Below are 72,089 nucleotides of genomic sequence, written 5' to 3'. Positions count from 1 at the left end.
CTTATAGGGATTGACAACCCCTATTTGCGTTGGTTGCGAGGATTTATTTGTTTTGTGCAGGTGCGAGGGACTCGCGCGTAGCCTCCTACTGGATTGATACCTTGGTTCTCAAAAACTGAGGGAAATACTTACGCTACTTTGCTGCATCATCCCTTCCTCTTCGGGGAAAACCAACGCAGTGCTCAAGAGGTAGCATCCCTCAACATGCAACAAAGAGTCATTCCAAAGTCACTAATAGCGGAGAATGAACGAAGAGATTATGGTAAGGTACGAAACCACCTCAAAGTTATTCTTTCCAATCAATCCGTTGGGATATTCCTATAAGTGTCACAAACATCCCTAGAGTTCGTACTAGAATAACACCTTAAGACACAAATCAACCAAAACCCTAATGTCACCTAGATACTCCAATGTCACCTCAAGTATCCGTGGGTATGATTATATGATATGCATCACACAATCTCAGATTCATCTATTCAACCAACACATAGAACCTCAAAGAGTGCCCCAAAGTTTCTACCGAAGAATAACGACGAAAATGTGTGTCAACCCCTATGCATAGGTTCATGGGCGGAACCCGCAAGTTGATCACCAAAACATACATCAAGTGAGTCACGTGGTATCCCATTGTCACCACAGATACACACAGCAAGACATACATCAAGTGTTCTCAAATCTTTAAAGACTCAATCCGATAAGATAACTTCAAAGGGGAAACTCAATCCATTACAAGAGAGTAGAGGGGGGAGAAAACATCGTAGGATCCAACTATAATAGCAAAGCTCGCGATACATCAAGATCGTATCACCTCAAGAACACGAGAGAGAGAGAGAGAGATCAAACACATAGCTACTGGTACATACCCTCAGCCCCGAGGGAGAACTACTCCCTCCTCGTCATGGAGAGCACCGGGATGATGAAGATGGCCACCGGAGAGGGATTGCCCCCTCCGGCAGGGTGCCGGAACGGGTCTAGATTGGTTTTCGGTGGCTACGGAGGCTTCTGGCGGCGGAACTCCCGATCTATTGTGCTCCCCGATCATTTTAGGGTATATGGAGATATATAGGAGGAAGAAGTGCATCAGGGGGGCCACGAGGGGCCCATGAGGGTGGAGGGCGCGCCCCCTGCCCCGTGGCTTCCTCGTTGATCCCCTAACGTGCACTCCAAGTCTTCTGGGCTTCTTCTGATCCAAAAATAGGTTCCGTGAAGTTTCAGGTCAATTGGACTCCGTTCGATTTTACTTTTCTGCGATATTCTAAAACAAGGAAAAAACAGAAACTGGCACTGGGCTCTAGGTTAATAGGTTAGTCCCAAAAATCATATAAAATAGCATATAAATGCATATAAAACATCCAAGGTTGATAATATAATAGCATGGAACAATCAAAAATTATAGATACGTTGGAGACGTATCAGCATCCCCAAGCTTAATTCCTGCTCGTCCTCGAGTAGGTAAATGATAAAAACAGAATTTTTGATGTGGAATGCTACCTAACATATTTATCCATGTAATTCTTTATTGTAGCAAGAATATTCAGATCCATAAGACTCAAGACAAAAGTTTAATTTTGACATAAAAATAATAATACTTCAAGCATACTAACAAAGTAATCATGTCTTCTCAAAATAACATGGCCAAAGAAAGCTATCCCTACAAAATCATATAGTCTGGCTATGCTCTATCTTCACCACACAAAATATTTAAATCATGCACAACCCCGATGACAAGCCAAGCAATTGTTTCATACTTTTGATGTTCTCAAACTTTTTCAATCTTCACGCAATACATGAGCGTGAGCCATGGACATAGCACTATAGGTGGAATAGAATGGTGGTTGTGGAGAAGACAAAAAGGAGAAGATAGTCTCACATCAACTAGGCATATCAACGGGCTATGGAGATGCCCATCAATAGATATCAATGTGAGTGAGTAGGTATTGCCATGCAACGGATGCACTAGAGCTATAAGTGTATGAAAGCTCAAAAAGAAACTAAGTGGGTGTGCATCCAACTTGCTTGCTCACGAAGACCTAGGGCACTTGAGGAGGCCCATTGTTGGAATATACAAGCCAAGTTCTACAATGAAAGATTCCCACTAGTATATGAAAGTGACAACATATGAGACTCTCTATCATGAAGATCATGGTGCTACTTTGAAGCACAAGTGTGGTAAAAGGATAGCAGCATTGCCCCTTCTCTCTTTTTCTCTCATTATTTTATTTTTTATTTTTTTATTTGGGCCTTCTATCTTTTTTTATGGCCTCTTTTCTCTATTTTTTTTATTTGGGCTTCTTTGGCCTCTTTTATTTATTTATTTTTGTCCGGAGTCTCATCCCGACTTGTGGGGGAATCATAGTCTCCATCATCCTTTCCTCACTAGGCAATGCTCTAATAATGATGATCATCACACTTTTATTTACTTACAACTCAAGAATTACAACTCGATACTTAGAACAAGATATGACTCTATATGAATGCCTCCGGTGATGTACCGGGATGTGCAATGATGCATGAGTGACATGTATGAAAGAATTATGAACGGTGGCCTTGCCACAAATACAATGTCAACTACATGATCATGCATAGCAATATGACAATGATGAAGCGTGTCATAATAAACGGAACGGTGGAGAGTTGCATGGCAATATACCTCGGAATGGCTATGGAAATGCCATAATAGGTAGGTATGGTGTCTGTTTTGAGGAAGATATATGGTGGGTTTATGGTACCGGCGAAAGTTGTGTGGTACTAGAGAGGCCAGCAAAGGTGGAAGGATGAGAGTGTGTATAATCCATGGACTCAACATTAGTCATAAAGAACTCATATACTTATTGCAAAAATCTACAAGTTATCAAAGCAAAGTATTATGCGCATGCTCCTAGGGGGATAGATTGGTAGGAAAAGACCATCGCTCGTCCCCGACCGCCACTCATAAGGAAGGCAATCAATAAATAAATCATGCTCCGACTTCATCACATAACGGTTCACCATACGTGCATACTACGGGAATCACAAACTTTGACACAAGTATTTCTAAAATTCACAAATACTCAACTAGCATGACTCTAATATCACCATCTCCATATCTCAAAACAATCATCAAGTATCAAACTTCTCATAGTATTCAATGCACTTTATATGAAAGTTTTTATTATATCCCTCTTGGATGCCCATCATATTAGGACTAAATTCATAACCAAAGAAAATTACCATGCTGTTCTAAAGACTCTCGAAATAATATAAGTGAAGCATGAGAGATCAATTATTTCTTCAAAATAAAACCACCATCATGCTCTAAAAAGATATAAGTGAAGCACTAGAGCAACAACAAACTACTCCGAAAGATATAAGTGAAGATCAATGAGTAGTCGAATAATTATGCAACTATGTGAAGACTCTCTAACATTTAATAATTTCAGATATTGGTATTTTATTCAAGCATCAAGCAAAGAAAAATAAAATGACATTCTAAGAATGGCAGACATCATGTGAAGAAGCAAAAACTTAGGATCAACCGAAACTAACCGATAGTTGTTGAAGAAGAAAGGTGGGATGCCAACCGGGGCATCCCCAAGCTTAGACGCTTGAGACTTCTTGAAATATTATCTTGGGATGCCTTGGGACATCCCCAAGCTTGAGCTTTTGTGTCTCCTTAATTCCTCTCATATCACGGTCTCCCTAAATCTCAAAAGCTTCATCCACACAAAACTTAACAAGGACTCGTAAGATAAGTTAGTATAAATCAATGCAAAAACCTTATCATCCTATACTGTAGCAAATCACAAAAATTATTATTCAACATTGCATACTAAATGCCTCTTCATATTTAATAGTCCTATCCTCAAATAGAATCATTAAGGAAACAAACATATGCAAACAATGCAAGCATAACAGCAATCTGCCTAAACAGGACAGTCTAGAAAGAATGCAGCTAGATCCATACTTCCTTAACTCCAAGAATTATGAAATAAAATCCCCACTGTAGTAAATTTATCAGAGCTTAATATGCAAAAGGTTTCAACATTTTATCACATTCTGACTTTTCTAGGGAATTATTGCAACAGCGGTAAACTTTCTGTTTTCAAACAGCAACATGAAGACTTGTAAAATAGGCATAGTAAAGGCTATCAATGCCACTTTTATTGAAATAAAAGATGAAAAACATTGTTCTAAATGACAGAAAGAAAATTCTAACAAAATAAATTGACTCTCCAAGCAAAACACATATCATGTGGTAAATAAAAATATAGCTCCAAGTAAAGTTACCGATGAACGAAGACGAAAGAGGGGATGCCTTCCGGGGCATCCCCAAGCTTAGGCTTTTGGTTGTCCTTGAATATTACCTTGGGGTGCCTTGGTCATCCCCAAGCTTAGGCTCTTGCCACTCCTTATTCCATAGTCCATCGAATCTTTACCCAAAACTTGAAAACTTCACAACACAAAACTTAAAGTAGAGAATCTCGTGAGCTCCGTTAGCAAAAGAAAACAAAACACCACTTCAAGGTACTGTAATGAACTCATTATTTATTTATATTGGTGTTAAACCTACTGTATTCCAACTTATCTATGGTTTATAAACTATTTTACTATCCATAGATTCATCAAAATAAGCAAACAACACACGAAAAACAGAATCTATCAAAAACAGAACAGTCTGTAGTAATCTGTGGCTAACGCAAGATATGGAACCCAAAAAATTCTAAAATAAATTGCTGGACGTGAGGAATTTATCTATTAATCATCTGCAAAAAGCATTAACTAAATATCACTATTAAATAAAAAATGGCAGCAATTCTCGTGAGCACTAAAGTTTCTGTTTTTTACAGCATGATCGCAAAGACTTTCCCCAAGTCTTCCCAAAGGTTCTACTTGGCACAAACACTAATTAAAAGCATAAAACCACATCTAAACAGAGTCTAGATGAATTATTTATTACTAAACAGGAACAAAAAGTAAGGAACAAAAATATAATTGGGTTGCCTCCCAACAAGCGCTATCGTTTAACGCCCCTAGCTAGGCATGATGATTTCAACGATGCTCACATAAAAGATAAGAATTGTAACGTAAAGAGAGCATCATGAAGAATATGACTAGCACATTTAAGTCTAACCCACTTCCTATGCATAGGGATTTTGTGAGCAAACAACTTGTGGGAACAAGAATCAACTTGCATAGGAAGGTAAAACAAGCATAACTTCAAAATTTTAAGCACATAGAGAGGGAACTTGATATTACTGCAATTCCTACAAGCATATATTCCTCCCTCATAATAATTTTCAGTAGCATCATGAATGAATTCAACAATATAAACAGCACCTAAAGCTTTCTTTTCATGATCTACAAGCATAGAAATTTTATTACTCTCCACATAAGCAAATTTCTTCTCATGAATAATAGTGGGAGTATCATAAGAGACTCGAATACTATAAATTGTTTCCACATTAAAAGAGTAATGTTCAGAGAAAGGGTAATCATAATCATGACAAGTTTTATAAATATAATCATCACTACTTTTTATAGCATAAGTTTCATCACAATAATCATCATAAGTAGCAACTTTGTTCTCATCGTAATCAATTGAAACCTCTTCCAAGATAGTGGAATCATTACTAAATAAAGTCATGACCTCTCCAAATCCACTTTCATAAATATAATAATCATAAGTAGGAGGCATGATATCATCATTATAAATTTGCATATCAAAACTTGGGAAACTAAAAATATCGTCTTCATTAAATGTAGCATCCCCAAGCTTGGGACAAACATTAATTGCAGCAAATATATTCTCAAAAACATCATCTTCATCAAACATAGCATCCCCAAGCTTGGGCCTTTTCATACTATAAGCATAATCACTCTCATCATTAATAGTATGGATAGCACCAATAGTATACCAATTATCATATTCTTCCAAGCAAGTGCCAAAAAGATTTTCAAGATCATAAGAAGTATCATTATCTTCCACAATTATATTTTCATGAGGCACAATAGTAATAGGAGCAACATTATTTGGGAGAGATATCTTTTTACCTCTCTTCCTTTTTATTTTCTTCTTCTTCACCACATCATGTGTGGGTTCAATCCTCTTTTTGGAGCTCCTTATTAATGATATTGGTTGAATAGGAGGCTCCTCCTCGTTACCTGATTCATCATAAGAAATAATAGGAGAATATTGGGAAGTCTCTTCCCTTTCATTAGTGTTCTCTTCATCTTCTATTTGCTTTCTTTTCTTTATGTAATTGGCAATATAAGGATTTTCAATGCAATTCACCGCACAATACATATAAATTTCCTCTAGATCAAAACCAAGAAGTTTATAACGGGCAAATTCTGGAAGATGCCCAGTTATATGTTTCATTTCTTCGCAACCCATAAGCAAGCTGCTGGGGATATTACTACTGGGCGTAAACCGGCCTATCTGGGCCGGGTTAACTTCATCAGTAGTTAAGTATGTTAAAGCCCATGAAGGTAGATGAGGGCTTAAAGCCCATGATCGGTTTAAGGCCTGTAGCCGTAAACCGGCGTCGGTGTGTAAACTTGTATTGTAAGTTAGGAATAAGTAGAGACCAAACCGAACATGTATATGAGCCGGTGTTGGGACTCTGTAAACCGACGGGCGTCACCCATGTATATAAGGGGACGACCCGGCGGCGGTTCAAGGACAACAGACAACAACTCGAGACCTAGGCGAAGCTTGTCTGCTCCCTAGTCATCGAAACCCCATCAATTCCATCACAACTAGACATAGGCTTTTACCTTCATCGAAGGGGCCGAACTAGTATAAACTCTCTTGCATCCATGTGTCCGCTTTAACCTCTTCAAGCTAACCCGTTGCGATGCCTCCATGGCTAAGTCCTTTCACGAGGACATCTGCCGTGACAAAACCACGACAGTTGGCGCCCACCATGGGGCTATCACACGATGGTTTCAAGTTCTTGGAGGGCCGCTTTGAAGGACTCGAGGGCTACGATGTGGGCCGGATGACTAAGAGTCGTCGCGGCAAGCTCTACATCGATGATGCAGGCTGGGGCCCCGAGGACGGCTCAGTTGAGTACGGGTACCGGGTCCCCTTTGGTGGCATACACGTTTTCATCGGCAAGATCGGTGAACCGGGCCCTGAGCCGGACATCTGCACCGACCTCATCGAAACGGCTCAGCATGCGCGATCCGCCCGGGTTAAACCGGCCGTGAAGCGTGCCTTCGTGGGAGTCACCCATGGAGGAGGTTATGAGGATGGATCGGAATCTCGCGGCGAGACCGTCATTTATTCCGGCGACGAGTCATCAACCGGAGAAACTGAATCTCTATATCAGCTACAAGATGGCCGGATTGGGGGCTGTTCCGATGGCGATAGTATTCCGGACCCCTCTGGTCTACCCAACCGAGTTGGAATATTCATGGCCGGCACACAAGCAGCACTTCATTCTTCGACCGCGGCGCCAATAACCTTCGGTTCAGTAGCGGCGACGGCTGCCGGGGCAGGAGGCTCTGTACGCCCGCTGGCTCAAACTCTATCAGATCTATTTGATGCATTGGCTGTGCTTATGGCAGAAGCTAACCCGGCAGATCAGGACGTCCACAACGCGGAGATTGCAAAGGTGAGGGAACAGATCAACCAGGCCAAGGCGGACCTGGCAGCTGAGAATGCCAGGATGACCACAGAGCGGGCCGCTTTAGACGCACAAGCCTACAGGCTCATGTTGGACCAGAACGCGTCGCATGAAGTCATGAAGAGGAAGTACCGATCTCGTTTGCCTTCGGATTTCGAGGCCAGAGACCTTTTCAACACCCCAGGAGCAGGAACCAGTAATCTGCTGGAGGGAAACCGGGCGGAAGCTCCTGGGACCGGCGCGCCGGTTCAGCCCCGTCTGATGGATCTGCCTCGTCAAAACACTGTTATACCTCAGGCTGTTTCAACACCTCCGGGTCACTACTCCAACCCGATGGATAATCTCGTTGCCGCTGCTGCACGGCTGGAGGCCATTCCAATTGAAGGTGACTCACCGTAGGCGGTAGAGACGCGACGGGTCAAGGAGCTTCTTAGGACAGCTTTGGTCCAACAGGAAGCATACTCGTACAGCCGCGACGGATCCACTCGACCCCTCGTCCAAGCCGGAGCTATAGCAGGCGTATGGATGAACCAGTAGTGTCAAGTAATGAACGACGTGGAGCACCCCGCGGCAACAACCCGGCGGGTGGTGCTGATAACGCTCAGGAATGGTGGACCGGGCCCGAGCGCGCAGGGAGGCCGAGTTAGCCGCATAGTATCAGGCTCGGCAGCTTACGCCGGTTCGTCCAACTATCTCGGTCGAATCCGGTGTTACTTCTAGTTCTTTGGGGGTGCCTTGCCTTGTCCCCGCTTTACACAATGTGCGCTTGCCCAAGGATTTCAAGGGCCCGCGCAAGGTACCAAATTACACGGCGGATCAACCCCCAGAGACATGGGTGGAGAGCTATGAGATGGCCATGGAGATGCTTGATGTGGATGATGCGGCATGTGCGAAGTACTTCACCATGATGCTTGAAGGAACGGCCCGCACTTGGTTAAAAAGCTTACCGGCCAATTCTATTAGTTCATGGGCCCAATTACGAGCCCGGTTTATCAGTAACTTCAAGGATACATGTAAGCAGCCTATGTCGATAGTGGACTTAGCTGCCTGTGTCCAGGAGGAAGGAGAATCGACGACTCATTGGGTGCGCCGGGTCTCGCAGGTTCTGCATTCATCAGACCGCATCAACGCTGACACCGCGGTTATAACCCTAGAAGGCAATTGCCGGTTTGGGCCCCTAAAGCTGAAGTTAGGACGGATGAAGCGCCATTGCACTGACATGGGGACCCTCATGGCTGCCTTGGTAAAGTATGTTGATTCTGATAGTACCAAGGATCCCGAGTCTGATGATGACAAGACAGGGAAGGGAAAGAAGAACAACAACTCCAAAGGTCAGCAGCATCACTCGACAGGTAACAGCAGCGGAGGCAAGCGTAAAGCGGATGGCAACATGGACTTCGTGGCTAATACCAACGCGCAGGACAAGGGTCAACGGCGCAAGGGTAAACCGCCGAATCGCGGTGGAGCGCCTAACCCTAACCCGGACCGCTTAAATTATCTATTGAACCAGCCCTGTCCAAAGCATGGGACAAAGGAGGTGCTAGCAAACCACCTTTGGAAGGATTGCTTCATTATGCAGGAGTTCAAGAATTCTAATGCTTTCCGGTATGATCACGGCTCCGGCGGTGGCTCAGGATCCGGGCCGGGTTACGGTGGTGGAAATTCCGATTCAGGATTTAATGGTAATCCGGACGGACATACCAATCAAAATAATCAAAATAACCAGGGTGGTTACAACCAGCAGTAGCAACAGTCGGGTTACCAGAGCAACCCAAAGCAGTTGAATAGTGGGCAGTACCATGTCTTCACCACTAGCTTGGACAAGCGAGACCGGAAGGTTCAGAAGCGGGCAGTCAACTCTGTTGAACCGGCCGTGCCCCGTTACTTACGCTGGTCTGAGCAGCCAATTATATGGAGCAGAGAGGATCACCCACCCCGGGTTGATAACCCGGGTCAGCTAGCATTGGTGGTGGCGCCTCAGGTGGGAGGTTATAAGTCCACCAAGGTACTCATGGATGGAGGGAGCAGCATTAATATCTTGTACTATGAGACCTTCCATCGTATGGGACTAGCAGATAAAAATCTCAAACCATCCAATACGGTGTTCCATGGTGTGGTACCTGGCAAGTCAGCATATCCTGTTGGTAAGATAGCTCTGGAAGTGGCCTTTGGAGATGATCATGATTCCAGGTCGGAAACATTGACGTTTGAAGTGGTGAAAATCCAAAGTCCGTACAACACCCTGTTTGGGCAACCGGCCTACGCCAAGTTTATGGCACGGCCCTGTTATGTGTATTTGCAGCTCAAGATGCCGGGCCACAAGGGGACAATAACGGTTCACGGAAGCCGTAAAATCGCTTTGGAGTGCGAGGAAGGAGATGCGGCCTACGCAGAGTCGGTTTGTGCCACCGAGGAGCTGAAGTATTATAAGGACAATGTTGATCCGGCGGACATGACTCCATTAAAGAAGCCAACTACGGAGCATGATCCGGCCCTGAAGTTCAAATCGGCAGCAGAAACTAAGCTTGTTGACTTCGTACCTGGCGATTCGTCCAAGCAGTTCAGCATCAGTGCCAACTTGGATCCGAAATAGGAAAGCGCGCTCATCGAGTTCATCCGTGAGAATCGGGACATTTTTGCATGGAAGCCCTCTGACATGCCAGGTGTACCGAGGCAACTCGCTGAGCACACCCTTAATGTGGATCCTAAATACAAACCGGTGAAACAGTTCCTCCGCCGGTTTAACAAAGAAAGACGCAAGGCCATTGGAGAAGAGGTAGCCAGGCTCTTAGCAACTGGCTTTATTATTGAAGTTTTCCATCCTGAGTGGCTTGTCAATCCGGTGCTGGTCCTTAAGAAAAACGGCACCTGGCGCATGTGTGTGGATTACACATATCTTAATAAGGCTTGTCCAGCAGATCCTTTTGCCCTCCCCTGTATTGATCAAATTATTGATGCTACGGCGGGTTGTGAGCGTTTGAGTTTTTTGGATGCATATTCTGGCTATCATTAGATCAAAATGGCAGTTAAGGACCAGGAGAAGACGGCATTCATAACTCCCTTTGGAGCCTTCTGCTATGTGTCTATGCCCTTTGGGCTCAAGAGTGCCCAGGCAACTTACCAACGATGCGGTCACGAGTCAGTTAGCGCTGACCTAATGGGTCTGCGGAGGTAAAAGACCGACCGTGTACGTCTACACTGATCTGACGATCGTACAGCATCAAGCTATGCCCAATGGCTATACGTTGACCTAACTTATCAACGGTGTGTACAAAATTGTCTTCACAAGCAGATTGGCCGTAATGTACATGCTTACGTGGATGATATCGTGGTTAAATCAAGGGAGAAGGAGACTCTGGTTGACGACTTGAAGGAAACCTTTGATAACCTGAGGACGTACAAGATGATGCTTAATCCGGCCAAGTGTGTCTTTGGTGTACCGGCAGGCAAGTTATTGGGTTTTCTGGTGTCCAACAGGGGAATCGAGGCTAATCCGGAGAAGATCACAGCCATCACCTCCCTGGCTAAACCGAAGTGTATCAATGATGTTCAACGCCTGGCAGGCCGGATTGCCGCGTTAAGCCGGTTTATCAGCCGCCTTGGTGAGAAGGTAATCCCTTTGTATCAGATGTTGAAGAAGACGGATCAATTCGTCTGGAGTTCTGCTGCTGATAAAGCATTTGAGGACTTAAAGCGGCAATTGGCCAACCCGCCTGTGCTCTCCGCTCCCATTGACAAGGAGCCGTTGCTGCTATATGTTGCTGCTAATGCTCATGCCGTCAGTGTGGCTATTATGGTGGAGCGAAAAGAGGCAGGCAAGGAGCATCCGGTTCAACGTCCGGTCTATTATATCAGCGAGGTACTCATTGAGTCCAAGCAAAGGTATCCGCATTGGCAGAAGCTGGTATATGGAGTTTTTATGGCAAGACGGAAGCTTAATCAATACTTCCAAGGGCACCCCATTACGGTGGTCAGTTTTGCTCCCTTGGGGATATCATCCAGAACCGGGAAGCGACTGGCCGGGTTGCCAAGTGGGCTATAGAGCTTGGGCCGCACGGGTTGAAGTATGTGCCTCGGACGGCGGTTAAGTCTCAAGCACTTGTTGATTTCATCAATGATTGGACAGAACTGCAAGCACCTGAAGAAAAGCCGGATCACACATATTGGACCATCCATTTTGACGGATCCAGGCAATTGGAAGGCTCGGGGGCTGGAGTCGTATTAACTTCCCCACAAGGTGATAAGTTTTGTTACGTTCTCCGCTTAATGTTCCCTTGTACTAACAATGCAGTTGAGTATGAAGCCTTGCTCCATGGTCTCCGGATGGCTAAGGAGATGAATCTAAGTCGAGTTAAGTGCTTCGGTGACTCGGACCTCGTGGCTCAACAAGTATCTGGCACTTGGGATTCCAAGGACCCACTCATGGCAGCATATCATCGTGAGGTGGATATTGTTGCAGGTCACTTTAAAGGCTATCAGGTGGACCACGTGGACCGGCGGAAGAATGAAGCGACGGACGCTTTAAGCCGGTTGGGCTCTCAGCGCAAACCGGTCCCGCCCAATGTTTTTCTGGATGTGCTGCACAACCCGTTGGTCAAGCTCCCTGGTGAAGCGGATTTGGCTATTCCTGATCCGGAGGCTCAATTGGTGGCAGCTCTTCATGTCATTCCGGATTGGACGCTTCCTTACCTGGCGTACATGAACTGGGGCGAGTTACCAGAGGATGAGACTCTGGCCCGACAGATAATCCGACGGTCCAAGTCCATGACTATTGTCAATGGCGAGTTGCATCATTGCAGTGTATCAGGGGCATTTCAACGTTGTGTGTCTCCTGAAGAAGGCTGTGAAATTTTGCATGAGATCCACGAAGGAGATTGTGGTCACCACGCCGGTTCAAAATCTTTGATGGCTAAAGCATTTCGCCATGGCTTCTATTGGTTAACTGCTCATGCTGATGCGGAGGATCTGGTCAGACGATGTGACGGTTGCCAAAAGTTTTCAACACGTGCTCATGTGCCAGCTCAAGAATTGAGAATGATTCCAATTACTTGTCCGTTTGCGACTTGGGGGTTGGATATGGTTGGGCCTTTCAAAAGGTCCAAAGCTAAGAAGACCCACCTCCTGGTGGCGGTTGACAAGTTTACAAAGTGGGTGGAGGCAGAACCTGTTAGCAAGTGTGATGCGGCCACGGCGGTTCAGTTCATCAAAAAGGTGATTTTCCGGTTTGGCTTTCCACACAGTATCATCACAGATAATGGTACCAATTTGTCCAAGGGTGCCATGAAGGAGTTCTGCGAACGGGAGCACATCCGGCTTGACGTTTCATCAGTGGCACACCCACATTCCAATGGTCAAGCAGAAAGGGCTAATCAAGAGATCTTGAGAGGCATCAAGCCCCGGCTTATGGTTCCTTTGCAGAGAACACCGGGTTGTTGGGTAGAAGAGTTACCATCTGTGTTATGGAGCATCAATACTACACCCAACAGATCAACAGGATACACGCCGTTCTTCATGGTCTACGGAGCGGAGGCGATTCTCCCAAGTGATATCCGTCATGACTCACCTCGTGTGGCGGCTTATGTTGAAGCGGACAACGAGACAGCACGGCAAGACGCTTTGGACCTGTTGGATGAAGAACGTGACATAGCAGCCGCCCACTCGGCGATTTACCAACATGATCTTCGTCGTTATCACAGTCACCGAGTCAGAACCAGAACCTTTCAGGAAGGAGATTTGGTGCTTCGGCTCATCCAAGATCATACTGATATGCATAAGCTATCCCCACCTTGGGAGGGACCTTTCGTGGTCAGCAAGAATCTGCACAATGGGTCATACTATCTGATCGATATTCGAGAGCATAAAGACTCACGTACATCAGAGGAGGAGACCAACAGGCCGTGGAACATAGCTCATCTTCGGCCTTACTATACCTGAGCCATTGGATCTACTTATGTACATATTACGATGATGTATATATTATGATTAAATATAATAAACCGGAACCTCATCTAAAGCGGGGTATCTGTTCTTTTACATCATGTGTGGTTACACGGAGTTGTTCTAAAGCGGCCTCCGGTTTACCCCTTGAGTTAGCTTTTCAAAGCATCATGTTATATCACTTGGGGGCTTGGTCGTGTCCGAACCAATGCAACACCTCTTGATAGGCGAGAGCCACCAGATCACTTGGGGACTTGGTCACGTCTGAACCAGTCACGCCTCTTGATCGGCCTAAGGCCACAGAATCACTTGGGGGCTTGGTCGAACCCGAACCATTGCCACGCCTCTTGATCGGCATAAATGCCACGGTTTCATTTGGGGACCTGGCTGACTTGAACCATAGCTACACCTATCGGGAGCTTGGTCGTGTCTGACCATGGTAACGCCATCTGATCGGCTCAAATAAAGCCTCTTTTTGCAAATGGTTTTATCATTGCCTTTGCTTCACATTTTTCTTTGATAGATATTTCTTTCTTTTTGTTGCGTTTTTTTAAACCGACAAAGTTTTAAGCCGGTTCAAACTGTCAATTGACGGAACACGGTCCATTTTTAATCCGGAGACTATTTGCCCGGTTTGATTTTTTATAAACATCCTATTACGGAGTAACACGGTGTTTTATTATAACCCGGCACGGTTTACATGGTAAACCGGCATTATATATATATACAGGAGCTGCTATCTCCTCCAACAGTGTGGGTTTATAAACCTCCGCTTCAAGATTGGCCAAGCCAACTTCATGCCCAACGATGGCAGGTATTATGTATCCCAAAGATTTGCTCATATGCTTAATTTTCAGATATTTTGATTTCATATATGCAGACATCATACTCCGCCTGCCGGTACAACCACGGTGGCACTTTAAGATTTTTTGTATTGCAGAAAATACTTTGGACAGTTCATCACCCAAAGGAAGAACAAGTTGCAGTAATTATGCACGAAGGCATATCAAAATCAAGAGTATCGGCTAGCCTATTACAAGGCAACACGGTGCCCAAAATAAGATCATTGTTTTTTCGCAAAGGAGAAGCAGTTTAAACCGGCTTCCGGTTCAAGCTTGGTTACCAGCCTGGCCTGATGGTTGTGGGTCATCCCGCGCCGCTTCAACTTCAGCTTCTCTACCCAGCGGCTGAAAATCAACAGTTGTCCAGTCGATTCCCATTAATGCTTGAAAGACAGCTTCATCATGGATCAACAACGACGGTTCAATATCGGGAGTGTAAGTATGCTTACGGATTGGAGGGATAAGATTTTCTGCTTCAGGAATTGGTGCAACTACTCGCTTGTTTTGGTTGTCATATTGGGCTTGATAATGAGACAAGTCTACTTCTTCAACCAATTGACAAGCTAGCGGACGCACCTCCCAGTTTATTGCTCGCAGATCCGCTTCACTAAACTCTGACCCGTCTTCCTTCAAGCTGGGATAGCCCTGAGCCGCTTCAACAGGATCAAAATCCGGCACCCAAGCTTTTGCCCGGATTAAGGCATTGATCGCACCGGTTCGAGCAGCAGATTTCTTCAGCTCTTCAACCCGGGCAGGAAGCATCGACAGTCTCTTCAGAGTGTCCTGAATCAAAGTGGGCACCGAATTGTTGTGGGATGCAGTAGAGATGATCCGCTGTGCACTAGTGTACAATTGTTCAATCAATGTGTAGGCGTCTTTCAATTTCTTCCGCACATCTGACCCCAAGTGACCAATGCGTGTCCCTGAAATATTACAAAGGGTTAACAAACCGGCAGCTCTATAAGACGGCCGAATCAATCTAGAAATCAAACTAGCTTACCAAAGATAGCAGCGGTCATGGCATGCACGTGCCGCTTTATGCTGGTCAGTTCGTCCACCACCGGTTTCAGTGCAGCCTCGGCATCTTCTGCTCGTTTGGTTAAAGCGGATTTTTCAGTGGCCCAATCCGCCCGCTCCTTCTTGAAATCCTTCTTAAGCTATTCCATGACGCTTAAGGCGCTGGTCAACTCCTCTTTTGCTTTTGAGGTTTCAGTCTGTTGGGACTTCAGATTTTCTTGGATATCGGCGACTTGGTTTTCTTTTGTCTTCAGCTCAGCCTACATACAGACAGTTATATGATTCAGCAAGCAGTGCAAGAATTGAAGCACCAACCACATAACAAGTTATGCACTTGGCACTTGGGGGCTAATGCCTATTTGATCTTCATATTTCACTTGATTATAAAGTCCCAAGATCAATACAAGTATTCAACTTGGCACTTGGGGGCTAATGGCTATTTGCTCGAATAAATTCTGATGCTGCGATCTCAATTACTTAAAGTCCCGATTTAACTACACCAAGTTGAACCGGCCCTTGGGGGCTACATCAGCGAATTCCGAAGCATTGGGATTTATATTAGCAAGTCCCGGTTTGAATGAAGATTCTAAACCGGTCCTTGGGGGCTAGGAGAGTTAACAAAATTGAAATATCCAAGCAGGAAAAAGTACATGAAAGTTACCTCAAATTTCTCTTTCATCATATTCACCAGACTAGCTTCATAATCACGGCTGGTATACAGCCGGTTCAGGTAGCCAGAATGAAGATCTTGGGCATTCAGAGCAGCATAGGTCGCCAAGTCAACATTCCACTTGCCTTTGCCCATGGCAGCAAATTCTTCTTTGGCGGTATGCTTGGATAAAACAACAGGATTGCTAGGCTCTGTGCGGCCAATGCCAGTAATTACAACTTCATCATCCTTAGCATCACCGGTTTGCACTGGCGCAGTCGGTTTGTCAGCAGGCTGGGATGGACTGGTGGATCTCCCAAACCGGATGGGGCTTGTGGGCTGGTTGACAGGGCTTGAGGTGTCAATAGGCCTTTCTTCAGCAATAAAATCGTCATCCTGCTGTGGTGGATCATTGGGTATATCTTCAGGAATAGTCGCTTCAAGATCTGGTGTTTTACCCGGTTCAGGGACGGCGTCCTCCTCGGCCGCTTTATCCAGGCGAGCCTTCTTGCTCGGCCTAGGCTTGGCCCTGAAAGGAATAACAAAGTCAAATACAGCATATGTTCCAAGGTGATGTACCAGAAATATTATGATAAGTATAGCTTACCCAAGCACCCTTTTGAGCGGTGGCAGCTGAGTAGCCGATGACTCGCTAGAGGATGAGTGGGAAGCAACCTGATAATCGGAGTCAGATGGATTAAGAGGTTGACGAAAACAGCCCGCTTTAGGACAAGCACTGACAAGCAAATTAGAGACCTCTGAACAGCGTTTTCGAACCGGACTGTTCGGTAAACTGGCGGAGGTAACTACCTGGCCACTGTGCCGGGTTGTGCGACGAGCTTCGTGCTGTTGGGTCTTCATAAGAAATTTGGGATCCAAGTAAGCAAGAGGATGAGAAAATTTAACCTTCCGGTTTGCCTGACAGATTTTTAGTGAAGGCAAAGGGTTTGAATCGGAAGAGAGAGTAATTACCTCTGCAACATCAGCATGGCTGGCTTCGGCATCATCCTGACAAATATCATCATCAATAAGGCGTATGAAAAATAAGCCAAGTGAATCAAGCTCTACCTCAAGGTCCGGATTACCCACATCATCATCAGGGGCCGGATCAGAAGATGCAGTGGTTTTCTTCTTATGAGCAGGCCGTTTCACGACTTTAGTCTTTGGCCGGGTTGGTCTTTCCGGTTTGTCTATTTTTTCTGGCTTCTCCTGCGGAAGCTTCTTGCTCCAAAACGGATCATTTCCCTGTTTAAACAGACATTGATATCAAATAATGACCAGATATATCAATAACAGGTTCAGTAAAAAGAAAAATCAAACTCTTACAGCTGGCGGTCTGTTGGTGGCACAGAAGGGAAGCAGGCCGGTTCGAGCACAGATGTGTTCTGGTTCATTCAGCATTTTATTCACAGCCTCTGTGATTTCTTCATCGGTGAGCTGGATGTTAGCATGTCGCAGTGGGTCATCAACACTGCCAGTATACTCGCACATCAAACCGGAGCGCTGACTAAGGGGCAGTATGCTCCACGATATCCAACAGCGAGCGAGATCAACCCATGTTAAACCGTTGGCCATGAAGGCTCTGAGCTTGGACAGTTGAGGAGCGTATTTGCTTCTCTCCTTGGCAGTCAACCTTTGCGGAAAGGGGTGTGTATTGCTAAGCCGCTCCGGACGAAAGCCAGGCAAAGGATTTTCACCAGCAGGGGAGGTGTCTTTGCAATAGAACCATGTTTGATTCCACTCTTTGGGGTGGCTGTGCAGTTTGGCGTGAGGGTATGTGACCTCTTTCCTTTTCTGAATCGCCACACCACCCAATTCCGTATTGGAACCGTCAGTAAACTCAGTACGGCGGTTTAGATGGAAGCAGTCTCTGAACAACTCAACTGTGGGCTCCTCTTGAAAGAACACCTCACAGAGCACTTGGAAGTGACACATGTTTGTAACAGAGTTGGGGCCAGTGTCTTGTGGGCGGAGTTGAAAATTGGCCAAAACATCCCGGTAAAATTTAGAACCGGGTGGCTTAAAGCCCCGGGCTAAGTGATCTACGAAAACGACGACCTCTCCTTCTTGAGGTGTGGGAGGGCATTCTTTGCCGGGGACCCTCCAATGGATGGTGTTTTTGCTGCCTAAAGCGCCGATCAGGACTAAATTGTTCAGTTGAGTCTCTGTGACGCGAGAAGAAACCCAGTTGCACTCATATACTTGCTTGGCCATGATGAAATCTACAAGATAGGTGATTCCGGTTCAAGAATGCATTGATTGAAGTACACTGGTATGTACAATGTTAAACCGGAGACAACTCTATCTAAACCGGAGTTTTATGAAGCAACAGCATCTGGCGGTTCAACAAGGGGACTAATGGTATATACCGGTTTGGCAATTTTTTCTACAAAGTTAAACCGCATGGTCTAAACATTGAAACAGTCGAGATTGTAGATGAGTAAGTATGCAAAAACAGGTTTCACAAGATTATACTACAGCGTTGGATCTGGAACATGTTCATAAAAGAGATAAAAATTCAAGGCCCAAAAGGAGCAGTGCCAAATCAATGAGCCATCGCTACGGATAAGATCTATGGTCTTAATATGCGAAAGTGAAAACAGAGGGTAAAAACTAGTACTACATAAAAGCAAAGATTCACAGACTCGTCTAAAGATCTAGCATATGAACAAGGAGCAGGCGATGAACACTAGAGAGCATGGAAACCCTAGAACAGATCTATAATGAAAAAGATAGAAGACTTACCGGAGCTGAGGAAGACGCGGAAGGTCGCCGCGGTGCTCTGGTACGCTCAGGGTGATGCAGCGGCCAAGGTTGGTGCAGTAGTTGACGGCGGCGGCGGAGCTCCGAAGCTGGGCGACGCGAGGAAGACGAAGCAGAAGGGCACGAAGGGGAAAAAAGAAATGACCCTTTGGTCCTATTTATAAAGAAAGGGACATGTGTCAGGCGCGAGAATCAAGGGGCCGCGAATTTGGAAACGGAGCTGTCGCCTCGATTGTCGCAGATCTATTAAACAAGAAGGTATCATGGATAGTTTCTTTATGACAGATGACGTCACTCCTGTTTACAGTAATCAGAGAAGATGACATCACGGCAGTTCACCAAACTACAAGAAGATGTTGAAGATGAAGTTTTGCTAAAGGATTGACATGAACCTGTTCAAATCAATCTGGGGCCTAATGTTGGGGATATTACTACTGGGCGTAAACCGGCCTATCTGGGTCGGGTTAACTTCATCAGTAGTTAAGTATGTTAAAGCCCATGAAGGTAGATGAGGGCTTAAAGCCCATGATCGGTTTAAGGCATGTAGCCGTAAACCGGCGTCAGTATGTAAACTTGTATTGTGAGTTAGGAATAAGTAGAGACCAAACCGAACACGTATATGAGCCGGTGTTGGGACTCTGTAAACCGACGGGCGTCACCCATGTATATAAGGGGACGACCCAGTGGCGGTTCAAGGACAACAGACAACAACTCGAGACCTAGGTGAAGCTTGTTTGCTCCCTAGTCATCGAAACCCCATCAATTCCATCACAACTAGACGTAGGCTTTTACCTTCATCGAAGGGGCCGAACTAGTATAAACTCTCTTGCGTCCCTGTGTCCGCTTTAACCTCTTCAAGCTAACCCGTTGCGATGGCTCCACGACTAAGTCCTTTCACGAGGATATCTGTCGTGACAAAACCATGACACAAGCTAAGTTCATTATATGTGCAAGGGAAATCAACTCATCACAATTTTTGGACACGATTAGATCATGAAACAATTTGCATCGGATAGCTAAATGACCACTTTCATTGCAAAGTCCACAAGTACGGCAAAGAAAATTTAAATTTTCAGCACAATCATCTAGACTTTCTTGCAACAATTTAGTTTCTAAGTGCTTATGCCTCTTGCAATATCTATCTTCCCTATTTTGTGTGTACTTGCAAACCAAATGCACTCCACAAAAATTGACATGTTTATAGGAGACATTTTCATCATAACTAGTGCAATCATCATTAGTACCATGGATATTCAAGGAGTTCATACTAAAAACATTGCAATCATGCTCATCATTCAAAGGTTTAGTGCCAAACATTTTAATGCATTCTTCTTCTAACACTTTGGCACAATTTTCCTTTCCATCGTACTCACGAAAGATATTAAAAAGATGAAGCGTATGAGGCAAACTTAATTCTATTTTTTTGTAATTTTCTTTTATAAACTAAACTAGTGATAAAACAAGAAACTAAAAGACTCGATTGCAAGATCTAAAGATATACCTTCAAGCACTCACCTCCCCGGCAACGGTGCTAGAAAAGAGCTTGATGTCTACTACACAACCTTCTTTTTGTAGACGTTGTTGGGCCTCCAAGTGCAGAGGTTTGTAGGACAGTAGCAAATTTCCCTCAAGTGGATGACCTAAGGTTTATCAATCCATAGGAGGCGTAGGATGAAGATGGTTTCTCTCAAGCAACCCTGCAACCAAATAACAAAGAGTCTCTTGTGTCCCCAACACACCCAATACAATGGTAGATTGTATAGGTGCACTAGTTCGGCGAAGAGATAGTGATACAAGTGGTATATGGATAGTAGATAAAGGTTTTTGTAATCTGAAAATATAAAAACAGCAAGGTAATTAATGATAAAAGTGAGCACAAACGGTATTGCAATGCTAGGAAACAAGGCCTAGGGTTCATACTTTCACTAGTGCAAGTCCTCTCAACAATAATAACATAATTGGATCACATAACTATCCCTCAACATGCAACAAAGAGTCACTCCAAAGTCACTAATAGCGGAGAACGAACGAAGAGATTATGGTGGGGTACGAAACCACCTCAAAGTTATTCTTTCCAATCAATCTGTTGGGCTATTCCTATAAGTGTCACAAACAGCCCTAGAGTTTGTACTAGAATAACACCTTAAGACACAAATCAACCAAAACCCTAATGTCACCTAGATACTCCAATGTCACCTCAAGTATCTGTGGGTATGATTATACGATATGCATCACACAATCTCAGATTCATCTATTCAGCCAACACATAGAACCTCAAAGAGTGCCCCAAAGTTTCTACCGGAGAATCGCGACGAAAACGTGTGCCAACCCCTATGCATAGGTTCATGGGCGAAACCCGCAAGTTGATCACCAAAACATACATCAAGTGAATCACGTGGTATCCCATTGTCACCACAGATACACATGGCAAGACATGCATCAAGTGTTCTCAAATCTTTAAAGACTCAATCCGATAAGATAACTTCAAAGGGGAAACTCAATCCATTACAAGAGAGTAGAGGGGGGAGAAAACATCATAGGATCTAACTATAATAGCAAAGCTCGTGATACATCAAGATCGTATCACCTCAAGAACACGAGAGAGAGATCAAACACATAGCTACTGGTACATACCCTCAGCCCCGAGGGAGAACTACTCCCTCCTCGTCATGGAGAGCACCGGGATGATGAAGATAGCCACCGAAGAGGGATTGCCCCCTCCGGCAGGGTGCCGGAACGAGCCTAGATTGGTTTTCGGTGGCTACGGAGGCTTCTGGCGGTGGAACTCCCGATCTATTATGCTTCCCGATCGTTTTAGGGTATATGAAGATATATATAGGAGGAAGAAGTGCGTCAGGGGGGCCACGAGGGGCCCACGAGGGTGGAGGGTGCGCCCAAGGGGGTGGGCGCGCCCCCTGCCTCGTGGCTTCCTCGTTGATCCCCTGACGTGCACTCCAAGTTTTCTGGGCTTCTTCTGATCCAAAAATAAGTTCCGTGAAGTTTCAGGTCAATTGGACTCCGTTTGATTTTCCTTTTCTACGATATTCTAAAACAAGGAAAAAACAGAAACTGGCATTGGGCTCTAGGTTAACAGGTTAGTCCCAAAAATCATATAAAATAGCATATAAATGCATATAAAACATCCAAGGTTGATAATATAATAGCATGGAACAATCAAAAATTATAGATACGTTGAAGACGTATCACCCTTACACATGTGGGACATCAACTGATGCTGGCGAAAGGTCTATGGGAATTTGTGTCCCCAGGTCTATTGGTTCCCTCCAGATCTTGCAGTTGGTGTGTCTTTCAAGGAGAATTATTGGTTCGCTATTTGTGTTGTGACTTCGACATATTCTTCCATTTTGTTCTGTGGCCTGTTCTGGTTTATCAAACCCTCTAAACTGGTCATGATGGATTTTAAGCCTATACTGCATGGGGTGATCCTTCAACCGATGCTGCTTCAGCGATTCATATACCTCGTCTCAACGGACGAGTGACTATTGTGGTATTAAACGCCTGGTATGGCGAGGGAGTTTGCATATGTCCTTTCCTTTATTGTTGGTTCAGTATAATTTTCAATCTTCAACGGGCGGCTTACAATCGGGGGAAGAAGGCCAGTGTGATTTTAATGTAGTTTTGTTTTTACTGGTCGTTCTGCGTCCACTTGTCTGTCCATTATAATGACTTTTGTTTTCCTTATAGATCTAAAATGCCCTTAAGGTATTTTTATTGCAAGAACATTGAAACTAAAACAAAACTAAATATTCCATATCTAATCTCTTCATTTTGTCCTCTAATTTTTCATTCATATTCCCGGTAGCTGCCCAGCGTGTGGTACATTCAAATCCGATTATCATTACTGCCACATTTATTTTACATTTAAAAAGAACTAGTCAATTCCCCGTATGTTACAACGTCGACATAATATTGTATACAGAACCATCATGATTTACCTAACTTTTGTTGTTTATTATGTGATTACGTGCCAAAATATTAATTTAACTATTGATTGAATTGGGACTTATTAACTTACAAACAAAACATGATTAAGGTGAGGCGGTAAAACATGGGGGTAGTTGAGCTGATGTTTTTTAAGGAAAAAAAGTAGAAAAAATTTCAACAAATCCGCATATAAAGCTAGAATAGAAGGGAGGGGACATAAATGAGCATGGAAGCACTTGTTTATCGGTTTCTTTCAATGAAATGATATCAGGAGCAGGAAGCTCCTTAGTGAAAAAGGAAAACATGGAACCTGATGTGCTTTTTTAATGTATATATAGAAGAGTTTAAGAAGCAGTTCATTTGGCCGATTCTCCCAAAATCTCGACAATTGGTTCTTCTCAGATTCTTCCAGAATCATGAATTCATTTTTTACAGCCCTACCTAGTTAATGTCTAAATAGTTAGGATTGTCAAGAAATATAGTTTCAAGATTCAGATAGAATCTAGTGGGTGGTATGATTCTAAAAATTCAGAGAGAATTGGCCAAAAGAACTGAGACTAAAGACATTGTACACTAGTTGTAAAATATTTAATATTAATTCTCAAAGAAATGTAGTTTTATGGAATCTGCTGTTTTTTACATAACTTTTGGGAATCTGCTTTCTAATATGGAAAGGCTAAAAATCTAACGTCAGACTTTTAGACATGGTAAATCGAACGTTTTTTATTGCAATCTATATTGACGCGATAATAACATATCTAATTTGCAAGCACAACAATTCTCTGACAAAAAAGAACTGAGACGAATTTGTCATACTCGTCAACTAAACTTGTCATCCTCGACGAACACACTTGTCATGAAAAATATTCATTTTGCCATGCCTAAGAATCTGACATTCGTTAGATTCTTCTAATAAGGAGATGCAAAAATTCTGAAGTTGGAGTTTGAGGCATGAAAAATCAAATGTTTTTCATGACAATTTATATTGATGTGCGCAAATTAGTTTACAAGCACGGCAATTTTTTGACAAAAAAATTAGGATGATTTGTCATGCTTGTCAACTAAATTTGTTATGCTCGACGAATATATTTTAAGGAATGTCTAGGGCACATCTAGATGTGCCCTACTTATTGCACATCTAAGTGAGTGAATCAAGTATGAAGAGGAAATGAAAAAAGAAAAAGAAAATATCCACACGAATCTCAATGTAAGATCAATGATATAGGATTTAGATGTGCAATACTTATGGCACATCTAGATGTGCTTTAGCAAAACTGTATATTTTACCCTGAGAAACGTTTGATTCGTCATGCCTAAAAACTTGACATTAGCTGGATATTCGGATCCTTTTAATACGGGAGGAAATCCTCATTTTTCTCCACTTTCTCTTGATAACCCAATTTTCCCCGTTAAATTCCGTGGAAGGAACCACCGCTCCAGCGCAGCCATGTACCCCGATCCCAACGCCTCGTGCCTTCCGCCTAGCCCCGCGACGTGTCCATTCCTCTGAGATGGCAGTCACCGCGACCGACATGGACCGCATGGCGAACGGCGCCGTCGAGTCCTCCGCCGAGTCCCCGGCCGCGGAGGCGCCTCCGGAGGCCAGGACCAAAGGCCGCGGGCTCCGTCGGTGGCGCCGTATCCAGCGGGAGCACCGCGCGGAAGGCCCCGCTGCCCCCGCCACTGCCGCTGGTGGCAGAGGTCGTGCAGATGACGACGCGGCACAGCTCCACAAGCGCCGGCTGCCCATCGGCACCGCCGCGCCCCCCAAGGAGAAGCACGAGGTGGCCGTCGAGGAGGTGGAGAGCTCCACCGCTTCCGTCGAGTCCCGCTTCGTCCCACTGGAGCCAGTGCCGGCGCCGGCGCCAGCGAAGCTGGACCCGGATCTCGGCCTGCTCGTCTCCTCCGTCGGCTTCTCGGTCGGCGCAGGCGGCGCTGACTCCGACAACAGCGAGGACCGGAGCAGCAAGTCCTCCACCGCCGCGAGCGCCCCGCGCCACGACTTCCCGCGCGAGCGAGACAGGCTGCGTGCTCACACCGCCGCCGCCATCCACGGGAAGAATCACCGGACCGCGCGCGCGCGAGCCGACAGGCAGAGCGCTCACACAGCCTTCTCCCTGGCCAAGGCCGAGGCCGATAACTCTCGTTGGAGCGTCGAGTCCGACCGCCGCAGCTCTAATGCCGTCCACGGCCGGAAACAGGGGGTCGGCAGCATCGGCAATGGCATCCACAAGGAACTTTCTGATGGTGATGACCACAGCGATGAAGGGCAGCCAAGCGATGAGATGCGATCAACAGCTGGAGGTTACTGCACGCAGAGTGGGAGTAGTGTGGTGGGAAAATTGGGTGGCGGAAATGGTGATTCTGGTGATGCTGATGTTGAGGACACATTTGATGAGGGGGGTGTTGGGAAGGGTGAGATGGGATTAGAGATGAACTCATGTGCCAACCCATTTGCGGAATCTATTTTGTCACTTCAGAGAACGCAGGAAGCTCTCGAGAATGGTATGGCTGAATTCTCACCCAACTTATCTTTATTCACCATCCAAATGTGGCATGCCAACTGTTTGTACAAACCAATGCTTTTGTCGATGCATTTGTTCTTACTGCATTTTGTAAGAAGTGTAAGATCAAACTGCCATACATTTCCTGATGCTTGAGCAATAAAAGTCATTGTTCGGTTATCTTGATATTGTTATTTGCTTTTTGGGACGGAATGAACTATAGCTGTAATACGATGACCAATCAGTGATGCTACTTTTGAAATGATATTGGTTGGGAAGTCCTGTTACTTCTAATTCTACTCAGTATAAAATTATCTATTTGGTCCTAAATCCGGTTCATTCAATAATGCAATCTAGGAACATTTATTTTTCTACATCAGAAGTTGAATTAGCTTAAACTCATTAATTATAAATAGTTAGTGTTTCAATTATATGGCTACAGTAGTTGATTATGTTTGACATGACCAAATCATTGGAATTTTCACCCTGTAGAAACTTGTGGTCTACTGTGACATACTGTTGGCATTATCCGATAAATGATCAGTGAAGATTCCTTGTTGTAAAATTGGTTGTCTGCTAACCATGTTTTGAGCAACTGCTCTGAGGCTTGTCTTGAAACGCCACGTCAGTCCATTTCCAGTTCTGTGTCATTGCATGGTTTGTACTGACACAATCAGTACGGTCGTGATATGATTTACCATTTTATGCGTTGGTTTTCAAGTAATCATTGCTTCTATGCATATTGCAGAGATACGGAACTTTGTGGTGATCGGGAAAGAATCAACCGATGATCTTGATGCACGTGATGATGAATGGAGCAACTCGCTCCACATTGAGGAATCTGTTGAAGAAGCAAATGAAAAGAGAAAGGATCTTGAGTCAAGGGTGGAACAAGCATCAATACTGATCAAGGAGAAGGATTCAAGAATACTTGAACTAGAAGCTCTCAGCCGGACGAGGGCGTGGAGAAGTGCAATTCAGAGTGCTAACAACCAGCTGTTGCAGCCGGATCTTGATCAACTGCTCCAGGAGAAGATGGAAGCGGAGATTCAGTGCATCATCCTGACAAGAGCCTCTCAAACCTGGACACCCGTTGCCGAGGATCGGAAAGCTCTCTACAAGGAGCAGAAATGTCTGCTTGGCGACTACAAGCAGCTCGAACTCAAACTGCGTAGTGCCGAGAACCGAGCAGCAATACTAGGGGAGATGGTGGAGAAGCTGGAGGCGCAATGCAAAGAGCTCTCTGCGAGTGCAGAAATCTTGCAGCTGCAATCTAGAACAAGCTCCGCGTCACTGTTATGTTTCATCCAGTTTATACTGCTGCTTATTGCCATAGGCATCTATGTTGTGCGTCTGTCTCCATCCTCGGCCGAGTTTGTACCTACGTGAGGTTAGAACTACCAGCAGTTGTGCCTTGTTACTAGTTAAGCTTAGAAGAATATACCGTGTAAACTTGCCAGCAGAAGTTTAAAATTTCGTTTGTAATTAAGCTCTTTGCTTTCTGGTTCTTGTATCTGATGGTCCAAGATTTTCTGGGTAAGTGGAATAAGAGCTGATATCATCAGCTGATCACTCAGAACCTTCTACCGGAAAGATTGCCTTCTATGCCTAGTGAGTTTGTCTGGCTGTACGCTGAGCACTGAGAACCTTCTACTCGAGAAGATTAAGATTGTATACTGAGGTTTATTGGAAATGGGAAATGTTTGCGAGAGAGAATTGGCTAAAACTGGAAGAGGATTTGTGGCTCTCGGGTCTCACCACCCCCTATATGAATATAGCATTAGAAAACATATTAGGAAATTCCAAAAAAATCTAAAATTTTGGGATATGAAACCTGGGTGTCCGTTGTACACACGTGTTCAATTTCGTGGGGAATGGGTGCCTGTGATAATGTCAGTAAAAAGACAAAAAAATCATGTGTAGAAAAAAAACTTGATGTAACATATGTTGGACCGTAATTTCTGCTCCGCGGATACGACGGCACCCATTCCTCACGAAAATGAACACGGCTGTATAATGGGCACCCAGGTTACATATCCCAAAATTCCTAGCTTACAACGATCGGGTTGCGTCTAGTATGATCGGTGTGCTTTATCTAAACTAGGCAGGATAAATTGGTTACCTTTCCCACTCTAAGAGCTTCTCTCAGCACGAGTTGTAGAGATGAGAATCATGAAAATCAAGATCCCAAACAAGAAAAAAATTACAGTACAAACCAAGGAAGAGGCATCGCGAGGGTCATCGGTTCAAATTCAGTAGTCGACTTTTTTCTCTATCGATGTTCTAGGTACAAGGATCTTTTTTTTTCTGAATTAAATGGTGAATCCAGGATCTTTTACGTTTCCTACCATATGACAACATGCGCCTGAGTATCAATCACAAGTCACTCTCGATGACATGTGCTTTCGCTTCACTGGCAGTATCCTTCACTCACTTTCTTGATTCGTATTCAGCACGACTGATGAGAATATGTAGCTTAGCTTGAAGCCCTTGCTCAGTAGCCGTACCCTTCGTTACTTTTTTCTTGCATCATGGTCACACTCAAGATTTCTCTCTCCCCCGGCAAAACACTTTTACATGTCCTTTTCGTCCACTTCATATCATGTTTGTTTTGTTTGAAACACGAATACCCTGTTGTACCCTATCCATCGTATTTGCTCTTCGGTAAACGTAAACTGATCGGGAGCAAGATAAGATCAGCATAGTTTGTTAGACTATTGCTGGCTTACAAAGAAGAAGGCATGCAAGAGTTCTGAGAGATGTATGGGTAATGACACCACTTATAACAACAGGCAGTCAGTTTGTTCAGCGCAACCACACCTTTGTAGCTGAGCTTTGGTTTAGTCAGGGCGCAGGGCAAGACCTACAGATATGTACATCCTTTCTACAACTTACGATCTTGTTCTTGCAGACCTCAACCACTTAGCTATTCACAAAGCTGAATCAAGGTAGCTGTAAAACCGTCGACGACTGAACTGGAGGAGGCTGCTATAGTTGCGATCATGTACGCTGACAAAGAGAGCCTCAGTGTCAGGACTGAACGATATGCCGGCAATCTCACCAAAGAAGTCCAGCTCCTGCTTCCTGTCGTACCCACTCCCGACGTCAAAGATGTGGATGAAGTCTGCAGCTTCAGCCATTGCCAGGAACTTGCCGTCAGATGTATAGCGGATGGACCTTATGGCTCCCATGTTGCCTCCCAGGACAGCGACAGACTTGGAGAGGTTACGGGCGTCCCAGATCCTGCATGTCTTGTCTTGGTTCCCAGTTGCGAATGTCCGGCCGTCTGGGTTCCATGCCGATGCAAACGAATAATCCAAATGACCACTGAGCTCGTGAATCATCTGCGGGAAAACAAACAACGAAACGCTTGTGTAAATTACGATGTCATTGTTTGAAAGTCGACGATTGGGCCTTGCGCTGTACTTACTTTCCCCGAATTAGCATCAACCAGAACACCGTCAGGATTGTCCCCCACAACAGCAATGATTTTACCATCAGGGCTCAAGGATGTGTGCTGCATCAAAGAAAACAAAGGAGCAAAACAAGGTCAGGCTGATATCCTCCTCGTCACCTAATGGAAGATAAACATTCTTTGACCAAGTATTGAGTATTAACTTCAGTACCAGGTTCTGATTAGTGCCTCCTTTGGTTTGGAGGAATTTCATAGGAATTTTAGAGGATAGGATTTTTATAGGATTTTTTTCTTTAGAGCCCTTTGGTTCATAGGAATAGATTCCTATTCCTACATAGGATTGGTTCCTATCCTCCACATTTCATAGGAAAATAAAAATGAGCCTAGACTCAATGGAAAAATTCCTTTGGTGTCAACCAAATGACATCTCGTTTCCTATTCCTACTCATAGGATTTGAGATACATGCCATCTCATTTCCTACAAAATTCCTATTCCTATGATAATCCTATCCTATGAACCAAAAGAGGCCTAAACTACAATACACAGTGCATTCTCGAAAAAAAAAAACTACAATACACAGTGCAGCAAATAGAACACTAAATATAGACAAGTGCAAAGGATGAAGCTGAGGCTTACATTCACAGCCCAATCGAAATGAAAATTATTGCACATTTGAAACTTCTCCATGTCAAAGTCTCTTAGTCCACAATCATTGTTGGATGCTAGGAAATGCACGGAACCACTGCCAAAATAATTTTTAGATTGTGATCAATGAATGCTCAATTTCACAGAAACAATGGAACAATTTGTTCATAGAAAATAACCTACCTAGGTTTCTCAAATATCTCCAGACAATTAGTAATGCCATTGTCATCATGAGTTGACTTGGAACAATAGCTTATTCCTTCACGGTCCAAAAACTGCATTCCACAGACAATAAATTACATTGTAAATGGTTGTAGATGTCAGAGATGGAATAAAACGTTAAAAATGAAAATAAGTTACTTTGCAAATTAGTTCTCCATGAAAGCCACCAGCAACCAGCAGGTTGTTCTTGACTGCCAATGTGCTAACGTGAGTCCGATAAAAGCCCTCATAGAAATTCCCCTCGTGCTTCTGAAGTCAAAAGCAACAAATATATTAAATATATAAGGATCTGTAAGAAAAATGCAGGTTCAAACAAACACTTGGAAGAGGAATTTGTACCTCACATGGAGCAACATGTCCTTGAAGATCAATGACCTCATGCTTCTCAGAGGTCAGTGGTGACCAATGAAGCACAGACATGTGTGACATAAGATAAACATCATGCCTTGTTGTTGCCCATACTAAATTTCTCAACTGTATGAAAGTGATAGAGTGAGCTTAATAATTTCACATGAGCAAGCAGGCAATTAATTATGTGAGAACATCTGATTGCTCAGTACAACCATATGTTAAAGAGATACAAGGCATGTTAGGTGTTGTAAATGTTTGCTCCCGTGTTAGGACTTGGGACGCCATATTGCAATTTTACAACTACCTTTCTGCACTTTCATGAAGTGCATATTCAAGAGAATGTGTAGACTTTGTTAGTGACTAATTTTCATAGGAACAGTTGATTATTTTTTCTCTCTGCATGTATTCTAAAAACTGAACATCAAGAAAGAAAATCTGCGACAGACTAGCTTGTGCAGGACTACAGCCAAATATTGGCAAGCATGGAACAAGGAACACAATAACAGACACGGTATCTCAATTAGCATGTCTGAAAACCCTTGTTTGCTTAGCATGAACTGAGCAAGACCCAATAAAATATGGTACCAGAAGCTACCATTTTCTCACCTGAAAATGAAAAATGGTCGGTCTCACCGATCTTGTGTTATGCGCAAACTCGTAGTAGAGTTGACCTTTCTCCACAGGTGTACATACCTGCATCAAGATCACCACGAAAAACCTCAGGAACTGAACAGGAACACGGAGTACTGTTACCAATCTATCTTGTTATCTAGCACTATCATACCTTCTCCGATAATTGTCCCGAATTAGGTATGTTCTCAAAGTTCGTATACCCTTCCAGTCTTGACTTCCTATATCCGTCCCTTGTGATGGTCAGCCGTTCCCAGGGAATTCCCTGTATGTCCTTCCCTTTCAGGACATCCATCGCAGATGTATCTTCTGACGCCTTGCTAATCTACAAACAACAGAATCCAATTCTGTCAGACCAATAGAAAACTATTCTGAAACTGCAGCCCTGGAATCTAGAAATGCCACAAATGCAGGTAAGACAGTAATTGATCTAAACTGTAATATGGCATTTGACTAGAAGTGTATTTATCTGCAAAACAATCTTTGATTAATCGTTGAGCTCAAGCTAGCAACCTACTCAATTACCACAGCAGCATCAAGGTATGCGCATGGCGCGGGCCAATTGAACTAGGAATCGAGCAGGAAGGCGAAATCAGCAACATAAAGGATCAAGTTGGAGACGAGACCCCATGGCCCAAGAACTTGGCAGGCGGGCGAACTTACAGATTGGACGTACTCGTCGTCGTCGTAGTCGGAGTCCCCCGCCAGGTCGGCGAGGCGGTCATCCTCCTCCTCGGGGTACACTCCGGCGAGCCCGCCGTCGTACAGCGACATGGCCTGCAAGGACGTCGGGGGAAAAGCCGCAAATTTGAGCCGAACTCAACCAAAATTTGCGGGGAAATTTCGAGATTATGTCTGCAAGAACACTCACCTCAGTTAATTTCGGCGCCTTGGGTTAGGAACGGGCTTGAATCGCTGTCGAGCTAGGGTTCTGAGGTTTCAGTGAGGGAGAGGAAGCAAGGCTGCCTTTTCTTGTTGGCACTTAAATAATCACAGGCGAGTCTCTCAGAAATAAACCCTCGTAGAAATAAGAAATGAGTTTTGCTTCGGCACACACTCTCTAAAAAGTTTGCACGGATCTTAAAGTTACTTAAAAAGGTTATCGCTATGTTAGCCTGCAGATCAAACATATTGAATAAATTGATTTGGATAAAAAAAACTATATTACCCCTTTGATTGAAGATGTACCTTCTAATCTTCACATTTAATCTCTATCGAAATCCATAAACTTAGAATGTTTCTAAGAGTATGTATCGAAGCAGAGTTTATAAGAAATATCATGGCAACAACAAAAGGAAACGGGTCGAGTCAGGCCGAACCGTCTGGTAATTCGAGTCGAATCGACCGCGACCGGAGCCACCGCTCTGTCAGGCCTAGGGGTGATGCCTTGTCTGGAAAGTCCAGATCTTGTTTGCAAGGATACAAGGTTAATTTTTCCTAAGTTTATGAAGGTTTGGAGACCATCTCGAGGTCTATTAGCATCAAATTGAGTTCCTACTTGATGCGGGGGACTCAATGAGAAGAAGATGAATCTTGTGGCATTGGAAAACTTTTGTCGTGTCTACGCCCCTCAATGATGCATCTCTTCAAAGAAGTGAGCATGGGATACATCTTTGTCTCTCATGCCTCGTTTATTTATATCCTAAATCTTTCACTTGTGTTTTTTCAATTGTATCATTGTATACTCTTTTCGTTCTAAAATAAGTGTCTCAACTTTATACTAACTTTAATACAAAGTTGTACTAAGTTTGAGACACTTATTTTGAGACGGAGGGAGTATATTATTTGGGTTGTAGTTGCATTTAGGAAAAACTATTTAGCTGCAAAGCCTAAATTGCTAAAGAAAAGAGACAAAGTTTATAGAGATCTATTCACAGTCGCCACCTTGATCCTTCACAACCGTATTCATGTCAACAACAAAAAAAAATGTCGCTAACTATATTTGTGTGGTCGAATCAAATCAACTACACAAAATACAATTGAACGCCATTGTTGTCAACTGTATAACGCAATTGAATATTTTGCATCAGCCGCACTACTTACTGGAATGTTATGGGGTAAATGTCCACTACTTTATGAAACACAAGTAAATAAACTTAGCGAACTGAGCGTAGCTCGGCTGATTAGATTCCTTGTAGTGGAACCAACCCATGAGGGTTCAAGTCCTAAAATTAACATTGGTGGATGCATTTTTCTAGGTTTATTTTATTCCTTTCGGCGATGTGCGTTCAGTGAAAGAAGACGTTCTGTCTGTGGATTTCGTCAATCTTAAGATGATGTGTCGACTCAATCTTTCGAATGTACTTATATGATAAAGCATGCATGCGTGTGTTCATATGGATGAGTACATGTGCGTCTGAGTTTGTAACGTGTTCAAAATTTTTATTTAAACTGAGGCAGTCACAATGACACGCCCAACTTTTTTGAAACGGAAGCATACACATTACTTGGTCTTTCTTTTCAGGTGAATATTTTGTCTTGATTATTACTCTTAACACTTAAGTAAAGTTGGGTTGCCCGGTCAATGGGAGGAGGATCTTACGATCAGCATACACTAAGAAGTTAATCATCGTCACAAGTTAAAAGGGAAAGGCCACTTTCTGTAAAGCCCATGCATGCCGAGTAAAAAAAACTAGGATTGCAGAAATCATGGGTACAGGCCGAGGACCAGGATGTGAATATACCAATGTGCAAGGTCTCGATGAGTGGCGCCAACGTGATGCTTATCTATCCATCGATAGCGACGGACAAGTACAGGTTGCACTGGAGGCCCCAGGATTCGCGCCAAATGTAACGCAGCCCCCGGAATCCGCCTGCCGTTTCCCCCTTTAGGCCTCGTTTGGTTGCAAGGTATCCCGGGGGGATCCCCGCTGTTTCCCCGGGTCGGAGAACCACGGGCCGAGTTGGCCCAGGGAAATCGATATGGTCATTTGGACCGCATCCTTCGAGGGTTAACCCTGCCCTTTCCGGCTTTCCCCCTTTATATTTCTTTTCTTCCTCTTTTTATTCTTCTTTGTGGGACGGTCTTCGTTTCTCCGAAATTAATGATGGTTTTTTGAGGCGTTATTTTCATTTCCCCCCTAATAAAAGGCTAAATAAGGAGACGTCATTTTTTTTATGCGAGATGCGACGAACTGATTTTTTTATTTGAGTAACTGGATAGGACGAACTGATGTGTAAAGCGGTCGGTGCCGGACAGAATTGGTGTGATAATCAGGCTCGTCGTTACTCAAGCCCACACTGATATTTTTGTGTGTGTGTGTGTGTGTGTGTGTGTGAGTTCTAGGAGTTGCATTACTCAAGCCCACACTGTTTTTTTTTTGCGAGAAGACACTGATCTAATTGTTGCCATGGAAGTTGATAAGAACTAGTGCCATGGAGATTGGTCTAATTGTGGCTGCAGAGAATTAGTTATCACCAATCTTCTTAGAAGCAATTGTCAAATCGAAAGTCCTACCCTGCTCCCGTCCTCGATGAGCTCGGGATTAACAGTAAAATCAACACTTCATGGAAGTCATGGTAAAAAAAAACGGTCGTGTTGTTTTTTGCTGCCATGACTTTCATAAATGTTCTTTCATGATAATTTTTTACAAGTGTACAAAACATTTATTAAAGTTTACCACAAAACAATGTCTGAATTTTTTGATTTTCTTTACAATTTCTTTTATTGTTCATAAGGAAGCATTTGAGCTCACGAGTAGATACTACACGTCCTTGTCAAACATAATTTTTGGTTTCTCAGTTTTTATCAGCTCCACACACTTCTCAGCTTCTACCAGCTCTAGCTACTTCTCATTCAGCCGCATCTCAACCAAACATATTGCCACCTGAATGCTCGCAAGATTGTCCACCCGAATCTTCTTGGGTTCGTTCCTTTTCAACTGATAGATATTGTGAGCGCATCTACAATCAGACTTAGCAAATACGCCCTCCTAAGTGCTCGTGGACGCGCCCGGTCAGTGACCGGGCGTGTCCGTTTTGAGCCTATATTTGTCCGTTTATACAGCCACACTCATCATTTTTTTCCTCATATATGTCTGGTCACTTGCACGTGATTGATAGAGATGAAGAGAGCGAAAGAAAAGAATGAATAAAGAAAGAGTAAATGTGGTCCGGGTGGGCCGCTCCTACATGGCGGACTGACTAGGCGCGTCTGCAAGCTCTCATATCCTCTCTACATTATGAGGGTTCACGGACGGGCCGGACGTATAGGGATATTATAAGAGATCCGATTGTGTCATTTTTTTTTTACTTCTCTCTTCTGTCCGGTCATTAACCGAGCACGTCCGTGAACGTTTGTGAAGGATTTGAGGATGCCGGATGTAGATGCGCTGAGTACCGCTCTATCTATTAGGGCCTCAATACACACGCTACTTTTTCTCGGTAAACGTTGCCCTAAGTCATTTCTTATCATTGCAATTAGTTTAGAGCTCATAAGTCATTAGAGATGCCCGGTGTTGGACAGAGATATCTCCACCATCCATTTGCAAAATGGCACTATGTAAGAGCACCTTCAATGACCTGTAAATTTTCCCTCGCATCCGTCCACGGACAGGGGAATCAGTTCGCGGACATGGATGTGGGAGGCCCCTATCCAACGCTACTCACATATATTTCAAGCAAGATTTCGACTTGCGGACGAAATTCATGCAACCGGCTGATATTCATCAAAGTTTGAAAAGAAAATAGCGCAAATCATCCATACACAGCATGCAAATAAGCCTACTATCTCAAATTCGACGTCCAATAAGTTTTTCAACGGATCATTGTTGTCCCACGTATACTACCCCTTCAACTTCATCCAACACTGTGTACGTAAATGGCCGCTCCTCTGTTATGTGATACATCACGGCAGTGCGCGCGGACTACACAAAGCAACATTGACTGAATGAATCAATCAACAAGTTGAGGAAGAAGAAGCTAAACTTACAATCTCCTCCTCTGTCGCATGCAATGGCCACCTTGCCTCCAGCTGAGTAACTACGTGACAAAACTTGGTGACGATGGCCTGGATGGCGTACCATCGATACGATAACGACCTCATATTGTGATCATGGATGATGTGCATGTCGTAAGGCACAATGTGCTTTCATGCGTAAAACGATTCATTCACTTGTTGCCAGAATGTCCCCCTCTGCTCCAGCCTATGAAATCCGCGGTTACGGCCAACCACACATCGCACAACAGCTCATCCTCCATGGTTGAGTATCCCGCCATCCTTCTTACTCTGCAAAACGACATGGCGTCCGAAAATAAGATCAGTGACATTTGACTGAACACCTGCTGGGCGTGGTGGCCGCCATGGATGTCGTCGACAGGGTGGCGGAGTGTACCTAGGTAAAAATGGCTCCAGGGTGGACAATGCCATCGTAAAAGGCGAGCGGGTGTGTTAGTGCTGGTTGCGGATGTCCGACAATGCATGTGTGGCGGCCAGAGAGGTACAATGGCGGCGGTGAAGGTGGAGGTTGCGGATGCAAAGTAAGGGGGATAAGTGACGGAGTGGAAGAAAATGGGACTAGGAGAGCGGATCTAGTGGGCCTTGGGTGTCGGAGTCCCACGTGGCTACTGTCCGGACTCCCGCAACCCTCCCCCCCCCCCCCGCACTCTTCGTCTTCACTTTGCGGGAAAAAGTGCGCCAGGACCGATATAGGCCCGCGTTGGATGGCTTCTGCAGTTCGGACCACCCGGTCCGGACGTATGCGTGCGATTTGAGGGTCGGCGTTGGAGATGCCCAAGAGCCTACAGTCGGGCACCCCAAAAACCCCTCAAACGCCCGGGCGGACAGCCCGATCACTAACCTGTAAAAGTAAATCCGATCTAGACGGGCGCCTCAAACCGACCTCAAACGCATGGGCTGACCGACACCTCTCATATCCAATTGAAATATGGAGCGGATATGGGGAGGCCCGAGCGTGAATAGGGGTCCGGCCCCGTTGGACTGACACCCTGGTATCACACAAGAACACTCTGAAACCCGACGGTCCGAAACGCGTCTCCTCCGTCGTACCGATGACGCCGCGTGGCGCCGCTTCAACAGGCCGCATAGTGCCCTAGCATGTCTATTTAAGCCGACCCTCGGCATCGAAACCCTACCCGTTCACATTTCCTCCCCTCTCATCCGTTGCCGCCACCTTCCACCAGTCGGTTGCTCGTCGCCCGCCACCACTAGTAGCCATGCCGCCATGCACCTGGGTAAGAAGCTACCCATAACTTATGCCGGAACACCGGCTGCAGCTCCTTGAGCAGATCCGGACAAGGCGCGAAGCCCGGATCGTTGCGGGGCTACATCCGAATGTGGTGGATTCGGAGGAAGAGGAGAACATGGGGGACAAGAATCTACTGGTGGAGCAGTAGTCAATCCTCGATTCCCTCTGGTCGAAGGCGGAGGTGGAGGCCAACCACTATCACCTGCAGGAGGCGGAGGCGGAGCACGCCACGGCCGTCGACGAGATGGTCGTGTATATGGATGAGGAGGAGCCGGAGCCCTCCTACACGCGCCCATGTACCCGTCGCCCGACATGGAAGTCGTGGTTCTCCGACGACGAAATGTAGTTTAGGCTAGCGTGATTTACGTAGTACGTATGATTTTATTTACATGGTTTGTATTGATCTAGGAGGTGAAATATGAGATAGTCAGATGCATAACACAGAATATGAGATCTGAATGGTCAATGTCCGCAAATGCGTCCAATAGAATCCGTGGACGTTTGAGGGGCTAGATTTGGTCTTGAGGGCTGTAGATGCTCTAAGTGCATACAATACCCCTAGTGACTTTCAATGATTAAAGTCAACCTGTCAGCTTCGACAGGTACAATCTTGTCAGCTATGGTCATTCCAAGAAGTCAAGAATACACGAAGTCAACATAGGATCGGTGCTTTTTTCCTTTAGATACGAAAGCAGAAAGAGCAGGCGGAAATATAGTGCAACAGCATAGCTTTCATCTGGATTCGCCTCATAGAGTACTCCCTCCGTCTGAAAAAGATTGTCCCTTAAATGATTGTATCTAGCACCAAGTTAGTGTTAGATACATTCATTTGAGGCACAAGCTTGGGACAAGTTTTTTCGGACGGAGGAAGTATAAGTATAACTTAACCTAGAGGACAAGCCTGTTAAGACGAAGCAGACCCCGATTAGATACGCGTTGCCGCGTGCGCTAATTGAATAAATCGACCAAGGCATGATTGAGGAACTCATTGAAGCCAGTAGTACCACTACGAGAGTGCCGTACGTACGGTTCCACTGATTGAAGCAGGTACGGGACGTGACACTGAACTTCTTTGACTGCCGAACCGCGACGTGGCTGGCTAACTGTCACTGGCCCTGGCCGTCGTCGTCATTCGCGACGGTTCATCGTGCAGGGCCGGTGCCTAGGAGGAGAAAGCGCCAGCGGAGCGTACGCGGTCTGATTGAATTATTCTGGCCGGTGTTGTGGAGGGGCGAACGATCGAAACCAAGGAATCACGAGGCCTCGCTCACTCTCCGCGTTGCTCTCTGTGAGAGAGATGCTTCGCTTCGCTTAGCGATTAAGCGTCATGAAACTGTTTTTTTCTGCGAGGAAAGCGACTAAGCGTCATGAAACTTGACAACGCTTACCATCCCTCTGCACGGAACTTGACAGCACATGGCATGGCAGCGACCAAATCACGGCGTACTCGTGCTTTCTCGTGCTGAGAAATACTACATGATCAGGACTGGGCCATTTTTAGTCTGACCCCGCAGCACGGGTGGGCGCGGTCAAAGACAGATGGACTGCTCAAGGACGATATAATATAGGCGACCAGTGTTTTTGCCTCCCGGAGGGTGTCAATCAGGAGTTGCTCGCTCATTTCCTTTCTTTATACAGTATAATATAGGTGACCAATGTTTTTCTTAGAACACGAGCGATCATGTGTATCGTGTTAAAGAAGAAGAAAAGGAAAGACCAGACAATGTTCCACCTATGGGACGCAAATAATCAATGTTCCCATCACGGTGTACATGTAAAGGCATATCCAACACCGACCCTCAAATCTCGTGTATCTGTCCGAACTGCGTTGTCCGGACAGTAGAAGCCATCCAATACGGGATTGTATGGTTCGTAACACGGTCCACGGCGTATTTTCCCCCACAAACTGGAGAGAACCGTGGAGACTTTGCGGGAGTCTGGACTACTTGCACGCCCACTTTTGATAGCTCTGGCCCACCCAAATCCCCCCCCCCCCCCATCTCCCGTGTGCTACCCGTCCAGCGCCAGTTGCCTGCATTCATGCCGCTATATAACGCGCCGCTCCACATTGAAGACGACTCTGGGCGGACGTGACCTCTCACTGCCATCGCCATTGAAGTGGCGCATTGGCAGAAGGCGCACGCCCGTCTGAACACGCCTCCTTGCCGCATTCAAACGCCTTCAATAAACCCACATGGAAGCTGAGGAACTTACTCCGACCACACTTCCATCCACGAGTGGGTCAGCATTAAACGCAACGCCGGGCAAGCTCCTCCCGTTTGCCCTCTATTTAAACGAGGCCAGACACCGCGCAAGAATCACACCACTCCACTGCTCCCCATCTTCTCCTTACATCATTTCTCTACCCTTTCGATGGCATCCGACGAGCAGGAAGAGTAGTTCTCCGGCATAAAAGCCAACTCGGTGGCCCGCTGAGCCAGCAGGATATGAGCGAGGCAGCTCGCTGCTCCACCTCCCACATCTGGCCCGACGGAGCAAGTTGGCGCCCCAAGCCTGCGCATGGTTCAAAACCTCGTTGCTCCAAGCTAGCTCGCGGAGGAGTGGCGAGCTGCTCAAGGCCGGCACGGGCATCATCGCAGTCGTGACGCACCTCCCGTGCCTACGACTGTGCCATCCGCTGTCAGCGCGTGCGTAACCGCGCCCTATCGGCTGCGTGGAGATCGATGAGTCGGTGGATGGCGCATCCGCGTTCGCTGCCAACATCGAGGCAAAGTAAAACACGGGAGGCAGCTCCCACTTGGTCCCGGGAAGGCCACCGTCGGCGTGTCGCCGACTTGTACAATCGGTGACACGTCCGGTTCTTCTTTATCTCAGACCATCATCAGCCCTGATAACCCACAAGTATAGGGGTCAATTGTAGCCTCTTTCGATAAGTAATAGTGTCGAACCCAACGAGGAGCTAAAGGTAGAACAAATATTCCCTCAAGTTCTATCGACCACCGATACAACTCAACGCACGCTTAACGTTCGCCTTACCTAGAACAAGTATGGAACTAGAAGTACTTTGTAGGTTTGTAGGATAGGTTTGCAAGATAATAAAGAGGATGTAAATAAAAGCTAGGGGCTGTTTAGATAAATACACAACTAAATTAGTTTCGGTAGAGAGCTTTTTGTCACGAGAAAGTTGTTTGTCCCTAGACAATCGATAACTAGACCGGTAATTATTGCAATTTTATTTGAGGAAGAGGCATAAGCTAACATACTTTCTCTTCTTCGATCATATGCACTTATGATTGGAACTCTAGCAAGCATCCGCAACTACTAAAGATCATTAAGGTAAAACACAACCATAGCATTATAAGGCATCAAGTCCTCTTTACTCCCATACGCAAACAACCTACTTACTCGGGTCTGTGCCTCTGTCACTCACGCCGCCCACCATAAGCAAATCATGAACATATTGCAAACCCTACAGCGGGGATCCCTCACGCTTGCGCGACACGGAGAGCACCATAGACACCACCAATAATAAAACATGCAACTCAAACCAATCACGATCAACAATTAACCCATAGGACAAAACAGATCTACTCAAACATCATAGGATAGCCATACATCATTGGGAAATAATATATAGCGTTGATCACCATTTTTAAGTAGAGATTGCAGCGGGTAAAAGAGGGGTTACACCGCTGCATAGAGGGGGGAAGAGTTGGTGATGACGGCGGTGAAGTTGTTGGTGTAGATCGTTGTCGTGATGATGGCCCCGGCGGTGTTCCGGCGCCACCGGAAGAGAGGGGAGAGAGAGAGAGCCCCCCTTCTTCTTCTTCTTCCTTGACCTTCCCCCTAGATGGGAGAAGGGTTTCCCCTCTGGTCCATGGCCTCCATGGCGGCGGAGGGCGAGAGCCCCTCCGAGATTGGATCTCTCTCTTTTTCCTTCTATTTCCGTGCTCCTTGATTCTGCCCTTTCACCGTTTCTTAAATTCCCAGAGATCCGTAACTCCGATTGAGCTGAAATTTTGACACGTTTTTATCCGGATATTGGCTTTCTTGCGGTGAAATAAAGGCACCAACCGCCTTACGGAGTGGCCACAAGGGCCCAGGGCGCGCCCTACCCCCTGGGGCGCGCCCCTCACCTTCGTGGGCCCCTTGGTCATCGTCTCGCGTTGATTCCACTTCCCAAAATTCACATATATTTCAAAAAAATCTCCGTAAGTTTTTATCCCGTTTGGACTCCGTTTGATATGGATTTTCTGCGATACAAAAAGCATGCAACAAACAGGAACTGACACTGGGCACTGGATCAATATGTTAGTCCCAAAAATAATATAAAAAATTGCCAAATGTATGTAAAAGTTGTAGAATATTGGCATGGAACAATAAAGAATTATAGATACGACGGAGACGTATCAGCATCCCCAAGCTTAATTCCTGCTCGTCCTCGAGTAGGTAAATGATAAAAAATATAATTTTTGATGTGGAATGCTATCTAGCATAATCTTGATCATGTAATCTAATCATGACATGAATATTAAGACACGAGTGATTCAAAGCAATAGTCGATCATTTGACATTAAGAAAATAATACTTCAAGCATACTAATAAAGCAATCATGTCTTTTCAAAATAACATGGCCAAAGAGAGTTATCCATACAAAATCATATGGTCTGGCTATGCTCCATCTTCATCACACAAAATATTCAAATCATGCACAACCCCGATGACAAGCCAAGCATTTGTTTCATACTTTTGATGTTGTCAAACCTTTTTCAACTTTCACGCAATACATGAGCGTGAGCCATGGATGTAGCACTATAGGTGTAATAGAATATGATGATGGAGGTTGTGTGGAGAAGACAAAAAAGGGAGAAAGTCTCACATCGACGCGGCTAATCAACAGGCTATGGAGATGTCCATCAATTGATGTCAATGCGAGGAGTTGGGATTGCCATGCAACAGATGCACTAGAGCTATAAGTGTATGAAAGCTCAAACTTCAAATGATATGAGTGAAGCACATGAAGCATTCTATAAAGCCATACTCAAAAGATATAAGTGAGGTGCAAAGAGCATTCTACAAATCAACCATGGACTATCTCATACTAGCATGGTGCATCAAAGAAAAGTGAAAACTAAATGCAAAAGACGCTCTAAGATTTGCACATATCACATGAACGAAACGAAACCGAAAACATACCGATACTTGTTGAAGAAAGATGGGATGCCTTCCGGGGCATCCCCAAGATTAGACGCTTGAGTCTCCTTGAATATTCACTTGGGTTGCCTTGGGCATCCCCAAGCTTGAGCTCTTGCATCTCCTCCTTCTCCTCATATCGAGACCTCCTTGGTCCTTGATCACTTCATCCACACAAAACTCAACAGAAAGTTCGGTAAGATCCATTAGTATAATTAAGCAAATCACTACTCTAAGTACTATTGCAAACCAATTCATATTTTATTTTTTTGTAGCTACTGTAATATAACTTTTCCATGGCTTAATCCACTAATAGAAATTGATAGTTTCATCAAAACAAGCAAACAATGCATCAAAAACAGAATTTGTCTTAAACAGGACAGTCTGTAGTAATCTGAACATTCACCATACTTCTGCTACTCCAAAAATGCTGAAACAATTAGAAAAAATAAAAAATTTATATAGAAAGACAGTGCAAAAAGTTTCAGAACCATTTGACTTTCCAGTAAAAAATGTAAAATCGTGCACTACAACCAAAGTTTCTGTTTTGCACCGCACAAACCAACAAGCAATGTAAACATCCTAAAGGCAAATTTGGCACATTATTTTTATAATACAATGGAATTGTACAAGGGGATAATTATTTTTGTTGAAATTTTTCTGTAATCAAGATTCACGAAGTTTCCGTGAGCATGAACAAAGTTCAAGGAGCTCCCTCACTTCAACAATGCTTGTCTCTCTCACTTTCACTTTCCTTTTTGAAAAGTTTTGGGTTCCCCTCTTTAATTTTTTGTTTTTAAACTCTATAAAAGCACTCAACAAAAATAAATGACTCTCTAAAACTTCCGGGTTGTTTCCCTGGCAGCGCTTTCTTTAAAGCCATTAAGCTAGGCATAAGGTGCTCAAGTAATGAATCCACCCGGATCCCAAGGTATATCAAAGCCAATTTGAATTAGCAATGATTTGGAATTTAGTATTTAGCACAAAGCAACATATATCAAGCAATGACGAAGTATAACTCTCTTCCTATGCATCGGCATGTCATACAACAACAATTCATGCACATCAAGTAAAGGCCAATGCATAGCATAAGAAGTTTCTTGCAATTTTATCATGTTGGAAACATAGAGAGGCGAAGATGTAGTTCCTCTCTCATAATAATTGCAAGTAGGAGCAGCAAGCACATGCATATTGTATCCATCCAAATTATCATGTGCAACGGTAAAAGGCCACCCATCAATATAATCCTTAATAAGTGCAAACTTCTCCGATATAGTGTAGTTTGGAGAATTCAAAAAGATAATAGGACTATCATGTGTGGGTGCAATAGCAACAATTTCATGTTTAACATAAGGAACAATAGCAATTTCATCTCCATAAGCATAATTCATATTGGCATCTTGGCCACAATAATAGCAAGCATCAAGTTCATCAAAAAGGGATATTTCAAACGAATCAACGGGATCATAGCAATTATCATGGCATTCATCCTTCGGTAAGAACGAAGGGACATTAAATAATGTATGAGTTGGAGAGTTACTCTCATCAGAAGATGGGCATGGATAGCTAATTCGATCTTCCTCCTTTTGTTCTTCGCTCTCGTCATCATCTTTTTCATCCAATGAGCTCACAGTTTCATCAATTTATTCTTCCATAGACTCCTGCAAAATATTAGTCACTTCTCAGACAGAGGAGACTTTCTCAATAAATTCATCAATGTCATAATTGTATTTATAATTCTCATAGCAATATTTAAGGATAGCTAAATTTTTGGGTCTATAAACTGAATCATCAAAATCTTCAAACTCTTTAAACAAAAATTCAATTTCACAAGCACCCTTAAAAGCAACAAATTCCTCTATTTGTTCCACATCATAGTAATCATATATACCATTAGCATAAGAAGCTAAGGTTTCATTATCATTAAATTTGCATAAAAAGGGAAGGTGTGGAGCCTTCATCCTAGAGCAACAGGTATAATCATATCTCAAGCATAGTTGCCGAGCATACCAATGCAACATATAAATTTGATCCCATAATAGTTTCCCTTTTTGAGTCAAGCGATAACCCCTAAAGTATTCACGTTGATCCAACGTGTCTCACATTATATAATTGAATGGAGTTTTCTCAGGATTATTAAAGTAGTGCGTAATATCTTTCACTTAATGAGCATCGAGGGTTTTAGGAGGTTCCCCATCTCCACGAGTAGCAAGTAAACCTATTTTGTTTGGGTATTTCGTGTTCCATATCCATAACTAAAGATAGAGAACAACTTACAATAGCAAATAAAATCCACTTAGTGATAAAGCAAACAAGCACACACGAGAATATTCACACCATGCTATTGCTCCCCGGCAACGGCGCCAGAAAAAGGTCTTGATAACCCACAAGTATAGGGGATCAATTGTAGCCTCTCTCGATAAGTAAGAGTGTCGAACCCAACGAGGAGCTAAAGGTAGAACAAATATTCCCTCAAGTTCTATCGACCACCGATACAGCTCTACGCACGCTTAACGTTCGCCTTACCTAGATCAAGTATGAAACGAGAAGTACTTCGTAGGTGTTGTAGGCTAGGTTTGCAAGATAATAAAGAGGATGTAAATAAAAGCTAGGGGCTGTTTAGGTAAAGACACAATTAAATTAGTTTTAGTGGAGAGCTTTTTGTCACGAGAAAGTTATTTGTCCCTACACAATCGATAACTAGACTGGTAATTATTGCAATTTTATTTGAGGGAGAGGCATAAGCTAACATACTTTCTCTTCTTGGATCATATGCACTTATGATTGGAACTCTAACAAGCATCCGCAACTACTAAAGATCATTAAGGTAAAACCCAATCATAGCATTATAAGGCATCAAGTACTCTTTACTCCCATACGTAAACAACCTACTTACTCGGGTCTGGGCTTCTGTCACTCACGCCACCCACCATAAGCAAATCATGAACATATTGCAAAACCTACAGCGGGGACCCCCCTTCTTCTTCTTCCTTGACCTTCCCCTTAGATGGGAGAAGGGTTTCCCCTCTGGTCCATGGCCTCCTTGGCGGCGGAGGGGCGAGAGCCCCTCCGAGATTGGATCTCTCTCTCTATGTTTCCTTCTGTTTCTGCGCTCCCTGGTTCTGCCCCCGGAGATCCGTAACTTCGATTTGGCTGAAATTTTGACACGATTTTATCAGGATATTGGCTTTCTTGCGGCGAAAGAAGGGCACTAACTGCCTTACAGAGTGGCCACAAGGTCCCAGGGTGCGCCCTCACCCTCGTGGGCCCCTCGGGCATCGTCTCGCGTTGATTCCACTTTCCAAAATTCACATATATTCCAAAAAAATCTCCATAAGTTTTCATCCCGTTTGGACTCCGTTTGATATGTATTTTCTGCGAAACAAAAAACATGCAACAAACAGGAACTGGCACTGGGCACTGGATCAATATGTTAGTCCCAAAAATAGTATAAAAAGTTGCCAAAAGTATGTAAAAGTTGTAGAATATTGGCATGGAACAATCAAAAATTATAGATACGACGGAGACATATCAGGCCCCGTCTGGGCTTCCATGGAGCCCTCCCCCTTCTCCTCCGGCTGAAGCACCCTCTTTGCCACTCCGATGAGCGGCACAACCGGACATAAGGAAGATACGCGGGAAGAATATACCTCTAGGGCCCCGGCAGTCCCATGAGCAGGCTGCTGGACATGAGGAAGACAAAGGGGTCCGACGGCTGTAGACTAGTGTAGTGTATTCGTGTCCAAAATGTAACCGTTTTCGTCTGGTTCATATGAAATCTGTCATGTTTATTTGAAGTCCGCCCATGTTTGCACAAATTTCATCTAGTTTGCAAAAAAGTGTTTGCAATGTATGCGGCTATGGTTGGATGGCGGCCTCCCACACCCATGTCCGTGGAATGGTCCTCCCCTTTTCGCGGACGAATGCGGGAGGAAATTTGCGGATTGCCGGTGGAGATGCCCTAAGACCCCTTTGCCACTCCTTCGGCGACTAGGGCAGGGATGAAGCTAGAAAAAAAGTCTATGGTGTCAGCTCTATTTCAATGGGTCCAATTTTTTTAAAAGACAGTAACTGGTCTAGTTTAATCAAGGTTTTGCTAGTTATAACTAGTGTCAGTTGACACCACTGCTCAACACTAGCTCCATACCTGGGCTAGGGTTTCTACCTCCCATCAGAGGCACCGCCGATCTGCCTCGTCCACTATGGCGGCCTATGATGGACCCCGGCCCTTACTGGCGAAAGGGCTCTATTTTAATGTGTTTATTGGAGTTTTGCTAGGGTTTATGTCATGCTCAGGAAGCCGAGACTGCGGCGGCTTCTTGAAGATGGAATCAGGTTCTCCCCGCCTAGCTCCGTCCCGGTGGTGTGTCTACCATCGTTGGAGGTCGTGTGGAGGTGTGTCTCTAGTGGATCTCAGATGACTCGATTGATGGTTGTTCGATGAATCCGCTAGGATCTGGTGTTTGTTTCTACATCAGTGTGTCTTCGGGTTGGATCCTTCATCGACGACAATTGTTCCCATGGGGCCTTAGCACAATGACTTCCCCGACTGTCTATTACAACAAGTTTTGCCCGACTCATGTGATGGAGGGGTGATGATAGCGACACGCCTTCGGCTCGCTCAAGTGCATGTAGTCATCGCTAGGTGGTTTACAAATCTGGATGTAATTTTTTTTCTGATGTTCGTTGTACTTCCATGATTAATAATGATAGTTTACTCGAAAAAAATTGTACATGTAACACCTTGGAAAATTTCATTCGTTGTCCAACCCCACAATGGGGCGGGTCCACATGTATGTATACCCCCTTTTACACTTTGTGTTCGCTTTGTATAAGTAGGTTTAACATGTACTCCCTCCATTTCTAAATATAAGTCTTTGTAGAGATTCCACCATAGGCCATATACGGATGTATATAGATGCATTTTTCAGTGTAAATTCACTTATTTTGCTTCGTATATGGTCCATAGTGAAATCTCTCCAAAGACTTCTATTTAGAAATGGAGGGAGTAAGTGTTATTTTTGGATCAAAAAAGTATATATGCTTGTCAAACTCTCCATGTGGAGCTAAACCCATCACACAAATCACCTTGTGAAGGGGCAGGGGGATGAAACTATATACAACGTTAGGTTGAACTTCCACAAACATTGTCCAAATCAGGCTTGCGATATACCGTTAGAAAGCTATGAACAGAGTATCATGATCTAAGTACAAAAATTGGCAAAATGTAAATGGTTTAAGAGCAGTTTTGAAAACCATTTTTCTTCATACAAAATACGTGAATCGTATTTTTGAGCTCATTTCTAAAAAAAATATCAGAATGAGGCAAATAATATGGTGTTGAAAAGCTGCTGCAAACCCACTCATTCCACATATACAAAGTTTTCCCAAATTCCATACGGTCAAAGAGTAATTAGAAAAATCGCAGAATTTCTCAAACCAAACAACCGAGTTCATATTTGCGAGCACATTTCTAAACAGCTAATCCGATTGAGGCAAATAATATAGCGTAGAAAGCTTATTAAAATGCACTTCTTTTTCATATAGAAAGTTTTTTTCCAATTTTAAACAGTTTAAGGGTAATTTAGAAAACGGTCGAAGTTCCTCCGAGTTCGTATTTTTGAATTAATTTTTCAAAGGCTTGTCGGAATGTAGCAAATGATATGGCATTGGAAAGCTTGAACAAATGCGAAACTTTTTTTTGTATAGATTGTTTCTCCCAATTCTTTACTGTTTTTAGTCAAATTTGAAAATGGCTGAAAATGTATTTTGGTTATAATTTATGCAAACTTTATCCGAATTGGGCAAATAATATACCATTGGAAAGCTATAAAAATGCGAAACTTTTTCATATAGAAAGTTTTCTCAAATTCCTAGCCGAGTTTACGTAATTTTTAAAATGAAGAGATCATGTGTTTTGTCTTCATCGCGAAAATAGAGTCTTCGAAAATGCATTGTGTGAAGTACTTGAACTTCTGGGGCATGCCTGTTTGAATTTCACTATGTTTCTCACGTCCTATTTTTTGGCCGTAACTCCCCAACCACTTACCGAAATTGAGCAAATAATGTACCGATGAAAAGCTGATGAAAACACACAACTTTCTTGTGTGTGTCATATTTTCATACTCACATCGGCTCAAAGGATTTTTTAAAGACGTAAAAATGAGTTTCTAATGGTATACATGAAACTTTTAATTGTTCATCAGAATGTAGCATATAATATATCATTGGAAATCCTATGAATAGGATCAACTTTTTCATGTAGACATTAGATTCAAATTCGTTCCCGTCTGAGAGCAGTTTTAAAAATGGCAAAAACAACATTGTTTTTGCCTTTTAACATGTAATTGAAGGACGGACGTAGAAATTTTGAACCATGCAAGGAGGAGCACGTGAACTTCTTGCAACAACCCTTTTATGCTTTTAGTTTTGTATTCTTTTTAATCTCACCTAAAATGCATTCAGTGTAGTAGTTGAACTGCTCGCGGTTTTCACCTTGAACTTCGGTCACGTATTTTTATTCGTAGTTCCTCACCCTGTTCGATGGAGTTACACAGATGATATACCCATTGAAACTTGTTGAGAAGACTCAACTTTTTTCTAATACAATTAAACTTTTGTTCAAACAACATACACCAATCTATTTTTAATGGTTTATTTTGGAATAGAGCATACGATACACCCTTGGAAAGTTTTCGAATAGGAGGAACTTTTTCCATGTAGAGCATTTTTTGTTCCAAATTTTAACGGGTATAGAGAATTATTTTAAAACACGAGAAACAACATCTTTTTTGTGTGTTTTGAACATGTAAACACAGTAAACCACTCCCTCAAGAATTTTGAACTTCCGAGGGCAGAGCACATGAACTTCTAGCAACAAAAAATCTGAGTTATTTATAGACATTGAACCGCTCTAACTTTTTTATTGTCATCCGAAACGCATTCCGTGTAGTATTTGAACTTTTTTATTCTCATCTGAACTGCTCTAACTTTTTCAATTAAAGGGCATTTTAAATGCTTCTTTTGGAGTTTGAATTTGATTCTTTGATTCAAATGAACTTCAAATAACATGGTAGCATTTTGCATTAGCTCAAACACTAGCATATTTCCATGTCATGATCATGCATCCTATTGTTGCATTGCACTAATTGTGTTCCCTCTTGTTGCCGGTGTTTGTCCCCTCTCGGTAGACGTTGTTCCGACGATGTGAGATGCAACTCATGTTGGGAAACGTAGTAATTTCAAAAATTTCCTATGCACACTCAAGATCATGGTGATGCATAGCAATGAGAGGGGAGAGTGTGTCCACCCTCGTAGACCAAAAGCGGAAGTGTTAGCACAACGCGGTTGATGTAGTCATACGTCTTCACAATCCGACCGATCCAAGTACCGAACATACATCACCCCCGAGTTCAGCACATGTTCAGCTCGATGACGTCCCACGAACTCCGATCCAGTAGAGCTTCACGGGAGAGTTCTGTCAGCACGACGGCGTGATGACGGTGATGATGTTGCTACCGACGAGGGCTTGGCCTAAGCACCGCTACGATATAACCAAGGTGGAATATGGTGGAGGGAGGCACCGCACACGGCTGGAATAGATCAACAGATCAACTTGTGTGTCCTAGGGTGCCCCCTGCCCCCGTATATAAAGGAGCAAGGGGGGAGGCGGCCGACCAGGAGGAGGGCGCGCCAGGGGGGAGTCATACTCCCATCGGGAGTAGGACTCCTCCTTTTCCATGTTGGAGTAGGAGAGGGAAGGAAGGAAGAGAGGAGGAGAAGGAAAAAGGGGGGAGCCCCCCCCTTGTCCAATTCGGACTAGAGGGGGAGGGGGCGCGCGGCTGCCCTGGTCGCCCCTCCTCTTCTCCCACTAAGGCCCATGAGGCCCAATTAACTCCCCGGGGGGTTCCGGTAACCCCCGGTACTCCGGTTTTTATCCGAAACACTTCTGGTGTCCGAATATAGTCATCCAATATATCGATCTTTACGTCTCGACCATTTCGAGACTCCTCGTCATGTCTGTGATCATATCCAGGACTCTGAACTACCTTCGGTACATCAAAACACAAAAACTCATAATACCGATCGTCACCAAACTTTAAGTGTGCGGACCCTACGGGTTCGAGAACTATGTAGACATGACTGAGAATCGTCTCCGGTTAATAACCAATAGCGGAACCTGGATGCTCATATTGGCTCCTACATATTCTACGAAGATCTTTATCGGTCAAACCGCATAACAACGTACGTTGTTCCCTTTGTCATCGGTATGTTACTTGCCCGAGATTCGATCGTCGGTATCTCAATACCTAGTTCAATCTCGTTACCGGCAAGTCTCTTTACTCGTTTCCGTAATACATCATCCCGCAACTAACTCATTAGTTGCATTGCTTGCACGACTTATAGTGATGTGCATAACCGAGAGGGCCGAGAGATACCTCTTCGACAATCGGAGTGACAAATCCTAATCTCGATCTATGCCAACTCAACAAGTACCATCGGAGACACCTGTAGAGCACCTTTATAATCACCCAGTTACATTGTGACGTTTGGTAGCACACAAAGTGTTCCTCCGGTAATCGGGAGTTGCATAATCTCATAGTCATAGGAACATGTATAAGTCATGAAGAAAGCAATAGCAGTAAACTAAAACGATCAATTGCTAAGCTAACGGAATGGGTCAAGTCAATCACATCATTCTCTAATGATGTGATCCCGTTAATCAAATGACAACTCATGTCTATGGCTAGGAAACTTAACCATCTTTGATTCAACGAGCTAGTCAAGTAGAGGCATACTAGTGACACTTTGTTTGTCTATTTGTTCACACATGTATTATGTTTTCAGTTAACACAATTCTAGCATGAATAATAAACATTTATCATGAAATAAGGAAATAAATTATAACTTTATTATTGCCTCTAGGGCATATTTCCTTCAGTCTCCCACTTGCACTAGAGTCAATAATCTAGTTCACATCTTTTTGTGATTAGTTCACATCTCCATGTGACTAATACCCAAAGGGTTTACTAGAGTCAATAATCTAGTTCACATCGCTATGTGATTAACACCCAAAGAGTGATCATGTTTTGCTTGTGAGAGAAGTTTAGTCAATGGGTCTGCCACATTCAGAGCCGTATGTATTTTGCAAATTTTCTATGTCTACAATGCTTTGCACGGAGCTACTCTAGCTAATTGCTCCCACTTACAATATGTATATAGATCGAGACTTAGAGTCATCTAGATCGATGTAAAAAGCTTGCATCGACGTAACTCTTTACGACGAACTCTTTTATCACCTCCATAACCGAGAAATATTTCCTTAGTCCTCTAAAGGTAATTTTGACCGCTGTCCAGTGATCTACTCCAAGATCACAATCGCACTCCTTTGCCAAACTCAGGGCAGGGTATATAATAGGTCTGGTACATAGCATGGCATACTTTATAGAACCTATGACTGAGGCATAAGGAATGCCTTTTCATTCTCTTTCTATTTTCTGCCGTGGTCGGGTTTTTAGTCTTTACTCAACTTCACACCTTGCAACACAGGCAAGAACTCCTTCTTTAACTGTTCCATTTTGAACTACTTCAAAATCTTGTCAAGGTATGTACTCATTGAAAATATATCAAGCGTCTTGATCTATCTCTATAGATCTTGATGCTCAATGTGTAAGTAGCTTCACCGAGGTCTTTCTTTGAAAAATTCTTTTCAAACACTCCTGTATGCTTTCTAGAAAATTCTACATTATTTCCGATCAACAATATGTCATTCACATATGCTTATCAGAAATGCTGTAGTGCTCCTACTCACTTTATGGTAAATACAGGCTTCACCGCAAGTCTGTATAAAACCATGTGTTTTGATCACTTTATCAAAGCATATATTCCAACTCCGAGATGCTTGCACCAGTCCATAGATGGATCCCTGGAGCTTGCTCACTTTGTTAGCACCTTTTAGGATCGATAAAACCTTCTGGTTGCATCATATACAACTCTTCTTTAAGAAATCCATGAAGGAATACAGTTTTGACATCCATTTGCCAGATTTCATAAAATGCGGCAATTGCTAACATGATTCGGACAGACTTTTAAGTATCGATACGAGTGAGAAAATCTCATCATAGTCAACACCTTGAACTTCTCGAAAACATTTTGCGACAATTCGAGCTTTGTAGAAAGTAACACTACTATCAGCGTTCGTCTTCCTCTTGAAGATCCATTTATTCTTAATGATTCACCGATCATCGGGAAAGTCAATCAAAGTCCATACTTTGTTCTCATACATGGATCCCATCTCAGATTTCATGGTCTCAAACCATTTCGCGGAATCTGGGCTCATCATCGCTTCCTCATAGTTCGTAGGTTCATCATGGTCAAATAACATGACATCCAGAACAGGATTACCATACCACTCTGGTGCGGATCTCACTCTGGTTTACCTACGAGGTTCGGTAGTTACTTGATCTGAAGTTACATGATCATCATCATTAGCTTCCTCACTAATTGGTGTAGGAGTCACAGGAACAGATTTTTGTGATGAACTACTTTCCAATAAGGGAGCAGGTACAGTTACCTTATCAAGTTCTACTTTCCTTCCACTCACTTCTTTTGAGAGAAACTCCTTCTCTAGAGAGGATCCATTCTTAGCAACGAATGTCTTGCCTTCGGATCTGTGATAGAAGGTGTACCCAACTGTCTCCCTTGGGTATCCTATGAAGACAAATTTCTCCGATCTGGGTTTGAGCTTACCAGGATGAAACTTTTTCACATAAGCATCGCAACCCCAAACTTTAAGAAACGACAACTTTGGTTTCTTGCCAAACCACAGTTCATATGGCGTCATCTCAACGGATTTAGATGGTGCCATATTTAACGTGAATGCAGCTGTCTCTAATGCCTAACCCCAAAACGATAGTGGTAAATCGGTAAGAGACATCATAGATTGCACCATATCTAATATGTTACGGTTACGATTACGCTATGGTGTTCCAGGTGGCGTGAGTTGCGAAACTATTCCGCATTGTTTTAAATGAAGACCAAACTCGTAACTCAAATATTCTCCTCCATGATCAGATCGTAAAAACTTTATTTTCTTATTACGATGATTTTCCACTTCACTCTGAAATTATTTGAACTTTTCAAATGTTTCAGATTTATGTTTCATCAAGAAGATATACCCATATCTTGTCAAATTATCTGTGAAGGTCAGAAAATAACGATACCCGCCGCGAGTCTCAACACTCATCAGACCGCATACATCAGTATGTATTATTTCCAATAAGTCAGTTGCTCGCTCCATTGTTCTGGAGAACGGAGTCTTAGTCATCTTGCCTATGAGGCATGGTTTGCAAGCATCAACTGATTCATAATCAAGTGATTCCAAAAGCCCATCAGCATGGATTTTCTTCATGCGCTTTACACCAATATGACCTAAACGGCAGTGCCACTAATAAGTTGCACTATCATTATTAACTTTTGCATCTTTTGGCTTCAATATTATGAATATGTGTATCACTACGATCGAGATTCAATAAACCATTTATATTGAGTGTATGACCATAGAAGGTTTTATTCATCTAAATAGAATAACAATTATTCTTTGACTTAAATGAATAACCGTGTTACAATAAACATGATCAAATCATATTCATGCTCAACGCAAACACCAAATAACATTTATTTAGGGTTTAACACTAATCCCGAAAGTATAGGGAGTGTGCGATGATGATCATATCAATCTTGGAACCACTTCCAACACACATCGTCACTTCACCCTTAACTAGCCTATGTTCATGCTGCAACTCCCGTTTCGAGTTACTACTTTTTAGTGACTGAACCAGTATCAAAATACCGAGGGGTTGCTATGAACACTAGTAAAGTACACATCAATACCATGTATATCAAATATACCTTTTTCACTTTGCCATCCTTCTTATCCGCCAAATACTTGGGGCAGTTCTGCTTCCAGTGACCAGTCCCTTTGCAGTAGAAGCACTTAGTGTAACGCCCTCGATGCGGCTATATCTCCCACGTGTCGAAGCACGACTTAGAGGCATAACCGCATTGAAAGCAATGTCGCAAGTGAGGTAATCTTCACACAACCCATGTAATACATAAGGGAAAGAGATACATAGTTGGCTTACAATCGCCACTTCACACAATACATGAATAAAGCATTACATCACCCAGATACAATCAAGGTCCGACTACGGAACCAAAATAAAAGAAGACTACCCCAAATGCTACACAGATCCCCGATCGACCCCAACTAGGCTCCACTACTGATCGACTAGAACGAAACAAAACAAAGGACAAGATCTTCATCGAGCTCCTCCTTGAGCTTGGTTGCGTCACCTGTACGGTCTCATCGGCACCTGCAAACTGGTTTTGTAAGTATCTGTGAGCCACGGGGACTCAACAATCTCACACCCTCGCGATCAAGACTATTTAAGCTTATAGGTAAGGCAAAGGTATGAGGTGGAGCTGCAGCAAGCGACTAGCTTATATGGTGGCTAACATACGCAAATGAGAGCGAGAAGAGAAGGCAAAAGCATGGTCGAACAACTATGATCAAGAAGTGATCCTAGAAAAACCTACGTCAAGCATTACTCCAACACCGTGTTCACTTCCCGGACTCCGCCGAGAAGAGACCATCACGGTTACACACGCGGTTGATGTATTTTAGTTAAGATAAAGTTCAGGTTTTCTACAACCGGACATTAACAAATTCCCATCTGCCCATAACCACGGGCACGGCTTTCGAAAGTTCAAAACCCTGCAGGGGTGTCCCAACTTAGCCCATCACAAGCTCTCACGGTCAACGGAGGATATTCCTTCTAGCGGGAAGACCCGATCAGGCTCAGAATCCCGGTTACAAGACATTTCGGCAATGGTAAAACAATACCAGCAAAGCCACCCAGATGTGCCGACAAATCCCGATAGGATCTGCACATATCTCGTTCTCAGGGCACACTGGATGAGCAAGACGTCGGGTAAACCAGCCCAGAGTTGCCCCTGGTAGCCTTGGACATCGCTCAGTTGGACCAACACTTAGAGAAGCACTGGCCCGGGGGGGGGAGGAGGGGTTAAATAAAGATGACCCTTGAGCCGGCCGACTCAAGGGAAAGAAAAGGCTAGGTGGTAAATGGTAAAACCAATGTTGGGCCTTGCTGGAGGAGTTTTATTCAAGGCGAACTGTCAAGGGGTCCCCATTATAACCCAACCGCATAAGGAACGCAAAATCCGGGAACATAACACCGATATGACGGAAACTAGGGCGGCAAGAGTGGAACAAAACACCAGGCATAAGGCCGAGCCTCCCACCCTTTACCAAGTATATAGATGCATTAATTAGATAAGTGATATTGTGATATCCCAACAAAATATCCATGTTCCAAACATGGAACAAGCTCCAATCTTCACCTGCAACTAACAACGCTATAAGAGGGGCTGAGCAAAGCGGTAACATAGCTAATCAACGGTTTGCTAGGACAAGGTGGGTTAGAGGCTTGGCTTAACAATATGGGAGGCATGATAAGCAAGTGGTAGGTATCGCAGCATAGGCATAGCAAAAGAGTGAGCAACTAGCAAGCAAAGATAGAAGTGATTTTGAGGGTATGGTCATCTTGCCTGAAATCCCTCAAGGAAGAAGAACGAGTCCATGAAGAAGACAAACGGACGTAGCCGAATGGGTCCTCACAAACGCGACGTAATCGGAACCAACCCGGAGAAGTAACACCGGAAAGAAGCACACAACATAGTAAACAACCAACACATGAACATGGTATGATATGCGGGATGCGGTATGTGATGCATATGCAAGATTTTGAAAGGAATAATTGAACCTGGCCTCAACATGGAAATCCAAGAGTGCCACTGGAAAGGTGAGGTGATTTCGGTTGAAATCGATATAAAGATCACCGGAATCGGATGCACGGTTTGGAAATGGCAAGCAAAACAAATATGGCACCGGTCTGCGATAATCAGCAAGTGGCCAACTAAATGCATCAAGATAAATATGCTACAACACTCAAACATGACAAAAAAATACATGGCAGGGATTCACTCATGAAGCTTAACAAAAGATGAACACTGAGTTACGGCTAATTCAACCATTAACAGGCCCAAACAAGCATGGCAAAAGTGCAAATGATAACAGGTTACAGACTTAGTGAAATTAACACAAGTCTGGAATTTATCATCAGGAAGCACACTTTAGAGCATGAAAACTACATGCTACAGGAACTTATCATGGAAAGCAAGGCATGGCATGAAGCTACTCAAAGCACTTAACAAAAGTCCCTTAGTGACCTTGAGCCAAAAGGGATTAGAAAATATAATTGCAAGCATATGAACATGGCAAAAACATAAACAGATTCAGACTTAGTGAAAAACTGGAGCATGCAAAACAGATTAGCAAGTAGGCATGTTTACGAGCTCGATGCACTCACTACAGAGCATTTCATGACAAACTAAGCATACACCCCTCAAGAATACATAGCATAGGAGTTAGACATGGCAAGAACAACATCATAGCATGCACGTATCAATAGCAACAACCTCGGCAAAATCACTAAACATGTCAACAATCTGTCAGGATTCACTTTATAGCAAAAGTAGAGCTCGATTGACTCAAGCTAGGGTGCTCCATAAATGAAAACAAAGACATGGATGGATATAGAACCACAATATTAACAAAACATCATTACTAATCATCCTCAAAAGAGACACAGATCACTAGGAAACAACATGAGCATATGGCATATCGACAAAAACAGAACAAGGACTTAGAGAAATTCTAAGTCCCTGAAATCAGCATTAACGATTACGCTACTTTGCAAGCTTGTGCTAGTCACCAAAAACATCACAAAAATACATGGCAAGCACCTCTGTAAAATGGCAAGGCATATAACAAAACACATGTAGAGCTCAGGGTCATAGCATGCACACATTAAACATGGCAAAAATGACAAATAGCTATTTGCTGAAACAGATCTGCCAAATTCATCACATAGCCCTCTCCCAACAGCATTTATGGCATCAAGATGAGCTCAAATGAAAAAGATGCAATGAGATTAAATGATGTACTCGTCGAGACGAACATTTTGATATACTACACGCCCAAAACGGAGCAACGTGTGATGAATTATGAGCTGATGAACAGAGGCATATGAATCTGAAAATTTCAGGACTTAGTCAATTTGAAAAAAAAAACAGGCGGGCGTCGAATAGTTAAAACGCGCACGTGCGGGTTTTAGAGGGGCTGCTCACCAATGGGCTCGGCCCATGTGAAGAGGAGGTGAGGTAGGCCAGAGAAGGTGGGCCGGCGGGTCGGAGCTGGGCCGGGGGCCCACGCGAGAGGAGCTCGTCCTCCTCCCGTGCTCCTCACGGGCAGGAGGCCATGGCGCGGCATGGATGCCAAGGAGCGCCGACGAGGGTCGAGGCAAGGCGGGGAGGTCGAAAGGCGCCGGGGACGACCGGATCTGGTCGCTCCGGACCCGTTTCGGCCGGATCCGGAGGCAGCACGCGACGGGACGGCGACGAGGAAGCTCCGGCGGCGGTGCCGCCATTTCTGTAGAGAGAAAACGGGGAGATGAGGGAGAGAGAAAAAGGAGAGGGAAAGGAGGAGACGGCAGCGGGCGAGGTGACCTAGGGCACCGGAGGCGGTTCCCGGCGACGCGGAGGCGGCAGAGCATCGAGGCGGCGGCGCGAGGGGCGGCCGGCGCGGTCGCCCATGGCGGCGTGGCTGGAGGCGCCGAGGTGCGGGAGCACGCGAGCTTGGGGCGGGCCCCGATGGGCTCCGCGGGCCGCGCGTGGGCTCAGGCGGGCCGCGCGGTGGAGAAGGAGGCCTGAGACGCGTGGCGCGAGGGCATTGGATGCGGGTGTGGTCAGGTGGCGACATGGCGCGATGCGATTCGCCGGAGTGAGGTGGCCGGCGGACATGTCCGGCTCGGCGCGGACGTGTCCGGCGGCGCGAGGATGAAGAAGACTAGGGTTAGATCTGCGTGGAAATTTCGGAGGAGAGCACATATTTATAGGTAAGGGAGCTAGGAGAGTCCAAATGAAGTGCGGTTTTCGGCCACGCGATCGTGATTGAACGACCGAGATGATAGAAGTTTAGGTGGGTTTTGGGCCACTTTGAAGAGGTGTTGGGCTGCAACACACACGAGGCCTTTACGGTCCCTCGGTTAACCGTTGAAGTATCAAATGAAGTCCAAATGGCACGAAACTTGACAGGCGGTCTACCGATAGTAAACCAAGGCCGCATGACAAGTGTCAGTCCAATCCGAAAACGTTTAACACCCACACACGAAAAGAGGTAGAAAGGGACACCGGGTGACATAGGAACGCCGGATTACAAAACGGACAACGGGGAAAATGCTCGGATGCATGAGACGAACATGTATGCAAATGAAATGCACATGATGACATGATATGGAATGCATGACACGCAAGCAATGACAAGGCAACAACAACGAATAATAGGAGGACACCTGGCACATCGGTCTCGGGGCGTTACACTTAGTCTCAGGCTTAGGTCTAGACTTGGGCTTCTTCACTTGAGCAGCAACTTGCTTGCCGTTCTTCTTGAAGTTCCCCTTCTTCCCTTTGCCCTTTTCTTGAAATTAGTGGTATTGTCAACCATCAACACTTGATACTTTTCTTGATTTCTACCTTCGTCGATTTCTGCATCACGAAGAGCTTGGGAATCGTTTCCGTTATCCCTTGCATATTATAGTTCATCACTAAGTTCTAGTAACTTGGTGATAGTGACTAGAGAACTTTGTCAATTACTATCTTATCTGGAAGATTAACTCCCACTTGATTCAAGCAATTGCAGTACCCAGACAATCTGAGCACATGCTCACTGGTTGAGCTATTCTCCTCCAGCTTTGTAGGAAAAGTACTGTCAGAGGTCTCCTACCTCTCGACACGGGCATGAGTATGAAATACTAATTTCAACTCTTGGAACATATTTATGCTCCGTGGCGTTCAAAACATTTTTGAAGTGCCGGTTCTAAGCCGTAAAGCATGACGCACTAAACTATCAAGTAGTCATCACGCCGAGCTTTGCCAAACGTTCATAATGTCTGCATATGCTCCTGCAATAGGTCCGTCACCTAGCGGTGCATCAAGGACATAATTCTTCTGTGCAGCAATGAGGATAATCCTCAGATCACGGATCCAATCCGCATCATTGCTACTAACATATTTCAATTTTCTCTAGGAACATATCAAAAAATAAACGGGAATGTGCGAGCTATTGATCTACAACACAGATATGCAAATACTATCAGGACTAAGTTCATGATAAATTTAAGTTCAATTAATCATATTACTTAAGAACTCCCACTTAGATAGACATCCCTCTAATCATCTAAGTGATCACGTGATCCAAATCAACTAAACCATGTCCGATCATCACGTGAGATGGAGTAGTTTTCAATGGTGAACTTCACTATGTTGATCATATCTACTATATGATTCACGCTTGACCTTTTGGTCTCAGTGTTCCGAGGCCATATCTGCATATGCTAGGCTCGTCAAGTTTAACCCGAGTATTCTGCATGTGCAAAACTGGCTTGCACCCGTTGTAGATGAACGTAGAGCTTATCACACCCGATCATCACGTGGTGTCTCGGCACGACGAACTTTGGCAACGGTGCATACTCAGGGAGAACACTTTTATCTTGAAATTTAGTGAGAGACCATCTTATAATGCTACCGTCAATCAAAGCAAAATAAGATGCATAAAAGATAAACATCACATGCAATCAATATAAGTGATATGATATGGCCATCATCATCTTGTGCTTGTGATCTCCATCTTTGAAGCACCGTCATGACCACCGTTGTCACCAGCGCGACACCTTGATCTCCATCATAGCATCGTTGTCGTCTCGCCAACTATTGCTTCTACGACTATCGCTACCGCTTAGTGATAAACTAAAGCAATTACAGGGTGATTGCATTGCATACAATAAAGCGACAACCATATGGCTCATACCAGTTGCCGATAACTCGGTTACAAAACATGATCATCTCATACAATATAGCATCATGCCTTGACCATATCACATCACAACATGCCCTGCAAAAACAAGTTAGACGTCCTCTACTTTGTTGTTGCAAGTTTTACGTGGCTGCTACGGGCTGAGCAAGAACCGTTCTTACCTACGCATCAAAACCACAACAATAGTTCGTCAAGTTAGTGTTGTTTTAACCTTCAACAAGGACCGGGCGTAGTCACACTCGGTTCAACTAAAGTTGGAGAAACTGACACCCGCCAGCCACCTGTGTGCAAAGCATGTCGGCAGAACTAGTCTCGCGTAAGCGTATGCGTAATGTCGGTCCGGGCCGCTGCATCCAACAATACCGCCGAACCAAAGCATGACATGCTGGTAAACAGTATGACTTGTATCGCCCACAACTCACTTGTGTTCTACTCATGCATATAACATCTACGCATAAACCTGGCTCGGATGCCACTGTTGGGGAACTTAGTAATTTCAAAAATTTCCTACGCACACTCAGGATCATGGTGATGCATAGCAACAAGAGGAGAGAGTGTGTCCACGTACCCTCGTAGACCGAAAGCGGAAACATTAGCACAACGCGGTTGATGTAGTCGTACGTCTTCACGATCCGACCGATCCAAGTACCGAACGTATGGCACCTCCGAGTTCAGCACACATTCAACTCGATGATGTCCCACGAACTCCAATCTAGCAGAGCTTCACGGGAGAGTTCTGTCAGCATGACAGCGTGATGACGGTGATGAGGTTGCTACCGACGCAGAGCTTCGCCTAAGCACCGCTACAATATAACGGAGGTGGAATATGGTGGAGGGGGGCACTGCACACGGCTGGAATAGATCAACAGATCAACTTGTGTGTCCTAGGGTGCCCCCTGCCCCCGTATATAAAGGAGCAAGGGGGAGGCAGCCGGCCAGGAGGAGGGCGCGCCAGGGGGGAGTCCTACTCCCACCGGGAGTAGGACTCCTCCTTTTCCTTGTTGGAGTAGGAGAGGGAAGGAAGGGAGAGAGGAGGAGAAGGAAAAAGGGGGGCACCGGCCCCCCTCCTTGTCCAATTCGAACTAGAGGGGGAGGGGGCACGCGGCTGCCCTGGCTGCCCCTCCTCTTCTCCCACTAAGGCCCATGAGGCCCAATTAACTCCCCGGGGGGTTCCGGCAACCCCCCGGTACTCCGATTTTTATTCGAAACCACTCGGAACACTTCCGGTGTCCGAATATAGTCGTCCAATATATCGATCTTTACATCTCGACCATTTTGAGACTCCTCGTCATGTCCGTGATCATATCCGGGACTCCGAACTACCTTCGGTACATCAAAACACAAAAACTCATAATACCGATCGTCACCAAACTTTAAGCGTGTGGGCCCTATGGGTTCGAGAACTATGTAGAAATGAACGAGACTCGTCTCCGGTCAATAACCAATAGCGGAACCTGAATGCTCATATTGGCTCCTACATATTCTACGAAGATCTTTATCGGTCAAACCACATAACAACATATGTTGTTCCCTTTGTCATCGGTATGTTACTTGCCCGAGATTCGATCGTCGGTATCTCAATACCTAGTTCAATATCGTTACCGGCAAGTCTCTTTACTCGTTTCCGTAATGCAACATCCCGCAACTAACTCATTAGTTGCATTGCTTGCAAGGCTTATAGTGATGTGCATTACCGAGAGGGCCGAGAGATACCTCTCCGACAATCGGAGTGACAAATCCTAATCTCAATCTATGCCAACTCATCAAGTACCATCAGAGACACCTGTAGAGCACCTTTATAATCACCCAGTTACTTGTGACGTTTGGTAGCACACAAAGTGTTCCTCCGGTAATCGGGAGTTGCATAATCTCATAGTCATAGGAACATGTATAAGTCATGAAGAAAGTGATACGTTCATTTTGCATCATGCTTTTATATCGATATTTATTGCATTATGGGATGTTATTACACATTATGTCACAATACTTATGCCTATTCTCTCTTATTTTACAAGGTTTACATGAAGAGGGAGAATGCCGGCAGCTGGGATTCTGGGCTGGAAAAGGAGCAAATATAAGAGACCTATTCTGCACAGCTCCAAAAGTCCTGAAACTTCACGGAAGACGCTTTCAGAATATATAAAAAATACTCAGCGGAAGAGATTCACCAGGGGGCCACACCCTGCCCACGAGGGTGGGGGACGCGCCCTACCCCCTGGGCGCGCCCCCTACCTCGTGGGCCCCCTGGTGTCCCTCCGGTGGCCATCTTCTGCTATATGAAGTCTTTCGATGAAAAAAAATAAGAAGCCATCTTCTTGGATGAAACTCCGCCGCCACGAGGCGGAACCTTGGCAGATCCAATCTAGGGCTCCGGCAGAGCTGTTCTGCCGGGGAAACTTCCCTCCCGGAGGGGGAAATCATCGCCATCGTCATCACCAACGCTCCTCGCATCGGGAGAGGGCAATCTCCATCAACATCTTCATCAGCACCATCTCGTCTCAAAACCCTAGTTCATCTCTTGTCTCCAAGTCCGGGATTGGTGCTAGTAGGTTGCTAGTAGTGTTAATTACTCCTTGTAGTTGATGCTAGTTGGTTTAATTGGTGGAAGATCATATGTTCAGGTCCTATATGCATATTAATACCCCTCTTATTATGAACATGTTTATGCTTTGTGAGTAGTTACGTTTGTTCCTGAGGACATGGGAGAAGTCTTGCTATTAGTAGTCATGTGAATTTGGTATTCGTTCGATATTTTGATGAGATGTATGTTGTCATCCCTCTAGTGGTGTCATGTGAACGTCGACTACATGACACTTCACCATTACTTGGGCCTAGAGGAAGGCATTGGGAAATAATAAGTAGATCATGGGTTGCTAGAGTGACAGAAGCTTAAACCCTAGTTTATGCGTTGCTTCGTAAGGGGCTGATTTGGATCCATATGTTTCATGCTATGGTTAGGTTTACCTTAATACTTTTGTTGTAGTTGCGGATGCTTGCAATAGAGGTTAATCATAAGTGGGATGCTTGTCCAAGTAAGGACAGTACCCAAGCACCGGTCCACCCACATACCAAATTATCAAAGTACCGAATGCGAATCATATGAGCGTGATGAAAACTATCTTGACGATATTCCCATGTGTCCTCGGGAGCGCTTTTCTCTATATAAGAGTTTGTCCAGGCTTGTCCTTTGCCACAAAAAGGATTGGGCCACCTTGCTGCACTTTATTGACTTTTGTTACTTGTTGCTCGTTACAAATTATCCTATCACAAAACTATCTGTTACCACTTATTTCAGTACTTGCAGAGAATACCTTGCTGGAAACCGCTTATCATTTCCTTCTGCTCCTCATCGGGTTCGACACTCTTACTTATCGAAAGGACTACGATAGATCCCCTATACTTGTGGGTCATCAAGACTCTTTTCTGGCGCCGTTGCCAGGGAGTGAAGCGCCTTTGGTAGGTGGAATTTGGTAAGGAAAATTTATATAGTGTGCTGAAATTTACTGTCACTTGTTACTATCGAAAGTAATCCTCTCAGGGGCTTGTTCGGGGTATCTTCACCCCGACCAGTAGAGCAAAGAGTTGCTCCTCAACCTACTGAACCTACTTAAAATGAAAATGCCTGCTTTGAAATTCCTTCGGGTATGATAGAAAAACTGCTAGCTAATCCCTTTTTAGGAGATGGAACAAAACATCCTGATGAGCATCTAATATATGTGGATGAAGTTTGTGGATTATTTAAACTTGCAGGTGTACCCGGAGATGTTGTTAAGAAGAAGGTCTTCCCTTTATCTTTGAAGGGAGATGCATCGACATGGTATAGGCTATGTGATGATATGGGGTCATGGAACTACAAACGATTGAAATTGGAATTTCATCAGAAGTTTTATCCTATGCATCTTGTTCATCGTGATCGCAATTATATATATAATTTTTGGCCTCGTGAAGGAGAAAGCATCGCTCAAGCTTGGGGGAGGCTTAAATCAATGTTATATTCATGCCCCAATCATGAGCTCTCAATAAAAATGATTATTCAAAAATTTTATGCTCGGCTTTCTGATAACAATCGCACCATGCTTGATACTTCTTGTGTTGGCTCTTTTATGATGAATACTATTGAATTCAAATGGGATTTATTGGAAAGAATTAAACGCAACTCTGAAGATTGGGACCTCGACATAGGTAAGGAGTCAGGTATGACACCTAAGTTTGATTGTGTTAAATCTTTTATGGATACCGATGCTTTCCGTAAATTTAGCACTAAATATGGACTTGACTCTGAGATAGTAGCTTCTTTCTGTGAATCTTTTGCTACTTACGTTGATCTCCCCAAGGAGAAGTGGTTTAAATATCATCCTCCCATAGAAGTAAAAGTAGCTGCACCTATTAAAGTTGAAGAAAAGATTGTCACTTATAATGATCCAATTGTTCCTACTTCTTATGTTGAGAAACCACCTTTCCCTGTTAGGATAAAGGATCGTGCTAAAGCTTCAACTGTGGTTCATAAAAGCAATATTAAAACTTATACACCTCCTGAGCAAATTAAAGTTGAACCTAATACTGCTATTGTTAAAGATCTCTTGTCTGATAATATTGATGGGCATGTTATTTATTTCTGTGATGAAACTGCTAGAATTGCTAAACCTTGTGCTAAAGATAAACCTAGACCTGTGGTAGGCATGCCTGTTATTTCTGTTAAAATAGGAGATCATTGTTATCATGGCTTATGTGATATGGGTGCCTGATACGTCTCCAACGTATCTATAATTTTTGATTGCTCCATGCTATATTATCTACTGTTTTGGATGTTTATGGGCTTTATTATACACTTTTATATCATTTTTGGGACTAACCTATTAACCGGAGGCCCAACCCAGATTTGATGTTTTATGCCTATTTCAGTGTTTCGAAGAAAAGGAATATCAAACGGAGTCGAAACGAAACGAAATCAACTAGAGAAGTTATTTTTGGAAGGAAACCTACCAGATAGACTTGGACCCTACGTCAGAAGATGAAGGAGGAGCTCACGAGGGTAGGGGGCGCGCCCCCCTGCCTCGTGGCCCCCCCCCTTCGGTCCACCGACGTACCTCCTGCATCCATATATACCTACGTAACCTAAAACTTCCAGAACGGAGAATAGATCGGGAGTTCCACCGCCAGAAGCCTCCGTAGCCACCAAAAACCAATCTAGACCCGTTCCGGCACCCTGCCGGAGGGGGAATCCTTCTCCGGTGGCCATCTTCATCATCCCGGTGCTCTCAATGACGAGGAGGGAGTAGTTCTCCCTCGGGGCTAAGGGTATGTACCAGTAGCTATGTGTTTGATCTCTCTCTCTCTCTCTCTCTCTCGTGTTCTTGAGGTGGTACGATCTTGATGTATCGCGAGCTTTGCTATTATATTTGGATCCTATGATGTTTTCTCCCCCCTCTACTCTCTTGTAATGAATTGAGTTTTCCCCTTGAAGTTATCTTATCGGATTGAGTCTTTAAAGATTTGAGAACACTTGATGTATGTCTTGCCGTGGATATCTGTGGTGACAATGGGATATCACGTGATTCACTTGATGTATGTTTTGGTGACCAACTTGCGGGTTCCACCCATGAACCTATGCATAGGGGTTGGCACACGTTTTCATCGTGATTCTCCGGTAGAACTTTGGGGCACTCTTTGAGGTCCTTTGTGTTGGTTGAATAGATGAATCTGAGATTGCGTGACGCATATCGTATAATCATACCCACGGATACTTGAGGTGACATTGGAGTATCTAGGTGACATTAGGGTTTTGGTTGATTTGTGTCTTAAGGTGTTATTCTAGTATGAACTCTAGGGCTGTTTGTGACACTTATAGGAATAGACCAACGGATTGATTGGAAAGAATAACTTTGAGGTGGTTTTGTACCCTACCATAATCTCTTCGTTCATTCTCCGCTATTAGTGACTTTGGAGTGACTCTTTGTTGCATGTTGAGGGATAGTTTTATGATCCAATTATGTTAGTATTGTTGAGGGAACTTACACTACCGAAAGTATGAACCCTAGGCCTTGTTTCCACGCATTGCAATACCGTTTACGCTCACTTCTATCATTAGTTACCTTGCTGTTTTATATTTTCAGATTACAAAAACTATTCTACCATCCATATACCACTTGTATCACCATCTCTTCGCCGAACTAGTGCACCTATACAATTTACCATTGTATTGGGTGTGTTGGGGACACAAGAGACTCTTTGTTATTTGGTTGCAGGGTTGCTTGAGAGAGACCATCTTCATCCTATGCCTCCTACGGATTGATAAACCTTAGGTCATCCACTTGAGGGAAATTTGCTACTGTCCTACAAACCTCTGCACTTGGAGGCCCAACAACGTCTACAAGAAGAAGGTTGTGTAGTAGACATCAAGCTCTTTTCTGGCTCCGTTGCCGGGGAGGTTCGCGCTTGAAGGTATATCTTTAGATCTTGCAATCGTGTATTTTAGTTTCTTGTTTTATCACTAGTTTAGTTTATAAAAGAAAACTACAAAAAAATGGAGTTGAGTCTGTCTCATACGCTTCACCTTTTTAATATCTTTCGTGAGTATGATGGAAAGGATAATTGTGCTCAAGTGCTAGAAGAAGAGATCTCTAAAATGTTTGGCACTAAATATTTGAATGATGAGCATGATTGCAATGTTGTTAGTACGAATTCTTTGAATATCCATGATGCTAATGATGATTGCACTAGTTATGATGAAAATGCCTCCTATAAACATGTCAATTTTTGTGGAGTAGACTGGGTTTGCAAGTACACACCAAATAGGGAAGATAGATATTGCAAGAGGCATAAATACTTAGAAACTAAATTGTTGCAAGAAGAGCTAGATGAATGTGCTGAAAGATTCAATATTTTTCGTGCCCCTTGTGAACTTTGCAATGAACATGGTCATTTAAAGCTCCAATGCTATTTGTTTCATGATCAAGTCGTGTCCAAACATTGTGATAATTTGATTACCCTTGAGCATCATAAAGAGCTTAGCCTTCTTTTGGGTTATGAAGAAATGAAACGTATAACTGAGGGTATTCCAAAGTTTAATCTTGATAGAGTTCTTGATTTTGATCTAGAGAATATTTATATGTATTGTGAGGTGAATTGCATTGAAAATCCTTATATTGCCAATTACATAAAGAAAAGAAAACAAATAGAAGATGAAGAGAATGCTAATGAAAGGGAAGAGACTTCCCAATATTCCCCTATTATTTCTTATGATGAATCAGGTAACGAAGAGGAGCCCCCTATTCAACCAATCTCATAATAAGGAGCTCCAAAAAGAGGATTGAACCCACACATGATGTGGTGAAGAAGAAGAAAAGAAAAAGTAAGAGAGGTAAAAAGGTATCTCTCCCAAATAATGTTGCTCCTATTATTGTTGTGCCTCATGAAAATGAAGATGATACACTTGATGATGATCTCATTATGCCTATTGCTTGTTGTGATGATTATGATTGGGAAGATAATGATACTTCTTATGATCTTGAAAATCTTTTTGGTACTTGCTTGGAAGAATATAATAATTGCTATACTATCGGTGTTATCTATACTATTAATGATGAGAGTGATTATGCTTATGATACGAAAAGGCCCAAGCTTGGGGAAGCTATGTTTGATGAGGATGACATATTTTAGAATATATTTGCTGCAATTAATGTTTGTCCCAATCTTGGGGAAGCTATGATTAATGAAGATGATATTTTTAGTCTCCCAAGTTTTGATATGCAAGTTTATAATGATGATTGCATGCCTCCTACTTATGATGATTATTGTGATGATACTTATGCTATAAAAAGTAGTGATTATATTTATAAAACTTGTCATGGTTATGATTACCCCTTCTCTGAACATTACTCTTTTAATGTGGAAACAATTTATAGTATTCAAGTTTCCTATGATACTCCCACTATTCTGAATAAGAAGAATTTTGCTTATGTGGAGAGTAATAAATTTTCTATGCTTGTAGATCATGAAAATAATGCTTTAGGTAATGGTTATATTGTTAAATTCATTCATGATGCTACTGAAAATTATTATGAGGGAGGAATATATGCTTGTAGGAATTGCAATAATGCCAAGTTTCCTCTCTATGTGCTTAAAGTTTTGAAGTTATGGTTGTTTTGCCCTCATATGCTAGTTGATTATTGTTCCCATAAGTTGTTTGCTCACAAAATCCCTATGCATAGGAAGTGGGTTAGGCTTAAATGTTCTAGTAATATTCTTCATGATGCTCTCTTTATGTTACAATTGTTATCTTTTATGTGAGCATCATTGAAATCATCATGCCTAGCTAGGGGCGTTAAACGATAGCGCTTGTTGGGAGGCAACCCAATTTTATTTTTGTTCCTTGCTTTTTTGCTCCTGTTTAGTAATAAATAAATTATCTAGCCTGTGTTATGATTGTGTTTTTTTATGTTTTAATTAGTGTTTGTGCCAAGTAGAACCGTTGGGAAGACTTGGGGAAAGTCTTGTTGATCTTGCTGTAAAAAACAAAAACTTTAGCGCTCACGAGAATTGCTGCCATTTTTATTTGGAGAGTGCTATTTAGTTAATTATTTTTGCAGATGATTAATAGATAAATTCCTCAGGTCCAGAAATTTATTTGATAATTTTATGAGTTCCATAAGTATACGTTTGATCCAGATTACTACAGACTGTTCTGTTTTTGACAGATTCTGTTTTTCATGTATTGTTTACTTATTTTGATGAATCTATGGCTAGTAAAATAGTTTATAAACCATAGAGAATTTGGAATACAGTAGGTGTAACACCAATATAAATAAATAATGAGTTCATTACAGTACCTTGAAGTGGTGATTTATTTTCTTATACTAACGGAGCTTACGAGTTTTCTGTTAAGTTTTGTGTTGTGAAGTTTTCAAGTTTTGGGTAAGGATTCGATGGACTATAGAATAAGGAGTGGCAAGAGACTAAGCTTGGGTATTCCCAAGTCACCCCAAGGTAATATTCAAGGATAGCCAAGAGCCTAAGCTTGGGGATGCCCGGGAAGGCATCCCCTCTTTCGTCTTCGTTCATCGGTAACTTTACTTGGAGCTATATTTTTATTCACCACATGATATGTGTTTTGCTTGGAGCATCAATTTATTTTGTTAGGATTTGATTGCTGTTATTTAGAACAATGTTTTGCATCTTTTATTTCAATAAAAGTGGCATTGATAGCCTTTTCTATGCCTATTTTAGAAGTCCACATGTTGCTGTTTGAAAACAGAAAGTTTACCGCTGTTGCAATAATTCCCTAGAAAATTCACAATGTGATAAAATGTTTAAACATTTTGAATATTAAGCTCTGATAAATTTACTACAGTGGGAATTTTATTTCATAATTTTTGGAGCTAGGGAAGTGTGGATGTTGCTGTATTCTTTACAGACTATCCTGTTTAGGCAGATTGCTGTTATGTTTGCATTGTCTGCACATGTTTGCTTCTTTAATGATACTATTTGAGGATAGGACTATTAAATATGCAGAGGCATTTAGTATGCAATGTTGAATAATAATTTTAGTGATTTTCTACAGTATAGTATGATAAGGTTTTGGCAATGGTTTATACTAACTTATCTCACGAGTCCTTGTTGAGTTTTGTGTGGATGAAGTTTTTGAGATTTAGGGAGACCGTGATATGAGTGTTGGAAATATGCCCTAGAGGCAATAATAAAAAGCATTATTATTATATTTCCTTGTTCATGATAATTGTCTTTTATTCATGCTATAATTGTGTTATCCGGAAATCGTAATACATGTGTGAATAATAGACACCAACATGTCCCTAGTAAGCCTCTAGTTGACTAGCTCGTTGATCAACAGATAGTCATGGTTTCCTGACTATGGACATTGGATGTCATTGATAACGAGATCACATCATTAGGAGAATTATGTGATGGACAAGACCCAATCCTAAACATAGCACAAGATCATATAGTTCGTTTGCTAGAGTTTTCCAATGTCAAGTATCCTTTCCTTAGACCATGAGATCGTGTAACTCCCGGATACCGTAGGAGTGCTTTGGGTATACCAAACGTCACAACGTAACTGGGTGACTATAAAGGTATACTACGGGTATCTCCGAAAGTGTCTGTTGGGTTGACACGGATCAAGACTGGGATTTGTCACTCCGTATGACGGAGAGGTATCACTGGGCCCACTCGGCAATGTATCATCAAAATGAGCTCAAAGTGACCAAGTGTCTGGTCACGGGATCATGCATTACGGTACGAGTAAAGTAACTTGCCGGTAACGAGATTGAACGAGGTATTGGGATACCGACGATCGAATCTCGGGCAAGTAACATACCGATTGACGAAGGGAATTGTATACGGGGTTGCTTGAATCCTCGACATCGTGGTTCATCCGATGAGATCATCGAGGAGCATGTGGGAGCCAACATGGGTATCCAGATCCCGCTATTGGTTATTGACCGGAGAGCGATCTCGGTCATGTCTACATGTCTCCCGAACCCGTAGGGTCTACACACTTAAGGTTCGGTGACACTAGGGTTGTAGGGATATGTATATGCAGTAACCCGAATGTTGTTCGGAGTCCCGGATGAGATCCCGGACATCACGAGGAGTTCCGAAATGGTCCGGAGGTAAAGAATTATATATAGGAAGTGCTATTTCGGCCATCGGGACAAGTTTCGGGGTTACCGGTATTGTACCGGGACCACCGGAAGGGTCCCGGGGGTCCACCGGGTGGGGCCACCTGCCCCGGGGGGCCACATGGGCTGTAGGGGTGTGCGCCTTGGCCTATATGGGCCAAGGGCACCAGCCCCAAGAGGCCCATGCGCCAAGAGATAAGGAAAGGAAGAGTCCTAAAGGGGGAAGGCACCTCCTAGGTGCCTTGGGGAGGAGGGATTCCTCCCTTGGCCACTGCCCCCCTAGGAGATTGCATCTCCTAGGGCCGACGCCCCCTCCCTAGGCTCCCTATATATAGTGGGGGAAGGAGGGCCTCTCAACCCATGCCTTTGGTGCCTCCCTCTCCCTCTCCAACACATCCTCCTCCTCCATAGAGCTTGGCGAAGCCCTGCCGGAGTACTGCAGCTCCATCACCACCACGCCGTCGTGCTGCTGCTGGTGCCATCTTCCTCAACCTCTCCTTCCCCCTTGCTGGATCAAGAAGGAGGATACGTTACGCTGACCGTACGTGTGTTGAACGCGGAGGTGCCGTCCGTTCGGCGCTAGGATCTCCGGTGATTTGGATCACGTCGAGTACGCCTTCCTCATCCCCGTTCTTTGAACGCTTCCGCGCGTGATCTACAAAGGTATGTAGATGCAATCCGATCACTCGTTGCTAGATGAACTCCTAGATGGATCTTGGTGAAACCGTAGGAAAATTTTTGTTTTCTGCAACGTTCCCCAACAGTGGCATCATGAGCTAGGTCTATGCGTAGTTCTCTTGCACAAGTAGAACACAATTTGTTGTGGGCGTTGATGTTGTCAACTTTCTTGCCGCTACTAGTCTTATCTTGATTCAACGGTATTGTGGGATGAAGCGGCCCGGACCAACCTTACACGTACGCTTAAGTGAGACCGGTTCCACCGACTAACATGCACAAGTTGCATAAGGTGGCTGGCGGGTGTCTGTCTCTCCCACTTTAGTTGGAGCGGATTCGATGAAAAGGGTCCTTATGAAGGGTAAATAGAAGTTGACAAATCACGTTGTGGCTTTCACGTAGGTAAGAAAACGTTCTTGCTAGAACCCTATTTCAGCCACGTAAAACTTGCAACAACAATTAGAGGACGTCTAACTTGTTTTTGCAGCAAGTGCTTTGTGATATGATATGGCCAAAGTTGTGATGAATGATGAATGATATATATGTGATGTATGAGATGTTCATGCTATTGTAATAGGAATCACGACTTGCATGTCGATGAGTATGACAACCGGCAGGAGCCATAGGAGTTGTCTTTATTTTTTGTATGACCTGCGTGTCATTGAGAAACGCCATGTAAATTACTTTACTTTATTGCTAAACGTGTTAGCCATAGTAGTAGAAGTAATAGTTGGCGAGCAACTTCATGGAGACACGATGATGGAGATCATGATGATGGAGATCATGGTGTCAAGCCGGTGACAAGATGATCACGGAGCCCCAAGATGGAGATCAAAGGAGCTATGTGATATTGGCCATATCATGTCACTATTA

The 72,089-nt window shown here is 43.8% G+C and overlaps 2 protein-coding genes across 2 annotated transcripts; one reads left to right on the top strand and one right to left on the bottom strand.

The window, feature by feature from the left end:
• The first annotated feature begins 24,179 nt into the window (after positions 1 to 24,179).
• LOC125522576 (uncharacterized) lies at positions 24,180 to 26,780 on the top strand. Its single transcript, XM_048687627.2, has 2 exons — positions 24,180 to 25,268; positions 26,016 to 26,780. Exons 1-2 carry the CDS (start codon positions 24,275 to 24,277, stop codon positions 26,654 to 26,656), a joined length of 1,635 nt encoding a protein of 544 aa, XP_048543584.1. The 5' UTR covers positions 24,180 to 24,274; the 3' UTR covers positions 26,657 to 26,780.
• A 1,249-nt stretch (positions 26,781 to 28,029) lies between these two features.
• LOC125522348 (putative WD repeat-containing protein C2A9.03) lies at positions 28,030 to 31,599 on the bottom strand. Its single transcript, XM_048687411.2, has 10 exons — positions 31,403 to 31,599; positions 31,195 to 31,308; positions 30,686 to 30,856; positions 30,508 to 30,594; positions 29,890 to 30,024; positions 29,689 to 29,799; positions 29,512 to 29,603; positions 29,320 to 29,425; positions 28,698 to 28,784; positions 28,030 to 28,611 (listed from the first exon to the last, which is right to left on the bottom strand). Exons 2-10 carry the CDS (start codon positions 31,303 to 31,305, stop codon positions 28,198 to 28,200), a joined length of 1,314 nt encoding a protein of 437 aa, XP_048543368.1. The 5' UTR covers positions 31,306 to 31,308; positions 31,403 to 31,599; the 3' UTR covers positions 28,030 to 28,197.
• Positions 31,600 to 72,089: the final 40,490 nt, after the last annotated feature.

This window comes from Triticum urartu, chromosome 7A, assembly GCF_056163025.1.
Source record: "Triticum urartu cultivar PI428250 chromosome 7A, HENAU_Tu73, whole genome shotgun sequence".
Classification (NCBI taxonomy): Eukaryota; Viridiplantae; Streptophyta; class Magnoliopsida; order Poales; family Poaceae; genus Triticum; species Triticum urartu.
The sequence above is the reverse complement of the archived record's forward strand: the minus strand, read 5'-3'. Positions and strand labels throughout refer to the sequence as shown.

Excerpts from the sequence above, each read along its gene's own strand:
- LOC125522576 (XM_048687627.2), top strand. The coding sequence starts at position 24,275 with ATGGCAGTCACCGCGACCGACATGGACCGCATGGCGAACGGCGCCGTC. Across the intron at positions 25,269-26,015 it reads GCAGGAAGCTCTCGAGAATG|AGATACGGAACTTTGTGGTG; the intron begins GTATGGCTGAAT and ends TGCATATTGCAG.
- LOC125522348 (XM_048687411.2), bottom strand. The coding sequence starts at position 31,305 with ATGTCGCTGTACGACGGCGGGCTCGCCGGAGTGTACCCCGAGGAGGAG. Across the intron at positions 30,595-30,685 it reads CGGGACAATTATCGGAGAAG|GTATGTACACCTGTGGAGAA; the intron begins GTATGATAGTGC and ends ATCTTGATGCAG. Across the intron at positions 28,612-28,697 it reads TTGATGCTAATTCGGGGAAA|ATGATTCACGAGCTCAGTGG; the intron begins GTAAGTACAGCG and ends GTTTTCCCGCAG.